The 60,948-nt window shown below is 35.4% G+C and overlaps 3 protein-coding genes across 11 annotated transcripts in view; all 3 read right to left on the reverse strand.

Annotated features, from left to right (window-relative positions):
- The window catches only part of LOC136027751 (zinc finger protein 39-like), a 10,335-nt gene extending 9,374 nt beyond the window's left edge, over window positions 1-961 (reverse strand). Inside the window, exon 1 of the mRNA XM_065705208.1 lies at window positions 869-961. Coding sequence (XP_065561280.1) covers window positions 869-961 — 93 coding nt within the window. The remainder of the gene's footprint in view (window positions 1-868) is intronic.
- Window positions 962-10,420: 9,459 nt separating this feature from the next.
- LOC136027511 (zinc finger protein 180-like) lies at window positions 10,421-34,445 on the reverse strand. Of its 3 annotated transcripts, none has more exons than XM_065704827.1 (3): window positions 34,320-34,386; window positions 24,875-25,024; window positions 10,421-12,798 (listed from the first exon to the last, which is right to left on the reverse strand). In XM_065704827.1, the coding sequence occupies exon 3, from the start codon at window positions 12,788-12,790 to the stop codon at window positions 11,780-11,782; it is 1,011 nt and encodes a 336-aa protein (XP_065560899.1). In that variant the 5' UTR covers window positions 12,791-12,798; window positions 24,875-25,024; window positions 34,320-34,386; the 3' UTR covers window positions 10,421-11,779. The 3 variants fall into 3 exon arrangements, with proteins under 3 accessions (XP_065560899.1, XP_065560897.1, XP_065560898.1); XM_065704825.1 differs by lacking the exon at window positions 24,875-25,024 and adding an exon at window positions 27,641-27,775 and having other exon boundaries at window positions 34,320-34,375; XM_065704826.1 differs by lacking the exon at window positions 24,875-25,024 and having other exon boundaries at window positions 34,320-34,445.
- A 16,651-nt stretch (window positions 34,446-51,096) lies between these two features.
- Window positions 51,097-60,263, reverse strand: LOC136027512 (zinc finger protein 248-like). 7 transcript variants are annotated; one of them, XM_065704831.1, is made up of 2 exons: window positions 60,161-60,263; window positions 51,097-52,410 (listed from the first exon to the last, which is right to left on the reverse strand). In XM_065704831.1, exons 1-2 carry the CDS (start codon window positions 60,162-60,164, stop codon window positions 51,665-51,667), a joined length of 750 nt encoding a protein of 249 aa, XP_065560903.1. In that variant the 5' UTR covers window positions 60,165-60,263; the 3' UTR covers window positions 51,097-51,664. The 7 variants fall into 7 exon arrangements, with proteins under 7 accessions (XP_065560903.1, XP_065560904.1, XP_065560902.1 ...); XM_065704832.1 differs by having other exon boundaries at window positions 60,080-60,247; XM_065704830.1 differs by having other exon boundaries at window positions 60,034-60,247.
- Window positions 60,264-60,948: the final 685 nt, after the last annotated feature.

Raw genomic sequence — 60,948 nt, forward strand, 5'->3', positions numbered from 1 at the left:
CGCTCTTTCATAAGTTAAAAATACCTAATTTTTTCTAATTTTTCAGAATTAACCCTCCCCCAAAGAGAGCGGATCCGTTCCGACTATATCAATCAAGTATCTAAGACTTGTGCGTAGTTTTTCCACCAAGTTTCATCCAGATCCCTCCACTCCAAGCGTTTCCTAAGATTTTAGGTTTCCTCCTCCAGTTGCCTCAAATATCACCGGATCCGGTCAGGATTTAAAACATGAGTTCTGAGACACGTTATCCTTCTAAATATCGAATTTCATTAATATACGATCACCCGTTTGTAAGTTAAAAATACCTAATTTTTCCAAATTAACCATCCGCCACTCCCCCTAAGATGGTCGAATCAGGGAAACGACTATTTCTAATTTAATCTGGTCTGGTCGCTGATACGCCTGCCAAATTTCATTGTCCTAGCTTATCTGGAAGTGCCAAAACTAGCAAAACCAGGAGTGACAGACAGAAAGACCGACAGACTGACAGAATTTGCAATTACTATATGTCACTTGGTTAATACCAAGTTCCATAAAAACACAACATGTTATGAGATCTATAAGTAGAATAACTGAAAAGTATGCTTCTACATGTCATCTGTGTGAGCTTATATAGTGCCACATAAGATTCAAAAATGCAAACAAATACATGAGGAGAGTGCCACCAAGAGGAAACAGTATCAAGTATACAATACACCTAGCTCTACAAATATATATGATGATAAAAATATATAAAAACAGATAAATAAGATATAGTACAAGTTCAAAAAAAAGATGAAAATACATTTCCAAAACATTTATTCTAGATTGTTTTCTATCATATTATTAGCAAAATATCATATTTTTTTTTACTATAATGTTCATTTACGAATGGAGTGTTCTTTTCACAGAGATTAGTATTTCCCTTTTGCTTCCAACAGTCATGATTTTGAATCATTGGAAAGCTTTTAGAAAGATACATTACAATAATCTTCCATTTTCAATTTAAAATACCATTGAAAAACAAAATTGCTTTGCATAGCAATTAATTTTTAGCTATTACAGTTGACCAATAAACAGGTGAAAACAGGAGGAAAACTGAGAAATGAATATCAGATTCATCTAGTGGTAAAAGTTGGAAACAACCAAGGTAAAAATACCTAAGTGGATTCAGTACTTCAAAATAAGCATGTGAACTTCAATGTTGGGTAACCATAAAAAGACAAAGGCCCCAGTAGCATATTTGACAAGGGGACTACAAATCATTACATGATATTTCTGTTGAGCTGACTTTAGAATTTTCTTAAAAGGCATGCTTGGATTTTTCAGGGGCAGTTGTTTAAATGTACTTTAAAAACAAAGTTCTATTATATTTAATAATAAAAAAAAAACAACAGGATTAAGACTTTTGGATGATGCGCATTTTCTAAAAATGGAACATCTGTATATCTGGTGCACCAAAAGTTTCACATAATTTTGTCTCAGATTTCCAGGGAGAGTAGTTGTTGGATTATACTTTAATGTCATATATTTGGTTTTCCTACCCTATACAAGTTAAGGCAAGACCACCAAATAAATCCTAAAGAGTTTCACCATACACAAATAAAAATGTTTCCAATGGATATTATATGATGACCCCTTAAGTTAATACATTGCCTTAAGGCAATATAGCAGAATTTATACTTTCAACAAGTTTGTCATTTCTTTGGAAAAAATAGCACTTGGAGTATAAAACAGCCTTTATTCAGCTTCATTGGTTAATTTGCTTCAAATATTCTTATCTCATAGTTTGAATCTCTTCACTTTACAAACAAAATTCCCAACAAAAATTAAAATAAGTGGACTGGGGAAAAATAATGATAATGCAGTGAAGATTAGGAATCATCCTATTTCACTGCCTAAGATTAAGGGTAAACTTTCTCAAGTTAAAATACAGACAGAGCTCAGTTAATCTATGAAATAAACTATTTCATTGAAGCCAAATGTATATTCTTCTGCAGGCTCTAAAATATAAGTGCTAAGGAGCAGAGTAATTGTATGTAAATTGGCCAGGATGTAGGGGTAACTTTAGAGCCGATTGAAATGCTTAGAAAAAAGAAAGAAAAAGGTCTACAAAAGAGGCTCTCTAGAAGGAGCCATGCTGTAAAAAAGGAAAAAAAAAATTTTGACTGCTAATTTTTTATTCTTTTTTTTTTGGTTTTGTATGTTTTAACAATTTATTCCTAGCATCCACTTCTAATGCTTTCATATAAAACTAGACTAAATAAAAAAAAAAAAGAAAACCAAAACAATGATGGAATTAATATTTTAAATATACAGCAAGTATCAATGAATCATAATCCCTTGTCCTTTCTGATCTTGTAAGTTTCTTGAATAAATTTAGATCCATTGTTGTTTTAGCTTATTTTACGTAGCTTAGGGTCATACGGGACCATTAGAATGGGGCTATGGAAAAATAATCAAAAATGTGGAAAAAATATAAATGAACATAAATAAATAAATTTCAAACTGTCCCTCTTTTTTTATTCTAATATGTCTCCTAATAAGGAGCTAGTATTTCAGAACTTTATTATCTAAAGTTTTCCAAGATTGTAGTCAGCCAAGATAGTAGTCAAAACTAAGCATTCTAAACCTATATAGAGTTAGACCCCCAAGGCTCACCTAGTGCCTAATCTGGGCCAGAAATTCTGATTAAAATGTATCTTTCCTATACATGCACAGCAGGTTCATGATTTTGGACCTTATGGTTGTAGGGTTAGACAGTTATGATTAGCTTATAGCTGGGAATAGACCAGTTGGGATTGGCTAAAAAAAAAAAAATCTTAGAAAAAATCTGGTCTTTAAACACTTGAATTTTGATAAAGTTTTCCTCAGCACCCTACCCTATTCAAATACAATTATTCTGTTTCACAATATATTTCTTGGTAAAATTTTGGTTTAGCTACTTTTTGTTAATTCGCAAATAAGTTAGGATTGGAAAATGAAACTTCCAGTAATAAATCAAGGGGCAAAAACATACTCTAGGAATGTTTTACCAAGCTTCCATGTTAGCCCTCTTCTGATTTCTAGTATTAGAAATTTACCTTTTGAAATTTTGGCAAAACAGCATTTTGCCTTAATTTTTGGCTGTCAGTTTTTTTTTATGTCAGGTTTTAGTTCTGAATATACAATTACTTTAATTTCAGTAGGATTTTAAACCATATTGTTTTTTTCCTAAATTTAGGTGATATTTGAAACCTCATAAACAGGGATTGAAAAAGGTTGTGAAGCTGAAAACAGATTCCTTGTACTTTATTTAAGCAGAAGATATGTTCTGCAAGGTTTCACTTTCACAATACAAAGCATTTTAAAGATCATCAAAGGTCACTACTCTCAAGAGGGAGAAGGAGTGGAGGTATTTACTTCACAATACCTTCCCAGAATATACCTGGCTACTTGTGTCTTACAGCCACCATACTCAAGTTTTGTCAAGAAGTAAACTTTGGTTTATATTAATGAAATAAAACATAAAATTATGAAAACATAAAACTTTATCAACAAAATTAAGAAAACTACAGAAATGTGTGCCCACAATGCAGAAATGTCACTAAGAATTGTATTTAAACAAGCCATGCCTTCTGCCATTACTGCCACCCATGACATGTGCTTTGCTAGGTATGATTTAGATGATGGCAGGATGTATTTTGGAGCTGTATATTCCTCCACTCTGCAGAACTCCACATTCTCTCAAGATGCAAATGGTATTCTACTGTGAGCAAACCAACTCATTTCATACATGGTCTAGTTGTACACTTTCAAAAAGGGTCTTTATTGAAAGAATATAAAGTCATTCTGTGTCCACTGATGTATGTTTTATTTTGGGCAAACACCCTTATCCTAAAAAAAAGTCTAATTGCCTCTTCTTTAGTCCTTGGCAAATCCCAAATTGTCCTTTAAACATCCATGGTCCACTATTTCCTATCAACACAGATTACAAACTGAATGAATTTCCTCCCTTGCTCTGAAAAACTGGTTATTTCATTAGCATTAACCAAACTTTACTTTGAAACAGAAGATAAGTGTGGTGGGTAATAAGACAGAAGTAGTCCATAGACATACCCCTGAAAGTTTAGTATTCCTAGCCTAACCCCTCTCCAAGAAGCCAAAAGTAGATGAACTAGAGTTTCACTGAAAATACCAGAAAATCCAAGGGTACTTGTCAATTACATGAAACATACTCAAGAAGTGAAGTTTGGTTAGAGCTAATGAAAAAAAAAATATGATGAAAATAGAATAGTTTATAAGCAAAATTGTGAAAACTACTGCTAGGAAATATGCTCCCAGAATGCAGTGTTACACTTCCAAAAATGTTGCTTCTCATAAGAGTAAAAAATCATGGTGTGTCCACTAATGCAGTGTTTCATTTTGGGCAACAATCCCTTATCCTGTAAAAATGTGATTGCCTGTTCTTTGATCCTTGACAATTCCCAAATCTCAATTTGAACATCCATGGTGAGGCATTATATTCTATCACTTTTCAAAGCAAACTAGCCTAACTGGTGGCAGAATTCTGCTAACAATGAACTAAAATGAACTAGGTCAAGAATTGCATTAATAATGAACTTTTCTTTGTCTTTATAACAGTCAACCAAAGCCAATCTAATAATTCATAAATGACATTCACAATTTTGCTAATAAAGTATTCTATTTTCATCATATTTAATTGTCACCAAACTTCACTTCTTGTGTGTGTTTTATATAATAGACAAGTACCAATCCAAGATAGCAAAAAAAAACTAGAATTTTGCCCTTTTTTTCGATAAAATCTACCCAAGCTTGACTGTGTCTGTGATTAGGATAGCCTATGTTGTTAGCCTATAACTTTAAGATCTTATAGTCAAAGATTAGACAAATTTTCTAAGATTAGATCCAAGCTTGAAATGCATAGCCAAGATTAGGTTCTACTGTTGTTTCACAGTATATTTGAAATTGTGAGTGTTGTATATAGTTAAAATATTCAAGCTAGGCTAATCACATACTTGTTAAAAGAGTTTGACACATTCAATGGTGAAACAATCCACTTTCTAGGTAGTATGATAGAAATTTTACAGTGATTTAGCCATTGGAGAATAGATTAGCTGGGCAAGCAGGGTAGACTAAGGTGTCCTTCCATGCATGATGTCCACAATTGGGAGCCTACTGTTATTGTACAGGAAATATACATTTTAATCAGGATATCTGTCTGTGATAATGCACTGCCTAAGTAGGCCTATGGGAGTTTCAGCCTACCTTATTGAGTATGCAAACTGATGCGACGGTAGCATTGACTAGTCGACTTTCATTCACTTGGCATAATTGCTTTTGGAGCTGACCACCACCATAAATTTACTTTATACATAAAAATTTTTCCTTCCCTGGCTCCAGACTAGAGCTTACAGTTCTACACAGTTACAGTTATGAAGACTCCTATCTTGCCCAATGAGAAGCTTTTGATACAGAGCTCTGAATAGTGAATTTGGCGCCACCTCGAAGCTGGCGCTCTGACGCGTGGATCGTGCTACAACACCATAGGCGGGAACGTAATTTTGTTTCCAACCGGAATAATTTTCACATAGTAATGAATCAACTTTACGATTATATTCAAGACACCAGTCCAATTGCTCCGACTTTTAGATTCAGACTGCCAGTCTTCTGTCTCTAGCCGCTAGGATCGCTACCGCTCACTTTGTACCAAAAATAAAAGGAGCATTCATAACTGTATCGTGTATCTAATCTGTGCTCCAAACAGTCAAATAAACAAGAGCTCATATGGCGCTTGTGACGAGGTCGTAAGAGCCAAGAGCTCATATGGCATGAGCTCTTGCAAAATTCAAAGCATCCATAGACCGATTGAAAAGAAAAATCAGAGGCTTAATACCGGTAGGGATTTAAAATAAGAGCTTTGACACACAATGTCCTTCAAAATATCAAAATTCACTAAGATCCGATCACCCATTCGTAAGTTAAAAATACTTCATTTTTTCCAATTTTTCCTCTCCCTTTCAGCCCCCCAGATGGTCGAATCGGGGGAAATGACTTTACCAAGTCAATTTGTGCAGGCCTTGACACGCCTACCAAATTTCATCGTTCTAGCATATCCAGAAGCACCAAACTCGCCAAAGCATTGGACCCCACCCCTCTAACTCACTAAAAGAGAGCGGATCCAGCCTGGTTATGTATGTCAAGTATCAACGACATTTGCTTATTATACCCACCACGTTTCATCCCGATACTCCACTCTAAGCGTTTTCCAACTCCCATCAATGTCACCAGATCTGGTCGAGATTTAACATAAGAGTTCTAAGACATGATATCCTTCTAAATGTGAAATTTCATTAAGATCCGATCACCCGTTCTTAAGATTAAAATACCTCAATTTTTCCGAATTAACACCCCTTACCCCCAACTTCCCTATAAAGAGGGGATTCAGTACAGTTATGTCAAACACGCATCTAGGACTTAAACCTATTCTTCCCACAAAGTTTCATGCCGATTCCTCCGCTTTAAGCATTTTCCAAGATTTTTCGTTTTTCCCCCCTACTCCCCCAATATCACCAGATACGGTCGAGATCTAAAATAATAGCTCTAAGACACGAAGTCCTACTAAATATCAAATTTCATGAAGATCCGATCACCCATTCGTAAGTTAAAAATACCTCGTTTTTTTCAATTTTTCCTCTCCCTCTAGCCCTTTTTTTGGTCGAATCGGGGGAGACGATTGTTATCAAGTCAATTTGTACAGGCCCCTGACACGCCTACCAATCTTCATTGTCCTAGCACGTCCAGAAGCACCGTACTCGCCAAAGCACGGGAAATGCACCCATGCTTCCCCAGAGAAAGCGAACCTGTTCCAATTATGTCAATCACGTATTTAGAACTTGTGCTTATTCTTTCTATTAAGTTTCATCCCGATCTCTCTTCACTCTTAGAGTTTTCCGGTTTCCAAGATTTCTGTTTCAACCCTCCAGCCCATTATGTCCCCGGATCCAATTCGGATTGAAAATGGGACATTTGAGACAAAAGATCTTTTTATATATCAAGTTTCATCAAGATCCGAATACCAATTCGTAAGATAAAGATACCTCAATTTTCACGTTTTCCAAGATTTCCGGTTTCCCCATTCAAACTTCCCCAAATGTGACCGGATCTAGTCGGGATTTAAAATAAGATCTCTGAAGCACAATATCCTTCTAAATATCAAGTCTCAATAAGATCTGATCATCCGTTCGTAAGTTACGAATACCCCTGTTTTTTTTATAATTTTTCTGAATTACCCCACTAAATAGAGTGGATCTAGCCCGGTTACGTCATTCACGTATCTTGAACTTGTGCTTATTCTTTCCACTAAGTTTCATCCTAATCTCTCCATTTTAAGCGTTTTTCAAGATTGCTGGCCTCCCCCCAACTCCCCCAAATGAAACTGGATCCGGTCGGGATTTAAAATACGAGATCTGAGTTATTGGATTTTTTGAAATATGAAAATTCATTAAGATCCAATCACTCCTTCGTAAGTTAAAAATGCATCGTTTTTTTCTAATTTTTCAGAATTAACCCTCCCCCACCTCCCCCAAAAAGGATAGATCCATTCCGGTTAAGTCAATCACGCATTTAGGACTTTTACTTATTTCTCCCACCAACTTTCATCCCAAACCCTCCACTCTAAGCGTTTTCCAAGATTTTAGGTCTACCCTCCAACTCCCCACAATGTCACTGGATCCGGTCACGATTTAAAATAAGAGCTCTGCAACACGATATACTTCTAAATAACACATTTAATTAGGATCCAATCACCCATTTGTAAGTTAAAAATACGTCATTTTTCTATTTTTTCTGAATTAACCGTCTCTCCCCCCCCCCAGATGGTCGAATCAAGAAAAAGACTATTTCTTATTTAATCTGGTCTGTTTCCTGATATGCCTGCCAAATTTCATAGTTCTAGCTTATCTGGAAGTTCCTAAACTAGCAAAACCGGGACTGACAGATTGACAGACCGACAGAAGTTGCGATCCTTATGTCACTCGGTAAATACCAAGTGCCATAATTACAATCCAGTATTCCAATGTTCTTTTCTTAGCTAAGGAAAAAAAAGGTTGCTTTCCAACACAAGAGGATCATCATTTTCTCTTACAAAAATCAGCAAAAGGCAAATTGGAGGTGGACAACTTTGTTCTTACCGAATAGGTCAGAATTTACCATATCTGTTGAGTGATTTTTAAACCTATGTATCTTTGTATTATACCAATGCATTTTTATGCTTATTTTTAGGTGAATATATATATATATATATATATATATATATATATATATATATTATTGATATTTGCATATTTAGGTGAATTTATACGTTCTACTGGTCTCTACTAGGCTTAATACAGAGAATTATCTTCCATACTGGAAGATTTTTAAATGCCACATTCATATGGCTTTTGCGATCAAAAATAATCACAGTTTCTATTTTAAGTTTCCATTTCTAGAAATTGCAGATTTTTAGACTTTTGAAGACAAAAAGGAAATGCGACTATTTTGACCCGAAGCTCCAAAAATAATTTTGAATTTTAAAAATTTCTGCCTGAGGCATCAACTGAAGTCCAAATTTTTAGAATGTACTTAATACGTGATACTTATTGACAAATATCAGCCTTTTGTTTTCAGCCATGTCAATTTTTGAAGATTAAATGCGTGTCCCCTCTCTTCTCTCAGGAGGTAAAATGATTTGCTTGGGGCTAACTCCTATAGAGGCTCATACAGTCTTGACTCAGTTTAGCAAATTTTATTTAAGAAAGTTGAACAAAAAGGAGGGTTATTTTTACCAATGAATGTTCACTAGCTGTGTCACCGCTCAAAGGGGAGTTGGAACAAAAATATAAAATAAGTAAGGTTTGGTAAATATTCCAATGAAACCTTCGGAGAGCCATTATTCCTAGATTCTATTATTTGTTTTTGGCTTTAAATTAGAGGAATATTGAAATAGCACAGTACTATAATATTATGACTTTCTATTTAAAACTCCTTGAAATCTTTACCGTCTTTTATATAAAAAAAGGTACTGAAGACAAGTTTTGAAACATTAAAGTCAATAATACTAATTTTGTCAGTTGAAAATATCAGGAGATCTTATAATATGAATTTGAAAATCTCTGCAGAAAGTTGAGGCTGTTTTTACTTAACTCTCTGGTTTAAATTATATGAAGCTCTAAAATTTCTATCCCCTAATTTTAAGCTGCAATAAGGACTACTCGATAGAAGAAATGATTAGCAACAGGCAGCTACAATTGCCTTAGTAAAACAAAGACAACAAAAATGAAGCTTCAAATGGGGTTAGAGAACAAGAGATAACTATTCCTACATCAAATATTTGGCAGATATCCAGACTGAAGAAGCTTCAGAACTCGCAAAGTTTTTTTTTGAAAGTTTTAAGAAAAAGAATGTCACATCTTATAATATAAACTAGGCCGGCAAAAATAGTTACAGTTTTCACCTTGGCTACGATTTCTTCACTATATTACCAAATCTTAGTGTGAAAAAAAGATGCATTGTTTATTTTGTTAATATTCACCATTGATGTTGATACCTGAGCACACTTAAAGTCGGTTGTAGAGACATCCCAGGTCATAATATATATATATATAAAATACAAATGATCCAATACAAAAAGTTCACATTATGCATACGTATAAAAATAATAAAGATATACGTATAAAGAAGATTTCCATCTTTCACTTAAAACCGATGAGCCCTTATGTTGGGTGTTGCCTCTGAATTATTTGTCTATATTATTTTTTCTATTGTTTGGTAAATGACGACTTATACTTATTGACGTCATGACTGCCTGTCCATGGATTATTCTTTATGGTTGATTGTGTGTGGCTATGCTGTTTGACCTATGTGATTGTATGGATGAGTAGGGTTAAGGCCTCATTCAAGTGCTGGTCTATATTAATCACTAATTTAGTAAAACAGTCTTCCTTTTCTCCTTCTGTCTCTCTTTTCTTTCTTTTTTTTGTGTGTTTGTGCTGTTGCATTGGATTTCTCTTTTCATGATATATATATATATATATATATATATATATATATATATATATATATATATATATATATATATATATATATTAAATATATATATAAATATATATATATATATATATATATATATATATATATATATATATATATATATATATATATATAACTGAAACGAACTTTGACAAACAAAAACGAAGGTGAAGGAAAACCGCCATCTGAAACTCAATTCGGAAACTATCATTTTAGCTATTACCAATGGTAGGGATTTAGGGATAAAACCTTATTTGGAACGCTAAACTTTCTACCGGGACCATTTAATTTTATAGCTTTTCTCGGATTCATCTGCGATTTTTACAAAAAGTAATTGATAGCAAAGAAAAAAAAGTAAGGATGCATACGCTTGTGGAAACCTGTCTACAGTTTATTCATTTCTGATGAATACAAGGTTACATTCCACAGACAACATACATTTAATGATCAACTGGCGGTAAAAGTGAACATTTACATCCTGATATAATCAAGGGTAAATTACATCTATTTCAAATTTAGCTGGCAGCAAATTCGACAAAATAATTCTAAATCCCTTCCTTTTAGTCTTGTCATAAGTGTTGCACCCGAACAATTTCGTCAGTAAGCTGACAAAGGGTAGCTGCAAAACTTGAATGCATATATTATAATTTTATGAATATTAATTTTGACTTGTCGACGGATTTTAATTTGGGCATGACAATAGAAACTAATTATCGACTCTGTCCGTTGCATGTTTTTTAAATAAAGTGAATTTGAATTTGAAACTTCGGCTTGCCTATCCAAAATAAATCTAATTCTCTTGAGGTGCTCTGTCTTCACGTTTATCATATAGCAAAACTGAGTCAATTAAAATTTCAACTCGATGTTCTATATTTAATGTGTTAATGTGTAACTAAATGCTTTAATGTGTAACTAAAGAAAAAAGGTCTGAACACTTTCTTGTTGCTGATACACAAAGAGCATTACCACAACTGTTTAAAGGATGACTATTCTAAACAAGACAACCCTGCATCTTGTACACCAAACTATTACAACTTTTCAAACAGGGACTGTTCCTGCAATGGTAAGTTCTTTATGACAATTGAAACTATATTTTCTACCTATTGATGTGTGTCTCACTAATAAACGCTGCTAATTCGAAAAGAAGAGAAATCTAATTAAAAAAAATTAACTTTCCAAAAAAATGCAAAAATAAATAAAAATGAAAACTCATTCCCTAATCATGCCTAGAATCTAAATATTATGTCTGCCTCAAGAATGAAGATCACATACAATTTAGAAGCTATGATTACAATCTGCATACTCAAAAAGATCACTTTCTCCAGTTTAATTTCTTTTGTCTACAGAAAGTTTTTACAGATGTGAAAACTTCTTCCACATGCATGTCGCTTAAAAAGTTTCTTTTTCAATGAAGTATTTAGGTATTTTGATAAAAGGGAGCAAGAAACAAAGCTATATACTTCAAAGCCCAAAATTCTCTATCCAGAATATAAAATCCCAATTTATCTTAGACACTAAGATTTTCTCACATTCAGCAAATTCAAAAGGTATTTCAACAACATGTTTTCTATGTGGCAAAAAAGTAATGGATAGAATTGAAAATTTTCACACTCATAGCATTCAAAAAGTGTTTTCTCTGCAAGATTTCTTTGGTGATTCAATAGATTAAAAACTAAAACAAAGCTTTGGGTACACAAATTACATTGCAAAGCTTTCTCCCCAGTGTGAGTTATTCAGTGCTGATTACTAGTGATCTTTTTTTTGCATAGTACCCAGTATGCGTTCTTTGGTGTCTAGATAATTCAGAACTAACATAGAAACGTCTTTCACATAGTTTACACTCGAATGGCTTTTCCCCAGTGTGCGTTCTTTGGTGTTTAAATAAATCATAATTAGTAGTGAAACATTTTTCACATCGTTGACACTCAAATGGTTTTTCCCCAGTATGTGTTCTTTGATGAATGCGTAAACTTGAATACCTGGTGTATCGTTTTTCACATACTTGACACTCATATAGTTTTTCCCCATTATGCGTTATTAGATGTGTAGATAAATCGGAACTAGACATGAAGCGACATTCGATTGGTCTTTCCCCAGTATGCGTTCTTTGATGTTTAGAAAAATCCGAAATAGTAGTGAATTGTTTTTCGCATACTTGACACTCAAATAGCTCCCCAGGATGTTTTCTTTGATGATGTCTATAAAATTCGGAAGTAGTTCTGAATCGTTTTTCACAAATTCGACACTCATAGGGTTTTTCCCCAGTATGAACTCTTTGATGTTTAGAAAAATCAGAACTAGTAGTGAATCGTTTTTCACATACTTGACAATTGAATGGATTCTCTTCAGTGTGAGTTCTTTTGTGTAAAGATAAAGCAGATTTACTTATATAAGATTTCTTACAAATTTCACACTCAAACGGTTTCTCCCCAGTGTGAGTTCGTCTGTGTACAGATAAAGTAGACTTGCGAGCAAAAGTTTTCTTACATACATCACATTCGAAAGGTTTTCCCATAGTCTGATTTCTTTCCAGTGGCAACACCTTTACCGAAAAACTTGATTCTTGTACAAGATTTTCATTTTCGGTGATATTATCTTCGGCAATTTCGCAAAGCTCAATCGCTAGTCCTTGATCAAAATCAAAATCCGTTTCTGGCTCAAGACATACATTGGTAGAACCTGGCGCAAAAGGTGCTCTGTAATCTTGCTTTGCTTGACAATCTTGGAACACCAAGTCCATAGTGATATCTAGAAAAAAAATAATCATACATATTTACAGAGGGGAGGGGGAGAACTAAATCCCTAATTTATTCTTAGGTAATTTAGGCAAAGAAGGAGGAGACAAGAATGCATTAATTAAAATTTTACCCATTTTCAATACCAAAAAATGGACATTGTAAGTATATCCAAGCAACAAACGTAATTTGAGAATTTCTAGAGTAATTTCGTTAATAATTTGATTGTAGGTTATCTACTCCTTGTGCCATACATTCAAATAAATCTGACCTATACTTGAAACGTCTTCCAACTGAAAATGTGTGCAAAATTATTGAGGAACTGGGCACTTTTATTGCATTTAGTTTAAGGTTCATTGAGTGTCTCAAAGGGCATTATAGAAAAAAAAAATCCGTTTTGATAATAGAGCTGCTCAGCTTTTTCTCACTCCTACTCCTTAAAATTGCTATAAAAACCAAATTAACATCTGTACAACACAGAAACCCCTATAGTGGTATGAACATCGAAATGCAAAGAAGACACTAACCGACGCGTTTCCAAGGAGAGAGTATACCCTCTTATAGAGAGAGCAGGATAATCAGTGGTAGAGTCAATTTATTTGTTTTATCAGAGGCAACGTTATAGCGCTGCCTATAGTAAAGACCATACGGCTCCAATGTTTTGTTATCATTTTGTTTTCCCAGAGGTAGTTCATATGGAAGGGGCGATCCTATAAACCTCACAGGGGGCTCGTTTAATTGAAATCAGATAGTGCCCTTTTTAAGATTTAAAAGTGATCAGAGGGTAACCAGCCCACACCCGCCTTTTCCCCCAAATGCATCAGATAAAATTTTGAGATAGGTATTTTGTTAAAAATAGTTCAAAAGTCAGATAGCAAAAACTCCGGTGTCGACACAATCTCCCAGAGCCCAGGGGCAGGCGTTGTAAAGTTATACTTGGAGGAGTCTCATTCAATTGGAGACCGTAAGTTTTAGTGCCTTTTTAAGAGTTAAAAGTGATCGGAGGGCAACTTACCCTCCGCACATTTTTTATCCAAATGCATCCAACAAAAAATTTGAGATAACCATTTTGTTAAAATTAGTTCCAAAATCGGATAAAAGACACCACGGTCGACACAATCCCCTAGGACCAGGGAGCAGGCGTTGTAAATTTTGCCCAGGAGGCAAAATTTACTTTTGCTTTAACAACGCCTTTTTACAGCAAAATTTACAACGCCTGCTCCTTGGTCCTAGGGGATTGTGTCGACCGTGGTGTCTTTTATCCGATTTTGGAACTAATTTTAACAAAAAGCGTTGTAAATATGGAGATGGTGCCTGTAAAAACTTCAGAGGGGACTCAATTTGATTAGAAAATAAAAATTCTAGTTCACTTTTAAGAGTAAAAAAAGATTAGAAGGAAACAAGCCCCCCCCCAACCTGTTTTCCAAAAAACTACTGATAAAAATTTGAGATAACAATTTTGTTAAAAATAGTTCAGAAGTCAGATAACAACAAGAGCTAACACCTCACTTGCGACGAGGTCGGAAGAGTCAAGAGCTCATATGTATGTCATCGTAAGTTAAAAATATCTCAATTTTTGTATTTTTTCCTCTCCCTTCATCCTTCCAGATGGTCGAATCGGGGAAAACGACTTTATCAAGTCAATTTGTGCAGCTCCCTGACACACCTACCAATTATCATCGTCCTAGCACATCCAGAAGCACCAAAATCGCCAAAGCACTGAGCCAAACCCCCTACCTCCCCCAAATAGAGCGGATCCAAGCCGGTTACATCAATCACGTATCTACCACATTGGCTTATTCTACCCACAAAGTTTCATCCCGATCACTCGACTCTAAGCTTTTTCCAAGATATCCGGTTTCCCCTTCCAACTCCCCCCAATGTCAACAGATCTGGTTGGGATTTGAAATAAGAGCTCTGAGACAGGTGTTCCTTCAAAATTTTCCCTAGTTTTTCCAAATTAACAACCCCCAGCTCCCCCAAAGAGAAGGGATCCGTTCCAATTGTATCAATCACGTATCTATAACTTGTGCTTAATCTTTCCATAAAGTTTCATCCCGATCTCTCCACTCTAAGCGTTTTCCAAGATTTCTAGTTTCCAAGACTTCTGTTTCCCCTCTCCAGCCCTCTATGTCCCCGGATCTGATTCGAACCAAAAATAGAGCATATGAGACATAAGATTCTACTATATATCACGTTTCATTCAGATCCGATCACCCATTCGTAAGATGCCTCGATTTTCACGTTTTCCAAGAATTCCAGTTTCCCCCTCCAACTCCCCACCCAATGTCATCGGATCTGGTCGGAATTTAAAATAAGAGTTCTAAAGCACAAGATCCTTCTAAATATCAAATTTCATTAAGATCTGACCACCCATTCATAAGTTACAAATACCCCATATTTTCTTAATTTTCCGATTTACTCCCCCTTCCCAAACACCACCAAAGAGAGCGGATCCGATCCGGCTACGTCTTCACGTATCTTGGACTTGAGCTTATTCTTCCCACCGAGTTTCATCCTGATCTCTCCACTTTAAGCGTTATCCAAGATTTCCAGTCCCCCTCCCCCTAATAACACTGGATCCAGTCGGGATTTAAAATAAGATATCTGAGTTACGAGGTTACCTACTCCTTCATAAGTTAAAAATAACTCATTTTTTCTAATTTTTCAGAATTAGCCCTCCCCCAACTCCACCAAAGAGAACGGATCCTTTCGGGTTATGTCGGTCATGAAGTTTCATGAAGATTCGATCACTTCTTTGTAAGTTAAAAATACGTAATTTTTTCTAATTTTTCAAAATTAATCCCCCCCCCCGATAGAGCGGATCCGTTCGAATTATGTAAATCACGTATCTAAGACTTTTGCTTATTTTTCCCACCAACTTTCATCCCGGTCCCTCCACTCTAAGCGTTTTCCAAGATTTTAGGTCCCCCAACTCCCCTCTCTCAACGTCACCAGATCCGGTCGGGATTTGAAAGAAGAGCTCTGAGACACGATAGCTTTCCAAACATCAAATTTAATTAAGACCTGATCTCCCGTCCGTAAGTTAAAAATACATCGTTTTTTGTATTTTTTTTCCGAATTAACCCCCCCCCCCAGATGGTCAAATCAGGGAAATGACTATTTCTAATTTAATCTGGTCCGATCCCTGATATGCCTGCCAAATGTCATCGTCCTAGCTTATCTTGAAGTGCCTAAACTAGCAAAACCAGGACAGACAGACACACCGACAGAATTTGCGATCGCTATATGTCACTTGGTTAAAACCAAGTGCCATAAAAACTCTGGAGTCAACACAACCCCCCAGAGTTCTGGGGCAAGTGTTTTAAGCTTTGCTCCAGGGAAATATATGTTTTTATGTATTGGAGATTGAAAGTTGTAGTTGTCTTTTCACGAGTCAAAAGTGATCAGAGAGTATCTATCACCCACACACACCCTCTTTTCCTCAAATCCGTCTGATCAAAATGTTTAGATAGTTATTAAGTTTGAAATAGTCCCATGATAAAATGATAGAATACTGGGGTTCAATGTATCCCCCTCTAGCCCAGGGGAGGGTTTTAACTTATGCCCAGGGTGGAAAAGGTTTTTATAGAAAAGGAGGTCGTATAGACTTCAGAGGGGACTCAAAAGATTAGAAACTGAAAGTTCTAGTTTCCTTTTTTCAGATTATTTATAAGAAAAGAGGGCTTGTTTGATTCTTAGTCTTAGGTGCTAGCTGTGCACTAAGATTAGGGAAAACAGGGCCACCAATGGAAGATTGTGCACAGCACTGGAGATACACTCTTTTGAAAACCTGAATGTAAATGATCATTTGATTCAGTTTAACATCTTTTTCAGCATTATTTCAAAATTACAACCCAATGTAACTTCCAAGCAAGTTACATCCCTTAGCCATTACTAAGATTTTGGAGATAGGCACTCATGACAAACTGGCTTTTCACATGGTCTTTTGATTCAATTTAACATCCACTGAAAGCTTCAACTCATTAACCAAGACTGCTTCTTGGGTATTACAGAATTGCAATTATGACAACCCTGACCCAGTGAGTTTTGTATGATTTAACTTAAAATCCTGGCAATAAGCTCTGGATTTTTCTTAGCTATATACCCTGAAATTTATACCCTTGGCCTTTTCAAGATATAGCAAATACGCCTTTATTACATCCTGGATGCATAAAGTGTCTTTTCATTTATATTAATATCCATATAACCTACCCTCTTCTGTTTCCCTTCTCTCCTGTCTTTTTTGCAAGATGGTCCAATTATGTCTATTGATCAACAGTGCCCAGAGAGTTTCTATCCAATACTTTTAGGTATTCCTAGGATATTGAAGATACGCACTTTTGACAAAATGGACTGAAGTGTCCTTTTACTTTTTTATCAGCCCTTTTAGCATTGAAAGTGTTGGCTTAAAGTAGCAAGGACATCAAAATGAAAACATTTTTGCCAAACGGATTCAGATTAAGTCTATCCACACTTGAAAACTAGTATTTCCAATGGTTTTTTTCATTTTTATTTTTATAAAATAATATACGTCGGTTTTATTGCACAAAAAGTTTCACCAGTGTTTCCACACCAAGCCATAAAAGCAATATGCAAAAACTAATTTGGTAAATGCAGTAATGTTTTTTTGCACTTAAAAATTCAAAGATGTTGCACAAAACTTCCAAGCAAATTATTTGAAGGAAGGTCTTTAGTTTTTTCTTGTGCAATATTTCATATTAATCATTCATACAGTAGTTTAATTGTTTATCTTGAATTAAATAAAAAAAATAGTTTTTTTAACCGAAAGTAAGGAGCGACATTAAAACTTAAAACGAATAGAAATTACTCCATGTATGAAAGGGGCTGTTCCCTTCTCAACGCCCCGCTCAAAGTTTGACTCTTTGACTCTCAAACGCTAAAGTTTGACTCTTTCTCTCAATTCTACTTTATTGAATAGTAAAAACTTTAGCGCAAAGAGCGGGGCGTTGAGAAGGGAACAGCCCCTTTCATACACGGAGTAATTTCTGTTCGTTTTAAGTTTTAATGTCGCTCCTTACTTTCAGTTAAAAAAAACTAGTTTTTCCTATTATTTATTTTCTGAACGTTTTAGAATTAATGCATGTTGGATTTTGGCTCTCCGCACATAAATTATTAAAATGAAATTTGCATATTAATTTGTTTGGCTAAATGGCTTTCTCTTAGTTTTGATCAGACAATTTTGAGAAAAAAGGGGTGGGGGAGGAGGCCTAGTTGCCCTCCAATTTTTTGGTTACTTGAAAAGGCAACTAGAGCTTTTAATTTTTAACGAACGTTTTTATTAGTAACAAATAAACGTAACTTAAGAATTAACTTACGTAACGAACTTTCATATTCTTGTTTTTTTATTATGTATATGAGGGGGCTTGTCCCCTCGTTAATATCTCACTCTTTACACTAAAGTTTAAATTTTGTCCTAGCTCTTTAAGAATGACCCCTGAATCAGAAAGGCCGAAAAATGAATAGTTGAAATAACTAAGAATACTTAAGCAATTTAGGAGGGGATGAACCCCTCATATGCGTAATAATTCTGTTCGTTTTAAGTTTTAATGCAGCTCCTTACTTTCAGTTGAAATTACTTTTTCATGTTTATTTTTTCATTGTTTTTTTTTACAGTAATGCTAGAACATCCTGAGCTCTTTTCATTGAATTTCTCTTTCCCCATCACATATTCCTCCAAGGAAAGATCCTCCCACATAGCCCCCTCCCCTCAACCCCCCCCCCCCAAACCGAAATAATCCCCCGGAAAAACGCCCTCCAATTTTTTGGTTACTTGAAAAGGCAACTAGAACTTTTAATTTTTAACGAACGTTGTAATTAGAAAAAAAATACACGTAACTTAAGAATTAACTTACGTAACGAACTTTTATATTCTTATATTTTTATTGCGTATATGAGGGGGGTTTGTCCCCTCGTTAATACCTCACTCTTTACACTAAAACTTAAATTTTGTCCCAGCTCTTTAAGAATGACCCCTGAATAAGAAAGGCCGTAATATAAATAGTTGAAATTACTAAAAATACTCAAGCGTAAAGAGCAAGGTATTTAAGAGGAGATGAACCTCTTATATGCGTAATAATCTCTGTTCATTTTAAGTTTTAATGCTGTTCCTTACTTTCAGTTGAAATAACTTTTTCATGTTTTTTTTTTTACGGTAATGCTAGAATATGCTGCTAATGCTAAATGCTAATGCTAAATGCCCCCCCCCCCCAAACCCCAAAAAAATGAAAAACGTCTATACATTTCCCAATTACCATTACTGTATGTAAACACCAGTTTTTTTACTGGTAAAAAAAAAACCATTTTAGTGTAAAAATACCTCGTTTTTTAACACCAAAGCTTAAGTTTTGTCCCAATTCTTTAAGAATGACCCCTGAATCAGAAATGGCCATAGAATAAATAGTTGAAATTATTAGAAATACTTTAGCATAAAGAGCGAGGTATTTAGGAGGAGAAGAACCCCTCATATGCATAATAATCTCTGTTTGTTTTAAGTTTTAATGCTACTCCTTACTTTCAATTGAAAAAAACTTTCATGTTTATTTTTTCATTGTTTTTTTACAGTAACACTAGCATATCCTGCGCCCTTTTCATTGAATTTGTCTTTTCCCATGACGTATTCCTCCAAGGAAAGATCCTCCCACACAGCCCCCTCCCCTCAACCCCCCTCAAACCGAAATAGTCCCCCGGAAAAACGTCTGTACGCTTCCCATAAACCATTACTGTATGTAAACACTGGTCAAAGTTTATAACTTGCAGCCCCTCTCCCGGGGACTGTGGGGAAGTAAGTCATCCCAAAGACATAGTTCTTATGGTTTTCGACTATGCTGAACAAAATGGCTACCAAAAAATTTGATCCGTTGACTTTGGGAGGAAAATGAGCGTGGGAGGGGGCCTAGGTGTCCTCCTATATTTTTGTCACTGAAAAAGGACACTAGAACTTTTCATTTCCGTTAGAATTGGGGAAATGAAGAATATCTTGCGACATTCTAGGACCACTCGGACGATACAATGACCCCTGGGAAAAAACAAAAAAACAAATAAACACGCAGCCGTGATCAGTCTTCTGGTAAAAAATAAGAAGTTCCACATTTTTGTAGATAGGAGCTTGAAACTTTTACAGTAGGGTTCTCTGATACGCTGTAGGCGATGGTGTGATTTTCGTTAAGATTCTATGACGTTTAGGGGTGTTTCCCCTATTTTTCAAAATAAGGTTAATGTTCTCAGGCTCGTGGCTTTTGATGACAAAGACTAAATTTGATGAAACTTTTATATTTAAAATCAGCATAAAAATCCGATTCTTTTGATGTATCTTTTAGTATCAAAATTCTGTTTTTAGAGTTTTATTTACTACTGATCCGGGTCGATCCTTACTACAGTTTGTTACCACGAACTGTTTGATCTGCTGTTAGCCAAACTATCCAAGGGTGAAACAAGGGTGGTTTCAATCTGCCTTTATTACATTAGAACGTGTCGTGTCTTCATTTCTCTAATTGGTTTCTATAACGATAAGATATATTTAGTATTTATACTTTATGTGATACAAGTCAAGCAATAAGAGGGAAACTTTTAGAATAAATATTTGGAAATGACAAAATGGTACACTTCTTTCCAATTCCTATTCTTCTAACAAGAGCTAAAAGCTCGTATGGCACTTGTGACGAGGTCAGAAGACCAAAGAGCCAAGATCTCATATGGTACGAGCTCTAGCGAAATTCTAAGAATCAATACATTGCTTTAAAAGCAAAATCATAGGCTTAGTGCCGGTTGGGATTTAAAATAAAAGCTCTGAGTCACGGGGTCCTTCTAAATATCCAATTTCATTGAGATCCGATTACCCCCTCGTAAGTTAAAAATACCTCAACGTTTCTAATTTTTCCTCTCCCTTCAGCCCCCCCCCAGATGGTCGAATCGGGGAAAACAACTTTATCAAGTGGATTTGTGCAGCTCCCTGACACGCCTGCCAATTTTCATCGTCCTAGCACGTCCAGAAGCACCAAACTCGCCAAAGCACTGAACCCCACCACCTAACTCTACCAAAGAGAGCGGATCCAGTCCGGTTACGTCAATAACGTATTTAAAACATTTATAAGCTTTTCCAAGATTTCCGGCTTCCCACCTCCAACTCCCCCAATATCAAAAGATCTGGTCGGGATTTTAAATAAGAGCTATGAGACATGAGTTTCTTCTAAATATCAAATTTCATTAAGATCCGGTCACCCGTACTCAAGTTAAAAACACCTCAATTTTTCTGATTTTTCCAAATTAACAACCCCCAGCTCCTTCAAATAGAACGGATCCGTACCAATTATGTCAATCTAGTATCTATAACTTATGCTTATTCTCCCCATCAAGTTGCATCCCCATCTCTCAACTCTAAGGGTTTTCCAAGATTTCCAGTTTCCAAGATTTTTTCCCCCTACATGTCCCCGGATCCCATTTGAATTAAAAATGGAGCATCTGAGACATAAGATTTTTCTATATATCAAGTTTCATTAAGATCCGATCAAGTATTCGTAAGATACCTTGATTTTCACGTTTTCCAAAAATTCCGGTTTCCCCTTCCAACTCCCTTTAATGTCACCGGATCTGGTCGAGATTTAAAATGAGAGTTCTGAAGTACACGATCCTTCTAGATATCAAATTTCACTAAGACCTGATCACCCGTTCGTAAGTTACAAATACCTCATTTTTTCTATTTTTTTAAATATCCCCCCCCCCCTCAACTCCACCAAAGAGAGCGGATCCAGTCCGGTTATGTCAGTCACCTATCTTGGACTTGTGCTTTTCTTTCTACCTAGTTTCATCCTGATCTCTCCGCTTTAAGGTTTTCCAAGATTTCCGCCCCCCCCCCGCCTAATGACACTGGATCCGGTCGGGATTGAAAAGAAGAGCTCTGAGACAAGATATCCTTCTAAACATTGAATTTCATTAACATCCGATCACTCCTTTGTAAGTTAAAAACACCTAATTTTTTTATTTTTCAGAATTAACCCTTTTCCCCCAACTAACCCAAAGAGAGTGGATCCTTTTTGGTTATTTCAATCACGTATCTAGGACTAATGATTATTATTACCACCAAGTTTCATCCCGATCCCTCCACTCTAAGCGTTTTCCAAGATTTTATGTCCCCCAACTCCCCCCAATGTCACCGGATCCAGTCGGGATTTATAATAAGAGCTCTGAGACACGATATCCTTCCAAAATCAAATTTCATTAAGATCTGATTACTCCTTCGAAAGTTAAAAATAGCTCATTTTTGCTAATTTTTCAGAATTAACCCCCCCCCCCAACTCACCCAAAGAGAGAGGATCCGTTTCGGATATGTCAGTTACGTATCTAGAACTTGTCCTTATTTTTCCCACCAAGTTTCAGCCCGATCCCTCAACTCTAAGCATTTTCCAAGATTTTGCCACCCTCCAATTCCCCCAATTTCACCGGACCCAGTCAGGATTTAAAATAAGAATTCTGAGACACGTTATTCTTCCAAACTTCAAATGTCATTAAGATCCAATCACTCCTTCGTAAGTTAAAAATACCTTAGTTTTTCTAATTTTCAGATTTAACCCCCCCCCCCCAACTCCTCCAAACAGAGAAGATCCGTTCCGGTTAAGTAAATCACGTATCTAGGACTTCTGCTTATTTTTCCCACCAAGTTTCATCTCGATCCCTACATTCTGAGGGTTTTCCAAGATTTTAGCCCCCCCCCCCCACTTGGTTAATACCAAGTGCCATAACAAGATATTCTGGTTAGCCTTTGTTTACCCACAACCACTAATAGCTGTGTTTTTCTTCTGTTACATCAGGAGTTATGCTTTCTAGAACTTCATGATGATATATTTTGTGGCTCTTTTTCTGTTGATTTTTAACAAATGTTTTTTATTTCTAAAATTGGCAAGTAACAAACAAAACTTGTAAACACAAAACTAAAATTTAAGATCATCATTGTTGAGCAAATTTTTTATCAAACAACGTCTTGTACTTTAATATCCAAAAACGTTCCTGAGATTTGCCTGATTCATTCTATTGCAATCAAAATATTCATACTGTCTTTTCTTTTAGTTTAAGTTCCAACAATCCAACTTTCAGAGAATGCTTATCCCCTGGTTTAGTTGAATTTGGTGTGTTTAGTTGAAATTTTCAACTAAACACCCATAGATGTGTAAAAGACCTATGGAAGACCATAGACATGGAAGGATATGGTGAGTGGTTTTTTTTTAATTATCTGCCTTAATATTCCCTGATAGCTTTCTCCTGACGGTTCCTGACATCTTTTGGAAAATACGAGTAAATTTTTTTTTCAATTTAGTTCAACATTTTGCTCGACTTTCCTGGTATTTTCAGCAAGGTAGCATAAGATGCCAATATCCCTTAAATCATGGATAAAATCTTTAATTTTACTTCCCTTGGCCATTCTTGATATATTACATACAAATTATTCTTACAACCTGGGTACACATGCAAATTTTGATTTATTCAACATTTCATAACAGTTTCAACTTGATAACTTTAGCTGTTGATTAGGCACTATCGTTAACCCCCCTCTGATTACTCTAACAGTCCGTTCATCTGATTTAAAATGCCCCTCAAAATTCCTTGACAGTTTTAGCTCAATACCCATATCTGTTTTAGAGGTATTGCGGATGCTCCACTATAATTCCTGCAACACAAAGCCGTTTAAATTAGTTCCCAAACATCTTAATAGATTTAATCATTGCTGAAATATTGCAAAAACACTATGTTAATAAACACCCTTCTTATCTTTCCCTGAAAGTTTCAAAATAAAAACTCTAAACTTTTTAAACAAAATGGTTCAGCAAAATTGACCAAATGTCTTTGATAGTTATGAAGGGTAGGATTGATCAAATGTCGTTGATAGTTACGAAGGGTAGGAGGATGTATAAAAGGGCAGAAGAATGAGCCTGGTTGCCTCTAATCACTTTTAACTCTTAGTAAAGACATTACAACTTCAAACTTCGAATCTCAAAGTCTCAACTATCACCTCGTCCATATGAAGTTGCCCCTAATCACTTTTAACTCTTAGTAAAGACATTACAACTTCAAACCTCGAATCTCAAAGTCTCAACTATCACCTCGTCCATATAAAGCTGCCCTTAATCAATTTTAACTCTTAATAAGGGCATTATAACTTCAAACTTCGAATCTCAAAGTCTCAACTATCACCTCTTCCATATGAAGTTGCCCCTAATCACTTTAAACTCTTAGTAAAGACATAACAACTTCAAACTTCGAACCTCAAAATCTCAACTATTACCTTTTCCATATGAAGCTGCTCTAGGGGAAAAATCATAAGAAATTGTTAATTAAATAATACAACAAAAGCCTATGGCTCTTTTTAAAGGTAAAACTAGAGCATTGCCAACAATTCTCAAGGATGTGATATCTTCCTAAAACCAAATTAATGCACAATTTCCTGGGTTCTATACTAACTTTCTTCTGTTAATTCCTGTTAGACCTCACCATGGAAAAAAGTGCGGTAGCAAAGTACCATTGCTACTTAGCAATTTTTAAGTTCATTGGCAGATTTTGTCCAAAAATAACACTTTAAAACATAAAACTAATTTTTGCTGAAAGCAAAGCTGTAAAAAAACAAGTTGTGCTAAAAAGTGTCAGCAGATTTTGGAATTCTGCTAACAACAGATTTGGAACTTTGTCCATGCTCGGTTGGAACCCAACCCCCCCCCCCCCCGCCCCTTCCAAAGTAAAATTCTGACTTAAAACAGGGTTAGATCACTTTTGGTAGTTTTTCGTTTCAACCACAGGGGTTTGCACAATAACCATAAGGAACACTAGGCATAGCTGATCTGACCATGATCCTCATTTGCTGCTCCACCATTATTCCATAATAGATCCTAGATATTTGAACTTTTCAACTCTGTCAATAGGATTTGTATCAGCATGTATTAATGAGTTGCTATCATTGTTAGTTGAAAGGTGTTTAGTTTTTGGGATGCTGATTGCAAGACTTCCCATGTCTGCAGTAGCTGCTGCTGTTTATGCTATTTCTATCACTTTAAGTGCTCAGTCAGATGGGAGAGTAGCCTTACCAGTATATTATAGGTCAGTAGCTCTTTTTTGGCTGAAAATGCAACACCATCTTCTTTATCAAAATTTTTATCGAGTTTCCAGTGAAACAAGGTTGATTTCGATCTTGGTTACATTGGAATGTGTCATATCTCCATTTCTTTTATTGGTTTCTATAGTGAAAAGATTAATTTAGTGTTCAAGCTTTACGTGATACAAGTCAAGCAATAAAAGTGAAACTAATTTATTTACCAATGACAATTATTGGCTGTGTCTTCCTGCTGTTACAGCAATCAGGAGTTATGCTTTCTAGAAACTCCATGATGATGTATTATGTTGCTCATTTTGAAAAAAAAAATATAATCAGCAAGTACTTGTAAAAAATCAAAATGAAAATTTAAGACCTTCATCACGATTGTATGAATTTTTGATTAAACAATGTCTTTTGTGCTTTAATACCCAAAAAATTCCTGAAATTTGGCTGATTAATTCTATTGGAAAACATAATTTTTTTTCATTTAGCTTGACTTAAACCTATCCAACTTTCAGAGAATGCTTATCCCCTGACAGTTTCAATTTAACACCACAAATATACCAGACATATGATGAAATCTTTTTGAATATCTGGATAATTTTTTTTCAATGTAGTTCAACATTCTGCTCAGATTACCAGATATTTTCTGTCGGCAACCATTGCCATAAGGTTCAAATATTCCCTTAAATCATAGACGAAAGCTTTAATTTTAGCTCCCTTAGTTATTCCTGATATATTGCATACAAACCCTTCTTTTAGCCTAGGTGAATATACAGCTTTTGATTTATTCAACATTTTCTATGAGTTTAAACCTGATAATATTAGCTTTTAATTACACAGTCATCAAGCCGCTCTTATAAACTGACTATTCCAAACGTCCTTTTATCTTATTCAAAATCCCTTTCAACATTCCCTGAAAGTTTCAGCTTAATATGCTTATCTGTTTTTGAAGCATTTCAGACGCTCCTTTATGATTGTCGTAACAGTATTATTTAAATTAGTTCCCAGATAACTTAATAGGCTTAGTAATTACTAAGATATTGCAGATATCCTATTTGAATGAAAGTTCCAAAATAGAACTCTACACTGACACTGCCAAAAATTTGATGAAATTTCTTTGATACTTAAGAAGAGTAGGGAGAGGTATAAAGAGGGCAAGAGAGGGGACCTGGATTCCTACAATCACTTCTGACTCTTATTAAAGACACTGTAACTTTAACTTATAATTCCAAAGTTTAAAATATAACTTCTTCCATATGAAGTTGCTGTAGGGGAAAATCATAAAAAATTTATAATTAAATAATACAAAGAAGGCTTATGGACCTTTACTATAGGTAATACTAGGATATTGTCTCCAATTCTCAAAATATGATATCTTTGTAAAACCAACTTTATTCACAATTTCCTGGGTTTTATGATGACTTTCTTCTGTTTGTTCCCATTTACCCCCCCCCCCCCTAGAAAAAGAGGGGTAGCAAAGTAGCAGTGCTGCATGGCAGTTTCCAAATTTATTAGCAGATTTTGTCTGAAAATACCATTTTTAGACATAAAATAGTTTTTGCTCAAATTAGAGCTGTCAAAACACAAACTCTGCTGATAAAGTGTCGGTAGATTTTGGAATTCTGTCAAATTCTGCTAGTGGCAGCTTTGCACCTTTGTCTATAACTGGTTGGATCCCCCTCTGATATCTTTCCGTTGTAAAATTCAAACTTAAAACAGGGTTAGATGACATTTGATAGTTTTCTTTAATTTTTAATTTTTGGTAGTTTTCTTTTTAATTTCTTTTCTTTAAGTACTACCTGATCATATGGAGTAAAGACTTATTCCCATTTTAAATCTGTTTGGTTCTGACTTTCAATACTAATTATATATGCCTAGTGGACGTGCTTTGGGTTACCATAGTTTAAAAATCACTAAGCTATTCTGATAAAAATAAATGACAAGTTGACATATAAACAAACAAAAATGACTCCTTTGCAGTTTCCACAAGGGCCCAACCAATATGGATTTTGGAGTACAATACCAATAATGATATACTGGTATTGTACTGAAACAATCCCAATATCATTTGTCAATCTTTTCCAATCTGTAAAAAACCTTACATGAAGTTTAAACCCTGAATTGTCTACCCATATTCAAACTTACATGTTTCTCCCTGGTCTATTAAACAAAAAGAACAGCCTCAATAATTCAAATAATGCAATTTGACTCATTTAGAAAAACACTTCAACCAAATGAATTCTAGTTTGGATAGTAAAACTAACTTAAGCCAGTTTAGTTATATTCACAGAAATGCATGAAAACCTGACTGAAAAAAGTGTAAGAAATTTATTGACATTATTTATTCGAAACCCCAATTACAGTAGTAGGAATTCGCATTTAATATTTAACATATCAATTTGAAAACTTTACATTGATATGATTTGGTCTCTTACAAATAAATACATGCTAGACACACTGGGTTACAAGGTGAAGCTACGGTCTTTAGCTTGGAGGAGTTCTCAACAAAGTTGTCCAGTTTGCTGACAAATGTGAATACATATGCTAAATATCCTAATTTTTGTAGATGTTGGCATAAAGTACTAACACCTTGGGACTTCTCCCTCTAACCCACCTTATCTCACCCTGAATAGATTTAATTGTTTTAATCAACTGAATCTTAAGTCTTTCACCTATCAGAGAGAAATTTTGAGATTATTGTATTCAAATTATTATTTGAATATGCTAAGATGAAATTGAGCATTCTTGAATTTACCATAAATTTTGAACATTGCTGCAGCACCAAGGATGGATTGACAAATGTTAGACCATATAGTCCATGCAGACCAGTAGACCATGGTCAGAATTAGCTGCTAGCACTGGTCACAAGAACTGGACAAGCAACAGTTACCTGAATAAATCTGGTGTCATTATCAGGAAAAGTTGTGCATAAAAAAAAGATAGGCCAATATCCACTAATGACTCTGACCCCCATATTACTTAGGCCATAGCTTGCAAAAATTATTTTTGAAAAAAAAAACAAGGACTAAGAGTTCATATGGCACTTGTAACAACGTCAGAAGAGACAAGAACCAAAAGCTACTTCCCAGCAAGTTTCACTTGTAACAACGTCAGAAGAGACAAGAACCAAAAGCTACTTCCCAGCAAGTTTCATTACGATTTCTCCAATCCAAGCTTTTTCCAAGATTTCCGGTTTCCCTCTCCAACTCCTCCCAATGTCACCTGATCTGGTCAGGATTTAAAACAAGTACTCTCAGACACGAGGTCCTTCTAAATATCAAATTTCATTAAGATCCTATAACCCGTTTGTAAGTTAAAAATACTTCATTTTTTCCAATTTTTCCAAATTAACCATCCATCCACTCCCCTCCCCCCAGATGGTCAAATCAAGGAAGCAACTTTTTCAAATTTAATCTGGTCGGGTCCCTGATATGTCTGCCAACTTTCAGTAATCGCCAAATTGATAACGCATCTAATTTAGTTTTGGTTCTTCTTCATGTAAAAATTGGCCTGCCAACTTTCACTGTCCTGGCTTATCTGGAAGGGCCCAAACGAGCAAATCCACCCAACTCCCCAAAAGAGATCGGAACTGGCCTGGTTATGTCAATAACGTATCTAGGATATGTACGTATTCTTTCCACCAAGTTTCATCCCAATCTCTACACTCTAAGCATTTTCCAAGATTTCCAGTTTTCCCCTCCAACTCCCCCAATAATGTCACCGGATCCGATCAAGATTTAAAATAAGAGCTCTGAGACACGAGATCCTACTGTATATATATATATATATATATATATATATATATATATATATATATATATATATATATATATATATATATATATATATATATATATATATATATATATATATATATATATATATATATATATATATATATATATATATATATATATATATATATATATATATATATATATATATCACATTTCATTAACATCTGATCACCCATTTGTAAGTCAGAAATACCTCATTTTTCAAATTTTTCTGAATTTCTCTCCGAATTCTTCCAAAATTTTTCACGATATCTCCACACTAAGTGTTTTCCAAGATTTCCAGTTTCCTCCTCCAACTCCCCAAATATCACCAGATCTGGTCAGGATTTAAAATAAAAGCCCCTAGTTATGAGGTCCTTCTAAATATCAAATTTCATTAGGATCTAATCACCTGTTCATAAGTTAACAATAGGCTACCCCATTTTTCTAATTTTTCCAAATTACTGAACAAGGTCCCCATCCCTCAACTCCCCCAAAGAGATCGGATCCGGTTCAATTATGTCAGTCATGTATCTAGGAATTGTGCTTGTTCTTCCCACCAAGTTTCATCCGAATCTCTCCATTGTAAGTGTTTTCCAGGATTCCCAGTCCCTCCTAACTCCCCCAATGGCACTGGATCCAGTCGAGATTTAAAATAAGAGCTCTGAGCCACGAGGTCCTTCTAAATATCAAATTTCAGTAGGATCTAATCACCTGTTCATAAGTTAAAAATAGGCTACCTCATTTTTTCTGATTTTTCCAAATTACTGAATAAGGTCCCCATCCCCCAACTCCCCCAAAGAGATCAGTCTGGTCCGATTATGTCAGTCATGTATCTAGGACTTGTGCTTATTCTTATCACCAAGTTTCATCCCAATCTCCACTTTAAGTGTTGTCAAAGATTTCCAGTCCCCCCCCCAAACTCCCCCCAATGGCACTGGATTTAAAATAAGAGGTCTGAGTTAGATGTTCCTTTGGAATATCAAATTTCATTAAGATCCTATCACTCGTTTGTAGGTTAAAAATACCTCATTTTTTCTAATTTCTCCAAATTAACCTCTCCCCAACTTTCCCAAAGAGAGCAGATCTGTTCCAGTTATGACAATCACATATCTAGGTCCTGTGCTTATTCTTCCAACCATGTACCATCAGGATCTCTCCACTCTAAGCATTTTCCAAGATTTCTAATTTCCTCCTCCAACTTCCCCTCGTGTCACCAGATCCAGTCAGGATTTGAAATAAAAACTCTGAGACATCAGATTCTTCTAAATATCAAATTTCATTAGGATCCAATTGCCTGTTTACATATTAAAAACAGCTAATTTATTATATTTTTTACAAGTTACTGAATTAGATCCCTGCCTCCCCCTCCCAACTCCCCCAAAGAGAGTATATCTGGTCCTGTTAAAGAATTTTTCAAGATTTCAGGTTTCACCCTCCAAATTCCCCCAATCTCACTGGATCCAGTCGGGATTTAAAATAAGAGCTCTGGGACACAATATCATTCTAAATATCAAATTTCATTAAGATCTGATCACCTATTTGTAAGCTAAAAATACCTCATTTTTCCTAACTTTCTTGAATTAACCATCCCCCCAATCCCCCAAAGATGATCAAATTGGGGAAGAACTATTCCTAATTTAATAAGGTCTGGTCCCTGATATGCCTACCAAATTTTCGTCACCCTAGCTCATCTGGAAGTTCCCAAACTAGCAAAACAGGGACCAACAGACCAACAGAAACAACAACTGCGATATGTCATTTGGTAATTACCAAGTGCCAAAAAAAAAACATTTCACATAAACTGGCTCTTGATATTCTCCCACAAAGGATTCTGAAAAACTAGCAATAAAAACAGGATCAGGAGCAGAAAAATTTGTCTTTGGCCTGCAATAAATCAAATAATACTAAAACTAAGAAAGATACCAATAGTCTTTTATTGTTCATGAAATACATAAGTTCTATTATATACTTTTGCATTTATGAAATATCCAGTATGAAACTTATGCAGATTTTACAAGCCTAAAGTACATTAAAAGAATTTAAGATGTTTAATTAACATCAGTTATGTAACAGTGCATTATAATTATTGCAATTTTTCTGGTGTAATGTTACAAGGAATCATACTATTCAGGAATTAGACTTCTCAAGAAATTGTATTTTCATGATATTTGATTTTGAAATTTATCCTTTTAAAAGAGTTGGTCATTACAAATGAATATTGCACCATTGAAATATTCATGGTTAAAAATAGTATATACAATAATTAAAGTCTCTACCTTTAAAAACAATTAAAATCACTTATTACATAGAAGCACTGAAATACCACCTTTATTGCTGCAAAGCAAATAAATATTTAAAAAAATATCAACCTCGCCTGAACATGGGTTATCACAGGTCCAAAAATGGATCCTAACTTACTAGACTGTCAATTCTGGTATAGAAGAGTCTTTTTATACTTTTGTGGTTCTAAACTAGTTATTAATGACATGCTAAATATTTATGATAATAAGACAGGCCAAAACTCAGATTAATATCACCATTCCATCAAAAAATTTTATGTCCTTTTTCAAATATAAATCTAGATAGAAACACATTTATATTCAGGTTTCAAAGTAGCCTAAAATCTTCAAAAAAAATAAAAATCTTTGACTACGTTAATTAAACTGTAGTCAACCAGGAAATGGCTAACAAAAACCATATTTAGTATTATGTTAGGATTCTAAGCAATCTTACTGAATATGGTGAAGAAGACAGGATTCTGCAAGTATATTTTTACAATAGACTCTGCTGAATTTACAAAATTTTGAATTCAAGTAAACTTGTTAACAGGTACAAAAAACACAATATGTTATAAGTTCCATAAGTTAGCCAAATGAACACTAAGCTTTCAAATTTCTTTCTTGTGAGCATATGTAGTACCACATAAGATTCAAAAATATAAACAAATATGTGAGGAGCTCTTTCTCTCTACATAAACAGTTACAAGGAAGCACATCAAGAGACAGTAAGTAGAAATAGTAAGAAGTATGAAATGCAGATGACTATACAAATATATATAATAGAAACAAAAAGAATATAAAAACAAATGAGAAAGATACAAGTTAAAAAAAATAAGATGAAAATACATTTTAGAGAATATTTAGTTTGAACTGTTTTTCATTATATTCTCATTATTAAAATAATCCTACTCTTCCAATAGGTTAATATTTATTTATGATTGGACATGATTATTTTCATAGAGATTATCTTTTCACATTGTCTTCCAATAGTCTTGATTTTGAATCATAGAACAACCTTTAGAATAAGCTTCCATTTTCAATTTAGAACACCATTGAGAAACAAAAGAATTATTTTGTGCAACAATCAACTAAGTTTTAGGAAGGTCTTATCTCAACTCCTCAAGTATGAATATATTCTATTCATTGACATGGCTGAGTACAATTTAATATTAACCAACAAACTGCAAGGAGGAAAACTAAGAAGTGAATATCAGATTCATCTAGCAGTAAAAGTTAGCAACAACCAAAGTGAGAATACCTTAAGGGGATACAGTACTTCAAATAAGTTTATGAGCCTCAGTGTTGGTAACCCTAAAAAACTCCTCAAACAAGAATGCACTTCATTTATTGACATGGCTGTACTGTGCTATTTAATATTAACCAACAAACTGCCAGGAGGAAAACTGAGAAGTGAATATCAGATTCATTTAGTGGTACAGGTTAGCAACAACCAAGGTAAGAATACCTTGAGGGGATGCAGTACTTCAAATAAGCTTATGAGCCTTAGTGTTGGGTAGCCCTAAAAAAGACAAAGGCCCCTATAGCATATTTTATAAGATAACAAAAACAAAGATTCTAACTTTCTGATGATGTGAATTTATTCAATTTAAATATCCATTGCATTAAATGTGGCTACTTATTTAGGCAGTGCTATTGCACTGTCTATGATTAGGGGTAAACTTCCATAAGTTAGAATATATATAGAAGTCATTTAATTTAACAAAAACCATTTAAAGCCAAATACATGGCCAGCTTTAAAATACAAGTGGGGAGGAGCAGAATAATGCATGTAAATAGGCTAGGGTATAGTGGTAACTTTTGTGCTGATTTAAAAGCTAAAGAAAGAATGAAAAAGGTATACAAAAGAGGCTCTCCAGATGGTGACATGCTATTAAGGGGGAATGCATTTTTAGATTACTTACTTTTAATTCATTTTTATGGTTTCAACAATTTATTCTAAGTCTCCAAGGTAAATTTATAGCAAACAGTATTACTGGCTTTCATATAAAGTGAATATACCACTTGATGCCTTTTCATTTATGCTCTCTACAAATATAATAATTGCTTCTACTCGAAATTCAGATTTAAGCACTTTTAGACCTCTTAAAAATGACCTAAATATGGGGTACAAAAAAGGCTAAGAAAATTGGTCTCAAACCTCAAATTCCTTATAACATTGATCTCAAACTTACTGTTTCATTACAAATCCATTTTTTTTAATGTTATATAATCCATAAGCACTGATTTTCTAATATTAGTTTGGATGAATTAATTTTTCCAATGTGATGATGTTTTCTTCTTCATTGACATCAAATTTTAAATAAAAGCATGTGTTTTTGGTCGAAAATATGAAAGCCAGCTATTACAAATGTCAGTTATACTGTTTGCTATAAATTACCTATATTAAACACAGCAATGGCTAGTATACATATATAATATATGCTATACTTTACCCCACCCCCCTGATGTGCAAATATATAGCCCAAATTTGTTTCTATTACAGATTTGTGATTTCAAATATCTTATTATTTTTTAAAAAACAACTGAAAACACATGCTTTGATTGAAATTTTGGTGACAAGGAAGAAGAAAACGCCATAACATTGATAAAATTTATTTATCCAATTTAATTTTGGAAAATCAGTGCTTGTGGATAGTATAAGATTAAAAAAAAATGGATTTATAATGAAATGGTAAGTTTGAGTCCAATGTTTAAAATTCTGAGACCAATGTTTTAAGCCTTTTTTATAACATGTAATTAGGTCATCTTTGAGAGGTCAAAAAGTGCTTAAATCTAAATTTCCAGTAGAAGCAATTATTATATTAGTAAAGAGCATAAAAAAGGCATTGAGTAGTATATTCACTTTATATGAAAGCCAGTAATAATGTTTGCTATAAATTTACTGTCTCTAATCCTTTTTCTCTCATATAAGAATAGGCTAAAAAAAAAAGATAACCAAAACAATGATGGAATTAATATTCTATGATAGGCAATTCAGTAAGCGTCAACAAACTATATTTTCTAGTTCTTTCTGATTTTTATCAGTTTTGGAATAAGTTTACATCAATTATTGTTTTAGCTTATTTTATATGGCTAAGAGCCATATGAGACCATTACAGGGGTGCTGGAGATGAATTATCAAAAGTATGGGCAAAACAATATAAATGAACATAAATAAATATATCTAAAAGTACCCTCGTTTTTAATCAGGATAGCTGTCTGTGATTAGGCACTGTCAAGTAGGCCTACTGGAAGTTCTAGTCTACCCTATAGAATAAAAAAAACTGATGGTAGCTTTGTCTAGCCTAGTAGGCATACTTTCATCGGCTTCGCATTTGTTTTGGTTAATAGATATATAAAAAAAACAGGAATTTACACAGAAAGTGACTTTTGATCCAGATTAGTGGTTAATGTAATGATTCACTAAATGATTTATATTCTTTTCTTATCTAGGATAAAGGCATAGTTGTCCCAAATACGAAAAAAAAAATTAATTTTCTCTTATAAAAAAAATATTCAAAAGGCCAATTGCCGGTGAACGACTTTATTCTTACCGAATAGGTCCACACCAGTTAAGGGGTTTTTATGCCTACATATCTTTGTGTTAAACCAGTGCATTCTTATGCCTTAATTTTGGTGAATCTATACTTGTTACAGACATTTACATAATAAGGTGAAATTATACGTGCCACCTGTCTTTACTAGTCTTTAGGATAGAGAGACTAGAATACCATACCAAGATTTTTAAATGCCATATTCACACAGATTTTATTTGCAGAACTAATTACAGTTTCCTCTTTGAGTGTTCATTTTCAAAAATCCTAGATTCTTAAACTTTAGAGACTGAGAGTAAATCAGTTAAAAAAAAATCCTTGCATACAGTGGGTAGATTTTATGATTATTTTGTACCAAGGCTCCTATCCCAAAAATTGTGTACAAGGTATACAAACTGCCAATTAGTCCTTTCAACCATTTGACAACCTAAAAAGTGTCTTCAGATAATCAGAAATCCTTCATCCTCATCTGTAACCAAGCCTTGGAGATAAAAAAAAAGTCTTCTTGTCAGCTAAAAACCAGTAATCCCAATTAAAGTTGTTAATTCTAATGATGGGTTTTATGGTACTTGAACTGCCTCTGTCTAGCATTTTAAAGCCTATAGGCCGGCCTGTACCAATACAGTTCTTCCCCTTTCACTGCCTCTCTCTTCTGCACATTCCAAAACAAATGATGAATAAACTTTTTTCTATCGTCTTCATTGTGCTTAAATGATCACAAATCAATGTGTCTTTTCTTTAAAATATAAAAAATGCGTCGAATATCTTTTTATCAATGTGACAAGGCAGGTTAGAATTTAGGATTGCAGTGTAGGTATTTGGTAATTTTTTTAACTTAGACAGAGGAGTATGCTTGACCAAACCCAGAGCCATTCGAATTGTAGAATTTTGCAAGAAATCCAGGGTTTTAAAGACAGATGAGAGACAAATCGAGAAGATTCGGGTACCGTATTCTAGATTAGACCAGAAATGTAATTCATAGAAATCCTAGGTAACTTTAAGGTGGCATCCCCATTTATTTTCAGCTGGTCTCTTTAAATTCCAGTCTCTGATAGATCATTGATTTCAATAAATAGTACATGTCATAACATTTTAGAGTCTACCCATAATATCGGACTCTCCAAGATAAATTCATGACGTGCAAACCTTTTTTTTTATTTTGGGCGGTTTTGATAGTATTGTTTTGGAAGAGTTTTAGTATTAATAAATAATCTAGTGGAAATACCAGCTATCAAAGGAAACCATGTTTTCTCATATATAAAGAGAACTGTTACCCTTAGCTTTTATTTTCATAGGTAAGTGCAATGAACCAATGGCTGTAGAAACTTTCAGGAGGCTCATTCAATATAGAACTGAAAGATATAGTGCCCTTTTCTGAACCAGCTTACTACCAACATTTTTTGTATTGTCCCCGTAGACATACCCAATAACTATTTTTAGATAGTCATGTCGCACAGCATAACTGAAAGATCCAATAACATATCCTTCAGAGATGACATGGCACTCACAGTCCGCAGGGCAGGGACGGTGAGCTTTTTTAGTAGTTGATTGTTAACATATAGGATTTGTTCTTGAGAGATAATGATCAATTTTTCATGGATCTCGAAAAGAGCTTAAGATATTAAAGTGAAGCGTTCATAGAATGTTAAGGGGAATATGTAGCTAAATCAAAATATCCTATTTGCATACAAGTTTTCGAAAGGGCACTTAAACAAAATATTAGGAATGGCTTAGGGTACTAAATAGAAATAATGAAGGTATACTGAACAAGCCAAGAAACTATGCAAACTAGTGCTTCAAGTGCTAAGAATATTAAAGTTGAGCTTTCAGAGATTTTTAAGGGAAATTTTGCAATAGATCAAAACACTCTATTAATTGTTAAAACTCTTAGAAACTGCTTAGAGTATTAAGTTAAATTTTAAGCGCATATTGGTGGATATTGAACAAATCAAAAAGCAATATGTGCATACTACTGGTATTACAAAAGGTATTAAGACAAAACTTTTGTGAATTTTGATAAGTATTTCAAACTTAATGAACCCATTGAGTAAATGTTGCTTGTCAAAATGACGTATCAGTATTATGTCAAAAATTGCTTACTTACAAGAATGGCTTACTGAAAGTTGAAACCTCCAGGAAGTGGAAGGTAGTTGTTGATGTTCAACAGACTAAAAGGTACTGCATACATACCACTATTACTGATGTTGCTGTTTTAGGGTTATAAAAAAACTTCCAGGGCATATTATAGTGGATATTCCAAGATATGTTCAGATATATTTTTAACTTACCAACAGGTACATTATTTAATAGCTGAAATGAGTTGAATAGCTGGTTTTATATATAATTGGGAGTAGAGCAAGGTTTTTTTCTGCTCATGTACAGGGATTGACTTTGTTTTTGGGACCATGGCAAAGGCTCTGAAAGAATATTGAATCAAATGGGAATGTGCAACCCTCGACGATTTAGAATAGGAAGATGATTTGAATTTTGTAATTAAAATATAGCAAAATGAATTATTTTACGAAGTTTTTGAGAGTTCTACATACAAGAATTTTCATTATGTCGACGGAAGGCGCAAACTTTGATCTACAAGACACCATATATATTTTATCCTCATTTATTTGAAATATTGATTGACTCTGCCCAAGGATCATGTCAAAGAACATGTCGTTTTATCCTCGCTTATTTGAAATATTTATTGACTTTGTCCTAAGTCTGTGATGGGACCATGTCAAATGCTCTAATAAAGCATAGAATCAAATAGTAAGGGAAAAAGTTTACACGACCTAGATTATGGAGATGATTTCTATGTTCTTAATAAAAAATAATAACAAAATGGAGTATCTTTGGGACGTTTTTAGAGTTCTAGGTGCAAAAAAATTTTGAGGGTTTTTGTAAGGACTATTAAGTTACTTAGATTAGAAATAAATGGCCATAAAAAGGTGATAACGGGTGATGGAAGATCAAGGAAGTGGCTAACTTTACCTGCCTAGGTGATTAGAGACTAGTAAAGAGGGTAGAACCAATAAAGATAAAAAAAAGTAGAATAGCCATGAACAAGAGTGTTTTTCACATTTATAATAAGCTTAGACGAATAGTAAGAAACGTCTACGAACTAGGATGAGAGGCTAGCAATCTAAAAATCACAAAAAAAGCTTTTAAATGAAGAACAAACGCAACCTGAAGCTTAAATAGGAATTGTAACTAACATTTTGGCGTTTTACTATAATGGATTTAGGGATAGATCCTCATTTTGAATGAGGCTGAGTTGAAGATTTTTGGCAATTAAATCAGAAGTTGTAAAATGTAAGGTTCCGCGTCCAGGCGTAGCGGTGACGACAAAATTTTGATGTAAATTTTTATCCGTCATGATGCCAATGATATATTATAAACAGTGCTGTGTATGAAAAAGTCTAGTGGTGGCTAATGTAGCATATATTTTAAGAGCTTGGTTCGTAATGAACCAGGAGTCGAACGAGGGGGTTAATTTTAATGTCATTCATACTGAGCATTTTGATTGACTTGGTCCTGGGAACCACAACAGAGGCTCTGAAAGGGAACCGAATGAAATAAGAAGGCAAAACCTTCCACAACTAAGATTACAGAGATAATTTCAATGGTGTAGATAAAAGACTAAGTAAAATGAATTATTTTGTGGAGATTTTAAAAGTCCCGAGTGCAACACTTCTATTACTTTCCTCAGCTGAGTTACCGAATTTCCTCTCTAAGACACCATTTGCGTTTTATTCTCACTCACACGGAAAATATTGATTGAGTTCGTCGTAAGAATCATGGTAAAGTCTCTGTAATAGCATAAAAACAGTTACGAAGGCCAAACTGTCCTCGGCCTAGATTACGAAGACGATTTCAACTGAGTTGACTGCTCCGTTGGCGGCTTATCCAGGCAACTCAGTAAATCCGCAGGTGGTGGATACGAGTACCCTTAAGATATATATGGTACCTTCATAAGAGGTGTGGACCTAGGGGGACCACCTTGTCCCTGTTGTCCATAATACAAACTCGGGCACCCTCTCTGAAGGCCGAAAATATAGGCGGAAGAAGAAGAAAACACCTCAAATGTACACTTAGGAGGGGCCCACCGGCGTGCGGATACATTTCATGAGTTACAAACCTATTCCTATTAATGGGATAGATTTGATGATGACACAAAATACCATTGTGGGAGGATCTTCTATAGGAGGACAACTGCAGCAAGACTTAAGATACGGATATACGGACAACGGTCTTTGAAAAGGGCTGTCTCAAACATGTAGGGGTAACTCACAGTCAACTCAATTCCAATTTGAGTAGTGGTGCCTGTCGAAGAGACAGTAGCCTACTAAACGACACACTATTTGCACAGGACTTTGATTAATGGATAGTTTTTCTGGACTTGGTTTGTTTGGTGGGTGCTTTCGGGCTGAATAACTACTTTCTAGCTAATTTATCTACTAAACATCCCCCCTGAAGTAGCACAATGTTGTAAGTGAAGGATTTTGACTTTTTTTCAAAGAAGAGCATTATCTACGTGCTGAAAACCATGTTGTTACCAAGATGGCTCAGGATTACGCAAATCCTCCATTTAGTTGAAGGTCTAGAGCACTTTTTGTCGTGAGGTTCTAAGCCAGCTGAAGTGTTTTGGTAAAGACCCGATAAAATATGTTGATCCCTGTCCTTCAATGATTTGGGAATCTTAATTTTCCCAAGGCCAAAACAATGTTAATATTTTAAAGAACATGAAAATTGCAACTTGGTCTGATAGGACGTTCAAAATTACTATCGTATCAGTATTTAGACTGATAAATTCAGACACCTGAAACTGGATTTATCGAAAGTTTCAGAAAATTATATCTCAGGGGTAGGAAACATGAAACTTGAAGGGGTAGGAATGCAAAATTGAACCATATTAATATAATTGCAGTTACTGAAGTCCAGGGAAAAATCCAGATCTCCTTAAAATGACTGGTTTTCAGAAGTTTATAAAGCTATGCGCGGTTGGCCATCTTACAAATTATATTAAATACCTAGCCTAACTAACTCTCTCCTGAATCCGCCCCTGCGTCAGTCTACGATAATATAATAGGGACGGTATAATGATCTTTTCAGACATTAGGTGGGGGAGTTTTGATATTCTTGTTCAATAAAAATCAGGCAAAAGTATTGTTCAAAGAAAATGCAAAATAAAATATCGGGATGAGAGACAAAATTCCTGGAAAATTGCTCTGGACTTTCGACTATGGCAATTTTGACGAGGCAGGCAGAGGCGCCATTTGGGGAGGGGGCAGTTGCGGGCAAATGCCCACCCCAGATTTTACAGGGGGCCCAAGCTTCAACCACAAAGGGCCCTTTGTCCGACAAAGGGCCCTATTATGGGCGACAAAGTTTGTCGGCCATAATAATTACGCTATTTGCTATTAACCATTGTAAACTTTGAAAGTAGGTTAGATACATAATTAAGTTCTCAAGTTCTGTCAAATGACCATATCCTAGATAATTATGTTAATATTATAGATTTTGAATATTTGCAGTAATTCCTCTAAGTTGACAGATCAAAGTAGGTCAGTTCCTGGCAAATGTTTCAATGTTTGTTTCCTTGTTTTACTAAATATAAGCTACCGTTTTTAATTACTCGAGTCTGTTCTTATTCTGTTTCTGTCCTCGTCTATCTTGTTGATTCAATATCTCATTTTTTTGTTATCATGAGTTTGTCAGGAGCTCAAAAGCGGAAATTGGCAGCCCAAAGAAGGAGAAAGAGGCAGAAAATCAGTCTTCTCTGAGTAGATGGATTAAGAAACAGAAACCGTCACCGTGTGAACCGGTTCAGCGAATAAGTGCAAGTTTGTGTTACTGTTCGTTTGGGTTTCATTTTTCTGTGCCACTCACAGTTTCGCGGACTAAAAGAGATGAATTTGGGCGGAAAAGGATTTTCTGTTTTTTTATGGCACTTGGTATCTACCAAGTGATATATAGCGATCGCAAATTCTGTCGGCCTGTCTGTCTGTCCCGGTTTTGCTTCCTTAGGCACTTCCAGGTAAGCTAGGACAATGAAATTTGCCAGGCGTATTAGGAACCAGACAAGATTAAATTAGAAATTGTATTTTCCCCGATTCGACCATCTGGTAGAAGGAGTGGGGGGGGGGGGGTGTTTACGGAAAAATTAGTAAAAAATGAGGCATTTTTAACTTACGAACGGGTGATAGGATCTTAATGAAATTTGATGTTTGGAAGGATATAGTGTCTCAGAGCTCTTATTTTGAATCCCGATCGGATCCGGTGACATTGGGAGAAGTTGCGGGGAGACCTAAAATCTTGGAAAACTCTTAGAGTGGAGGGATTGGGATGAAACTTGGAGGAAAAAATAAGCACAAGTCCTAGATACGTGATTGGCATAACCGGAACGTATCCGCTCTCTTTAGGGAGTAGGTGGGGAAGGGTGAATTCCAAAAAATTAGAAAAAATGAATTATTTTTAACTTACGAAGGAGTGATTGGATCTTAATGAAATTTCATATTTAGAAAGACCTCGTAACTCAGATCTCTTATTTTAAATCCTGACCGGATCCAGTGTCATTGCGGGGGAACAGAAATCTGGGAAACGCTTAAAGCGGAGAGATCAGGATGTAGCTTGGTGGGAAGAATAAGCACAAGTCCAAGATATTTGACGGAAATAACCGGATCCGCTCTCTGTGGTAGAGTTGGCGGGGGATTAATTCGGAAAAATTAAAAAAAAGTGAGGTATTTGTAGCTTACGAAAAGGTGATCAGATCTTAATGAAATTTGATCTTTAGAAGGATCTTTTGCGTTAGAACTCTCATTTTAAATCCCGACCAGATCCGGTGACAATGGGGGGGGGGAGCTGAAGGGGGAAACCAGAAATTGTGTCTCACCTATTGGTGAATTTTTTGGAGAGTCCTAGCTGAAATTCTGTATGAACACGTGTAAAAAAACCAAACTTTTCTTTGGTTTACTACGTTAATTTTACTTGAGTTAACACCGTGGTTGTAGCATTTTAATTGCCATCACTGAAAATATTTGCTTCTTTGAGGGTGATGGAAATGCAGAATGAGTCCGAACTTGTCGTTCCCCCGGCTGATAAAAATTGTGTCTCACCTATTGGCGAATTTTTCGGATAGTCCTAGCTGAAGTTCTGTATGAACGCGTGTAAAGAAAAACTTTTCTTTGGTTTACTACGTTAATTTCACTTGAAATAACACCGTGGATGTACCATTGTAATTGCCATCGCTGAAAATAATGGCTTCTTTGAGGATGATGGAAATGCATAGACTGGGTCCGAACTTGTCGTTCCCCCGGCTGATAAAAATTGTGTCTCACCTATTGTCAAATTTTTCGGATAGTCCTAGCTGAAGTTCTGTATGAACACATGTAAAAAAAAAAACTTTTCTTAGGTTTACGGCGTTTATTTTACTTGAGTTAACCCCGTGGTTGTACTATTGTAATTGTTGTTGAATTTTGTTGAATTGATTGATTGAGTTGAATTATTGATTGAATTCCGATGCTAATAAACCGTTTTACAAACCGTTGGTGGGTTTGGCCAATGTAAAAATTTTCCACAAGAGCAAGGATTTATAGAGATGCTACTCCCTAAATTCCCACGAGTCTGATCCTTCCAAGAATTCAGAAAACTGATAAATTGTCTAATTGATGGGAAGCATCAATGTTTTATTTACGTAACTTTGTTTAAGTTTTTACCTATACCAGGTACATATGGTAAAGATATATAAGTATTAGTAATCTTCTATTCGAAAGACTGTGGCATTTCCTTTATTTTGCTAGTAACCAACGAAAGATAACTATAGAAGCTACAACAAATCCACGAAAATGGATTTTAAAAAGATTAGGCTAAACTAGTAGGGGTGTTACACTGGTTAAGAGTCAAACTAATGTGTATACTTTCTTTCAGGTGTGTAATTCAGCATCTGAACAAACCATCAGTTTCGGCAACATACGCCTCAAGATGAAGAGCATCGCCGGTCCAGCGGCCCTACGGATATTTCTTTTTCCTCTCTCGATCCACCACCCCAACCAAAACTAGTACAATACCCTGCGCAAGTGACGGTAAACGGCAAGCTGAAACGGTCATTCAATGCTTCATATTATGGAAAGCACTCGCGGCTGGAGTATTCCGTCCAGGATGATTCTGTTTACTGCTTCTACTGCAGACACTTTGGCGGCACATCTACTCTTCCCAGGCAGAGGTACGGGTCTAGACCTTTCATAGACGTCGGCGTGAGAAGATGGAAAGACATCTCTAACTTTCTCGAAACACACACTAGAAGTGACCGCCACAAAGACAGTGCAGTTTCATGGACGAAGTTCAAAGCCATACAAACCAAGGAGTTGCAACCAATCGCGTCTGTTTTAATGACAGACAGATCCAATGAAATCAAGGAGAACAGAGAGCACGTAAAAGCCTTATTAAAAGTAACAGCTCTATTGGGCCGACTCGGGACTGCCTTTAGGCAGCACGACGAAACAGAACCCTCGACAAACAAGGGAAATTTCGTCGAGACGTGCAATCTTCTCGCAGAGTACTCTCCTACGCTCTTCAACAAGCTACAGAGACGGTATGGTCACTACACATCCCATGAATACCAGAACGATCTAATTTCGGTGATCGGTTCCAGGCTTCAGCGCACGATAGTGCAAGAATTAAAAAACGCCAAATACTTTACCGTTCTGGTCGACGAAACGAAGGACAACTCGAAGAAAGAGCAGCTCGCCATTCTTCTTAGGTACTTCTACGAAGGAAAAGTAAAAGAAAGGCCGATCGGATGATTTCACATGAAGAGCCTGGATGCTGAAAGTCTAGCAAATTTCATTCATGACACAGTGCAAAGAATTGGACTCAATGGGAACTACTGTGTCGCGCAGTGCTACGACGGAGCAAGCGTAATGAGCGGACCATTCTCCGGTGTTCAAGCTCGTTTGAGAGCGAAATCGCCACAGGCATTCTACATTCATTGCTATGCACATAAGCTAAATTTGGTCATTGCGAGCTGCGTTGAATCTGTCGGCACTGTTGGTTCTTTTTTCTCACTGGTCCAGACTCTATACACATTCATTTCCAACAGCAACACTCGGCATCAGTTGTTTGTTGAGGCCCAGAAAGCTGCCGAATTGCAAGTTCTGGAGCTGGAAAGAAGTGCAGCCACACGATGGTCTTAATGGTATCGATCTATATCGAAAGTTAGACTCTGATATGAATGCATTTTAGCTGTACTGTCTGCTTTAAGCGAGGGAGCTGACCGTGAAGCACGGGAAGAGGCAGCTGGGCTCCAGAAGAAGACGGAATCGTTTCTTGTTATCTTCCAATTGCACTACGTAGAAGCAATTATGCGAGTGACGAACTCGCTGTCTCAGCATCTCCAGGCCGTCGGTTATTTCTCGATCCCGCACCCTGATTCAGGCCACAAGAAGCGAACTCACCGACCTGCGTTCAGATGCTTCATTTGTATCGCTTTTCGAGAAGGCTAAAGAGTTTGCAACAGAACTCGAAATCGAAGTACCTGCTGTGAGTGAAGCCGCGACTAGACCCTCCTCTGTTGGTCAGAAAGGACGACCTCGAAGAACTCAAAAGATAACCAAGCATCTGAAACAATTTGTGACAACTTTGACGCTAGGAAAGAATTCCATCGAATCTGGGAATCGGACTACTACTTTCGCGGATGAAATGAAGCGAGAATACTTCGAAACTTTTGACTGTCTACTAGGCAAATTTGACAGAAGGTTCACAGATAACTTGCCAGTGCTGAGTACACTCAAAGTCTTGGATCCAAGCTCAACCAAGTTTATGGACCCAGAGCTGCTCAAGCGTTTCTCTGCTCTTTACGGCAAGCTGGATATCGACGACATTTTCTTGAATCTCAAGCTGGTATTGCCAAGCGTTTCTTGCTCGATGAGGAGAAAAAGCTGGAAAACTTCCTAGACATTGTCGACCATCTTCACCAGTGGCTTACTCAGAAGTAATTAAAGTACTTCGTATTGCTGCCACACTTCCTGTGACAACAGCGAGCAATGAGCGTTTTTTTCTAGCCTAGAAATAGTGAAAAACTACCTGCGGTCTACAACAGGAGATGATCGTCTCAGTCAACTTCTTTTGATATTTGCAGAGAAGGACTTGGTAAAAAATTTGGACTACGACCAGCTTGTTGATGATTTTGCAAAAATAAAACCTCGGCGGTTCCCCTTGTTACCTTGAGTGTTGTATTATTTTTTTTATCTTGTTATGTTTTTGCTTTTTGTAAATATATTTGATCTGGAAGATTTCTGCTGAAGGAAAACCGAGATTTTGATTACAATCCCCGGCATAGCAATGAAGATTACTTTCACCGACGTATTGTTTACTTAAATAAGAAAGTTTCTCGCTGAGGAATGCCAGCCTGTAGTCTGGTTGAATTTTCCACTTTCAGTTTAATCACTTAACCTCGTTGATTGTATTCTTCGTTGTTATAATTAATCTTAGAGGTCAGTGTGGCTGAGTTCCACCTTCGGTTACAGTACATTTCCAAGCAACACACCGGTGCTGAAAATGCATTTTTACTTAGAATATTTGATCTATGTGCTGCTAAAACCCGCATTTTTCTTACGTGACACGAAGTGAATCGGGGGGGGGGCGGATGGAGTTCATGCCCACCCCACGATTATGCCCAAATGGCGCCTCTGGAGGCAGGAAGAGCCAAGAGCTCATATGGTATGGGCTCTAACAAAATTCTAAGGATCAATAGATTGATTTAAAAGGAAAATCAGAGGCTTAACGCCGGTCGGGATTTAAAATAGGAGCTCTGAGTCACGATGTGCTTCTAAATATCAAAATTCATTAGGATCCGATCACCCACTCGTAAGTTATAAATACCTAAATTTTTTTTATTTTTCCTCCCCCTTCAGCCCCTCAGATGGTCGAATCAGGGAAAACGACTTTATCAAGTCAATTTGTGCAGCTCCCAGAGACGCCTACTGATTTTCATCGTCCTAGCACGTCCAGAAGCACCAAACTCGCCAAAGCACTGAACCCCACCCATTAACTCCCCCAAAGAGAGTGAATCTTGTACGGTAACGTCAATCACTTATCTAAGACATTTGCTTATTCTACCCACCAAACTTCATCCCGATTCCTCCATTCTAAGCATTTTCCAAGATTTCCGATTTCCCTCTCCAACTCCCCCCAATCTCATCAGATCTAGTCGAGGTTTGAAATAAGAGCTCTGAGACATGAGTTTCTTCTAAATATCAAATTTCATTGAGATCCGGTCACCCGTTCTTAAATTAAAAATGCCTCTATTTTTTCTAAATTAACCCCCCCAGCTCCTCCAAAGAGGACGGATCCGTTCCAATTATGTCAAAACGTATCTAGAACTTGTGCTTATTCTTTTCATTAGGTTTCATCCCAATCTCTCCACTCTAAGCGTTTTCCAAGATTTCTGTATTCCCCCTCCAACCCCCTATGTCCCCAAATCCAATTCGAGTCGAAAATGGAGCATCTGAGACATAAGATACTTCTATATATCAAGTTTCATTAAGATACGATCACCTATTCGTAAGACAAAGTTTTACGTTTTCCAAGAATTCTGGTTTCCCCCTCCAACTCCCCCCGATGTCACAGGATCTGGTCAGAATTAAAATAAGAGGTCTAAAGCACAAGATCTTTCTAAATATCAAATTTCAATAAGATCTGATCATCCGTTCGTATGTTAGAAATACCTTATTTTTTTCCAGTTTTTCCGAATTATTCCCCCCCCCCCCGCCAAAGAGAGCAGATTCGACCCGGTTATTTCAGTCACGTATCTTGGACTTGTTTTTTATTCTTCCCACCCAGTTTCATCCTGATCTTTCCGCTTTAATTATTTTCTAAGATTTCCAGTCCCCCCAACTGCCACCTCCCAATGCCGCTGGATCCGGTTGGGATTTAAAATAAGAGATCTGAGTTACGAGGTCCTTTCAAATATAAAATTTAATGAAGATCCGATCCCTCCTTCGTAAGTTAAAAATAGCCTACCTCATTTTTTTCAATTTTTTTAGAATTAACCCTCCCCTCCCCCAACTCCCTAAATAGAGCGGGTCCGAGCCAATTATGCCAATCACGTATCTGGGACTTCTGCTTATTTTTCCCACCAAGGTTCATCCCGACCCCTCCACTCTAAGCGTTTTCCAAGATTTAAGTCCCCCCAAACTTTCCCCAATGTCACCAGATCCGGTTGGGATTTAAAATAAGAGCTTTGAAACACGATATCCTTCTAAACATCAAATTTCATTGATATCTGATCACCCGTTCGTAAGTTCAAAATACCTCCTTTTTTCAAATTTTTCAGAATTAACCTCCCCCTAACTACCCTAAAGAGAGCGGATCCGTTCCGGTTATATCAGTCACGTATCTAGGACTTGTGATTATTTTTCCCACCAATCTTCATCCCGATCCCTCCACTCTAAGTGTTTTCAAAGTTTTTAGGCTTCCCCCACAATGCCAACAGATCCGGTCGGAATTTAAAATAAGAGAATAAAAAATAAGAATTTAATAAGAGGTCTAAGACACGATATCCTTCCAAACATCAAATTTCATTAAGATCTGATCACCCGTTAGTAAGTAAAAAATACCTAAATTTTCCGATTTAACCGTCCCCCAGCCCCGTCCCCAGATGTTTGAATCGGGGAAACAACAATTTCTAATTTAATCTGGTCTGGTTTCTGATACGCCAGCCAAATTTCATCGTCCTAGCTTAACTGGAAGTGCCTAAAGTAGCAAAACTGGGACTGACAGACAGACAGCATTTGCGATCGATATATGTCACTTGGTAGATACCAAGTACCATAAAAAACCTTAGTCACCGATTTTCATTTTATGTCTTTGTTCTTATTATTTTGTTTTTAACTAATTTTATACAGTGTTTAATTTGAAATTTTCACATTGGAGCAAATTTAAGGCGAAAAGAATGAAGTTCTTCATTCTGAGCACCTGTATTTTCTTCTTTGGGTAATGAGAATTTTTGTACTGGTGGTGTTTCTGCAGTATCTAGCCTACTATTTAATTTTTAACAAGGGATGTCCAGCCTTCAGCCTTCAGCCCGCAAGACGCACTGCGGGGCTTCTGAGATTTATGTGCGGCCCACTAATCGTTTTCACAACGTTCATTAATGCCAATTTTACCTATTTTTGCGCAATTTGTACCCTTTTTTCTTAAAATTTAATAAGCTCTGCAATCCTTTATTTAAGTAACAATGCATCCCAAATGAAATAAGAGATTTGACATCCCTGTTCTAGACACTTCTATCGCAAGGTACGATCTTGAACAGGAATTTTTGCGCGAGGAGTCTCAATAATAACAACAGAAAGCTTATTTGATTATTCGGATAAATTTAGGATTTTTTTTTCTCGCTTAGGTATTTCCCTATGTGTCAGTCATATCGCATTTTCGAAGTCGTTAATGAAAATATTTACTCGGGACTTATCTTTCCTGTGTTAGTTGATGCCCTTCTTAACACATCCGACGCATGGCCCCTGGAAAATGTCTCCTAAAGGGAATTCTCACAAAAAATTGCTCTACATGCCAAGTATTCTCCCCGAAGAATTCCTCCCCCTCCCCCCGAAAAAAATATTCTCTAGGAAAACTGTCTCAAAGTATAAAATTGAGCAGCCAAAGGCAAATTATGATGAATCGAAAGAATTAAAAAAAAATACATATCAGAAATGCTCCCTATATTCCAAAATAAATGTTGTAAAATAAAATTACAAATAATATATAATAAAAACATATTTTTGTTTTTTTAAGCAGATTCCAAATATGTAAGGCTCATTAAGCTTAAAATTACACATCAAACGTTGGAAGCATAAGAAAATTTATCTGATTTTTAAGAAATGGGGAAAACAAATCCAAAATGGCAAGAAGTCATAATGAAAATCTTACCATCCTACTCAACATATTAGAGAACCTCACTGAAGAGACCAAGCTCCTGTCTACAAAATTTGGAATTTATGTTTGTTCCAGGTAGAAAGATCCTGGATGTGCATTGATTTTTTTTATGGGGTAATTTTGATAGCAATATTGCCCAAATCAGTCGGTAAAAACGTAACGCCTTGCGGTAAAATCCATTGCTCTCTCCTACACATTTTGCCTAGAGACGCTTCTGGTCAATAGCGCACACCACACCAATTCCCGGGGAAGTAATTTCTCGCCACAAATGCGTGTTTGTTTGCTCTTCTTTATGAAGTATTTAAATAGCAATATCTCCCAAATCAGTCAGTGTATATGGGGAGCAACTCGGTAAAATCCATCACCTCATCCCTAACTATTTTGGCTAGTCATGATAGTCTCAATACCAGGCCAAGCCCACGCGGAGTAATTACTCGTACTTCTTAGTCCCAGCCTGTTATCTCTATGTACTTCCATCACAGCACAACTCATATTCAGTCGCAACTGATTTCATATTTTCAGACATGAAATGATAACTCAACCTCAAAAGAAAAAGAAAGAACTAAAATAAATAAAACGCAAAAAATAGAGGCTACCAGATGTTCTACCTGAATTTGGTAGTCAAAAAGTCTAGAATTTGGTAGTCAGTTTCCGAAGGGGGAATGGTACTTTCCATAAGAGGGTGATTTCAGGGGGGGTCTGAATCAATCTAGTACCCCTTTTTAAGTTATGATTTGTGTAAATGAAAAGAACAATAGCCTTTTAGAGATTAATGGCATTTATTTATTGTGCACTTTATTCAGTAAGAATAGGTTTGGTCAAGATTCTTATGTACATCAAAACTGCAAACTAAAATTTTAGCTTATAATAGCCAGAAGTACGTGTCGATTATTTATTAGCTTTGCTCTAGCATAAGCAACCCCAGAAAAGCACAGATGTCAAGCTTATCCGATATACATGTCAAAAATTTTAAGTCCTTTCCTTTTGATCGTGTTTGCCGATGGACACAAGTTAAAAATTTTGATTTTCTGCTTGCAGTTCTCTGACCTTTTAATAGAGAGGTGAAGGGGCTTCTGAAAATAATTATCTGAGTGATATATCATATGAAAATAAAAGAAATGTAAAGGCAGTTGAGAAAGCATTGAATATGAACTAAGGAGGTGGGAAGTGGCGACCAAGGATAAAATTGTCAAGGATCAGGAAGATACAGCTAAACGGCATAATGTTAAAACATTGTATTGGTATGTTAATAAATTGAAAAGGAGTGGCCAATTTGGACTTGTTGCAGTTAAAAGATAGAAAGGGCGCCACTAGTAATGAGAAGATTCTTAAAAAGAGATGGAAAGAACATTCTGCAATATGCTAAACCAAAAAGAGTTACACGAAAAGATATGGGATGAAATTGAAGAAGTTTGTGACACCTTAGTTGTGAAGAGAATTTACTTAGTGAGGAAGAATTAGAGACAGTACTAAAAGGAGTAAAACATAAGAAGGCTCCAGGTGCTCATAGTGTGGCTAATGAATTTTTTTTAACCTGGCAAACAGTAGTCTGTACGAAAAGTGTGTTTCAATCTTACTTTCTAGGGCTATAAGGAGAAAAGTTTGAGATGGCTAGGGCACGCAAAACAGAAAGCAGATCGCCCATGGTTAGGGTGGGAGGATATTGTAAAGACAGACTTACGGAAAATGGGAATTTTCTGGGGGGTTGTAAGGAGGGAGGCTTTGAACAGATAGGAATGGAGGTTGAGGATGCGTAGCTGTTTCCCTCAGGTGGCTTGGTGTTGCAGTGAGTTATTAGTAGCAAAAAGTCGCATTTTAAAAAGTAGCAAAGTGGAGCATTTTTGGGATATTTTAGGAGTTCTGGATGCAAGAAATAGTTTGGAAAATGATGTTGAGATGGCTAAGCCATTCAGACCAGGAACAGATGAGGATAAAAGGGTGATGCTGGAAGGCAAAAGATCAGTAAAGTTGATAATTTTTCTTACTGGAATAAGTGAAGATTAGTATGAGAAGTGCATAATTCAAAAACATATTAAAACAAAAACTTTTAAAGTGAAGGAAAATGCCATCAAAAGCTTACTGAGGTAACTATCAATTTGACTATTACCAATGGTGGAGAGACGGGGATAGATCCTCATTTGGAATGCAGCTGAGAAGAAGATTTTTGGCAATTAAATTAGAAGCCTAAAATTTCAAATACGACCTTTAGGCACAATAGGAACAAAAAAACTCTGTCGCAAGTTTTCATCCGCCATGGTACTCATTATACAAAACGATAAGTTGAACTTGATACCACATCAATTCAAGTTTTTGGCTCTCCTTAGATTCATATGCGATTTCTACAGAAAGTAATCAATTGCAAAGAAACGTTAAATGTATGACATAACATAACCACATTTAATGATAGACTGGCTGCAAAGTCAATATTTTCTCCTGATATATTTAAAGGTAAGTTGCATGTACTTCAAATATAAATAGTAACAGATTCTACTTAGTGTTTTCAGATCCCTTCATTTAAGTTCTGACCTAAGTGTTCCTCCCGCAGCACTTTTGTTAGTTAGCCAATAAAGGGTTGTAACAAAACTTCGTCTTGCCTGTCCAATGTGGATCTAGTTTGTATTGGGGTGTACGGCCTCCAAGTTTATTGTACAGCAGTACTGACTTAAATAACACTTAAACTCGATGGTATAAATTTCTATATTTTAATATGTTACTGAAGAAAAAACAGGGTTTGAAAAACTACTTGTTGTTGATGCACAGAGATTATTACCAAAACTAACAATGACAACTCATAACAAATATTCCGAAGACGACTATACTTACAACATTAAGCTCTTATGACAATTAAAAATACATTTCTGTCTATTGATAAGTTTCAGTGATAAACATTAAGCGAATTCGAAAATAAATAAAAAATTAGAATTTACTAGAAATTGAAAAAAAAAATGAAAATTCACTCCCCTAATCATGTTTAGAATCTACTTATTATGTCTAGAAAGTGAATATCTAATAAAAAATCTGGAAGCTATGATTATTAATTTTTACACTCAACACACACAAGAGGTATAACTTTTTCAAGTTTATGCAATTTTTTTATAACAAAAGTGAAAACTTTCGTGCCATGTGGATATCACTTAAATAGTTTTGATTTCAGTTAAGTCCTTAGGTATTTCTATAAAAAGGAGCAATAAACAAAGCTTTAAGTGCTTCAACAGCCAGAGTTCCCTGTCAACAATGCTAAATTCAGTTAAGAGTAAACTTGATGTTGAGTCCTTGCATGTCTAGCTAAAAGATAACTTTCTAGGAAGCTTTTTTCACATACTTGACACTTGAATGGCTTTTCCCCAGTGTGAGTTCTTGTGTGTCGAGATAAACTAACTTTACAAAGAAACGTTTTCAAGCATATATCACATTCAAAAAGTGGCTCCCCATTATGGAGCCTTTGGTGCCTAGATAAAATATGTTTACGAGTAAATCGTTTTTCACATACTCTGCATACATATGGTTTTTCCCCGGTATGAGTTCTCTGGTGTTTAGACAAAAGATAACTAAACATGAAGCTTTTTTCACATAGTTGACACTTGAATAGATTCTCTTCAGTGTGAGTTCTTCTATGCACAGAAAAAGCAGATTTGCTTGCATAAGCTTTCTTACATATATCACACTCAAATGGTTTCTCTCCAGTGTGAGTTCGTATGTGTACAGATAAAGTAGAATTGCGAGTGAAAGTTTTCTTACATATATCACATACAAAGGGTTTTCCTACCGTATTAGTTCTTTCTACTGGCATAAGTTCTTCAGAAAAACTTGACCCTTGTACAAGATTTTCATTTTCTGTGACATTATCATCAGTAATTTCGCAAAACTCAATCGCCAGTCCATGGTCAAAATATGTTTCTTGTTCAATATATACATTGGTAGAACCTGGCACAAGAGGCTCTCTGTAATCTTCCCTTGTTTGAGAATCTTGGAAAACCAAGTCCATAGTGATATCTAGAAAAAAAATCGTACATATTCCCAGAAAGGTAGAGGGAGGGGAGTCAAATCCCTGGTTGATAGTTAGCAAGCTTAGGTAAAGTAGGAGGAGGCATGAATAGAATCATCAAAATTGTAGCCATTTCAATACCAAAAATTGCAAGTTTGAAATTTGAAAATTTCTAGAGAAATTGTTTTTATTAATTTGCTTATAGAATACCTACTCCTTGTGCTGCACACCCAGCTGTAAATCTGACCTGAATTTGAAATATCTTGCAATTGAAAATTTATCCAATATTATTGAGGTTTTAGACACTGTTATTTCATCTAGTTTTAGTTTCATTGAGTGTCTAAAAGGGCATTATTAAAATAAAATAAAATTTATTATTGGGCTGCTCGGATTTTCTCTTGCACCAACCTCTAAAAATTCTTAAAAAACGAATGTAACATGTATAAGACACATAAACCACCATGTCTTTGGTTCTAGATTCTTTCACCTCTTGCTTAATATGCAGAGAAGATACTGAACACAAAAAAGTAGTTCAAATTTGGGATTATTTACGAATAACTTAGGATAGGAGTTCAGTTTAGTCTTGAGATGCCTTATACATGCATTCCCAAAGGGTGTGTGTATCCTCTTACAAAGGGAACGCCAAAATAACAAATCTTTTCCTAATTACATTTGAAAAGAATTAGTCTATTTACTATCAACGATCACTTCCAGTTTAACTTCATCATCTTTCCTCCATCACCTTGTGATACCCAAATATGGTTTTAGGCAATGTGCATATAGCAGTATTTACTTACTTATGACAAAACACAGGCTATTCAGCCCATTTTGGGAGCAAGAAATTGCTGGACCAGGTTCTGACAGAGTCATCTTCCAGATTCTGCCAAAGTCTCAGAGCCAAGACTAGACCCGGCCTCCCAGTTTTTTCCTCCAGGAAAGGTTATAACACAACCTAACTTGACGTTTTAGGATCTTCTTTGGCCAAGCCATTTTAGACATTCTTTTGTGATAAAGATGGATATTGTAAGTTTTTGTCCACACATCTTCATGAGCTTCTGGTTGTTGGTCCATTGTGATTGTTTGATTCTACATTTAGCCCTTGGACTTTCCAGTCTTTCCCTGCCTTTAGGGATCAAGTCTCGAAATTATATAGTAATACTGAGTGTATGGATGTTGAGCATATTTTGAACTTTGTTTCTCATTTCAAACACAGGGTTTTGCACAATTGCCCAAAGGAACACCAGACTTAGCTGACAGGAACTTGAACCTCGTTTGCTGCTTGAACATTACTTCATAATTAATCCCACCTATTTGAACTCTTCAACTCTCTCAATAGGATCAAAACCAAGATGTACCAGAGAATTGCTATAATTCACAGTTGATAGGTTTTTAGTTCTCAAGATGCTCCTAGCTAGACCTCCCATATCTGGGGTAGCTGCTTATCTTTTTTGTCATTTCTCCCACTTATAGTACTGGGTCAGATGGGAAAACAGCATTATCAACATATTCGAGGTCAGCAATGCTTTTTTTGGCTCAAAATACAACAACATCTTCTTTTTCAAAACTTTTTTCGAGTTTCGAGTGAAAAAAGGGTGGTTTCATTCTGTCTTTGTTACATTGGAATGTGTCATGTCTTCATTTTTTTATTGGTTTCTATAGTGAAAAAAATAATTTAGTATTTATACTTTATGTAATACAAGTCAAGCAATAAAAGTGAAACTATTGAAATAAATAGTTGAAAAGGATAAATATGGCAAAATATGATAATTAATCTTTCAAGAAAGATGCTCTTATCAGTCAGTCAACAAGTAATACTCTTGAAGGATGAATAATCTTAATAGTAAAAAAATTTAAGATCTTCAGCATTGTTGTGTAAATTTTTGATTAAATAATGGCTTTTGTGCTATAATATCAAAAACGTTCCTAATATTTGGCTGATTCATTCCATTAGCAACCAGGATATTCATTATGTCTTTTCATTTGATACCTATCGAACTTTCAGAGAGTGCTTATCCCCTGAAAGTTCCAATTTAACACCCATAGTTGTAACATAAATATAACATATAAACCTTTTTATGAGCCTAGTAGCATGTCATATTATTTATATCCCTTAATATTCCCTGGAAGCTTTATCTTGAATGTTACTGGCATATTACAGAATGATCTTTTTTAAAAATCAGAGTTAAGTTTTTCCAGTTTAGTTATACATTCTACTCAGATTTCCAGTTACTTTCAGCCAGATACCCCAAGGTGCAAATATTCCCTTAGATCATAGATGAGACCTTTAATTTCAGTTCCTTTAGTCATTCCTGATATACTGCATACAAATACTTCTTATAACCTGGGTGCATATACAGCTTTGATTGATTTACCATTTCCTAAGAGATTCGACTTGATAATCTTAGCTGTTAGACACCATTACTAAGCATTTCTCATGAACTGATTACTCCAACTGTCCTTCTACCTTATTCAAAATCTCTCACAACATTCCCTGAAAGTCTCAGCCTAATGTCCTAATCTGTTTTTGAGGTATTACAGATACCCCTTCATGATTGCTGTAACTGTGTTTTTTAACTTGATTCCAAGACAACATAATACCCTGAAATAGTGACAAAGACCACAGAGCCTTGCCATATCAAATAAAATAACTTAGAAACAATAGGGAATTTTTTTCTACAACGGTGGAATTCAATTCAGAGGATATTTCAGTGAATTGTGGCAAATACTATGTTGGCAGGACCCATCATAATCTAGAAAATACCTACACCAGCATAAAGAAGACATAAATAGGCATTAATTTCTAAAAGTTTTAAAAACTCCTTTGATACTGCTCTAGTCTGGCATATATTTAATAATCCTTCCCACATTGAAAAACCTTTTCTCATTAGTAATGATTTGGGGATAAAACATGTGGTTTGGGATTTAATCAAAATTAGTCTCAAAATGAATAATAATATTTCTTTAAATAGAACTTGAGTGTTCATTAAATCCTTTATGCTAAAATTTAATTATTATTGGTGTAACAAAATATTTTGCTAAACCAATTTATAATAGTAGGCTATTTAACTAGTTACAAAAAGGTCTTTGAGGCAAGATGCTAAAAAAGCCAAACTAGCTTTGAAAATTTGTATTTAATTATTTTTGTTCTGTTTGGTTTGAATGAATTTACTGTCTCACATCATTTTATTTATCTGTCATGGTTGAACTCTGTTGAAATAAGGATGCTATGGTTGTTCTAAAAAGTTTTTTTTTTTAACATTTAGCTTTAATTTTCATATTTTGATGGAAGTTCTTACATAATTGTATATATATATACATATATATATATATATATATATATATATATATATATATATATATATATATATATATATATATATATATATATATGAAAATGGCACTGCTGAAAATTTGATCAACTTTCTGTAATAGTTAAGAAAGACAGGGGGAGGTATAAAAAAGGCAAGAAACGAGGCCTGGTTGTCCCCAATAACTTTTGACTCTTAGTAAAGACACTGTAACTTTTTCCATAGAAAGTAGCACTAGAGGAACAATCACTATAAATTTATAATTAAATAATGCAATGAGGGCTATTTATGACATCTTTGTAAAACCAACTGCATTCACAGTTTCCTGGGTTCTATGCTGACTTTCTTCTGTTAATTCCTATTGGACCCTGTCATGGAAAAAGTGGAATAGCAAAGTAATAATGCTGCTTGGTAGTTTTCCAATTTGTTGGTAGATTCTGAAAATACCATTTTTACACATAAGGTGGTGATCCACTTGGCAACAACATTGTCTATTGGATATACTGACAGCTTGATCATCAGGTAGTGGTGAGACATTTTATCAAAGGCCTTTGCTTGATGCAGTAGGAACACATCAATAGGAAAACCCAGCTCCAACAGATCAGGTATAGATTCATAAGCTAGTATTGGATTTGTTCTGATAGACATGCTTTTCCTGAAGCTATGGTGACCACCAAAAAGAAGGCCGTTCTTGGTTATATGTGCTATGATTGCATCATTGACTACCCCTTTGATAAGTTTGGCCTCAACCAAAGTTAGGCTGATGGACCCATAGTTCTCAGGCTGGGTTCTAGATCCTGTCTTGATTATTGAAATAATTATGGCTGTCTGCCAATAGGCCACTAGTTTGAAGAGACAGCTTAAATAGCAAACAAGGTGGCTGTGCTACTATATCTGCAAGTTATTTAAGGAGCCTGGGATGTATACCATTGCATGGAGCAGAGTGTTCTTAAAAGTTTTGCCATGCTAGCTCAATGTCTCCCTTAACAATTACTTGGTCCCATTCTATTGCTCATTTTGCTGTTGTTAATGTAAGCTTGTTTACTACAATTGTTTGTTCATTTACTAAGCAGCAAGTAATAGTAGATGCAGACCAGGTTGCTGGTGGGCCTATTACCTGATATGGGCTATTGCTACCCAAATATTCAACAAATGGGTTACTGACAATAGAGTTTTGTTGATAGCCTTAGCCCTCAACTCATTTGACATCTGGTAGATTCAGGTCTCCAAGAAGCACTAAGTTCCAATTATCATGATTGGATGCTTGTTCAGCCGACTGAATTAGAGTTTGGTAAGATACAAGGGCATCTGGGGCTTCTATGTATGCAACCTATCAGTAATGGTTTTCCCTCATTAATAATACTTACAACAACATTCTCAACCCATGGGGAATAATCATGATTGAAAGGTAAATATCTGACCTGTATTCCCTCCTTTACATAGATGGCAGTACCTCTCCTGGGGTTAATAGAAAGATTTTGAGAACAGGCAGCATCCAGGTATCTTGATATGGTTTTTGGCCAGTGGGTTGCTAAAGTTCTTAGGGGTCAATTCACTAAAACACAGTATATCATAATAATCAATGGTGGCAGCCAGTTTCAATTCCAGAAGCTTGTTTGTCACTGTATCAAGTTTGTGTAAAAAAGTTTCAATGCTTTTTTCCCACTGAGTTGGTTGTTATTATGTATCACTTTTGGTACAGTATTAGAAAATTATACTGACAACTTCACAGTAGCAATAGCAACAAGGAAAATTTGACATATTTGCTACAAATCATATATATTTTATTCTCATTATTAAAATAATCTTACTTTCCTTATAATAATTATTCATGATTAGACATGATTCTTTTCACAGAGATTAGCTTACCCCTTTGTCACCCAATAGTCATGATTTTGAATCATAGGACAACCTTTAGAATAATCTTTGATTTTCAATTTAAAAATACCACTGAGAAACAAAAAATTATTTTGTGTAGCAACTAAGTTTAGCAAAGTATCATCTCAACCCTTTAAACAAGAATAGATTTCATTTATTGATGTAACTGCACTGTAATATTAACTGTTAACCAATAAACTGCCAGGAGGAAAACTAAGAAGTGAATATCAGATTAATCTAGTGGTACAAGTTGGCAACAACCTACAAGGTAAAAATACCTTGAGGGGATGCAGTGCTCCAAAATAAGTTTGTGAGTCTCAGTTTTGAGTGACCTTAAAAAAGACAAAAGGCTCTAGCAGCATATTTTATATGCATATATTCTACAAGGGGACTACCCACCAATGCATGATATTTTTGTTAAGCTGAATTTTAACATTCTCTTAAAAGATGAGCTTTTTCTTTTTAGGGACAGTTTATCCATGTACTTTAAATTTTATTTTATAAAAATAAAATTAGAGAAATTCTTAGATTGCTCCAAGTTATAATTTAAGATGATAAAATAACCAGAGTATGCAGACAGAAGGATTCTGAATTTTATGAAAATCGAACATCTTCATATCTAGGGCTCAAAAAGTAAAATATCTTTTCTCAGATTTCCAGGGAGAGTAGTTGCTGGATTTTAGTTTTATGTCATTTATTTGGATTTTTTATCCAAGTACTACAAGTTATGGAAAAACAATACATGTCATAGGCTGATACTTTAAGATAATACATTGTCACAAGGCAATTAAGTAGAATTTATGCTTCTAAAAAGTCTATAATTGCATTGGAAAAATAGCACTTGGAGTGTAAAATTAGTCACCTTTCAGCTTAAATGGTTTATTTGCTTCAAATATTCTTATGTCATCATTTGAATCTCTTTCACTTCAGAAACAAATTTTCAGAAAAATAAATCAAAATAATTGAATAGAGGAAAAAACAGTATTAACAACAATATGTTGAAGCTATGTTGCTATTCATTTAGACACTGCCTGTGATTAGGGATATACTTTCTTAAGTATGACTATATACAGAAGTCTCTTAATTTAAGAAATAATATTTAAAGCCAGATAAGCCATTTCATTGAAGCCAAATATATGGTCTTCTGTAAGCTCTAAAATACAAGTATTGTGGAGCACAATAATTGGATGTAAATCAACTAGGATATAGGAGTAACTTTGGTACAAATTTAAATGCTAAAAAAAACAGAAGGAAAAAGGTCTTCAAAAGAGGGTCTCTAGAGGGAGACATGCAATAAAAAAAATATAAAAATTCAGATTGCTAATATATTATTTATGGTATTGTTTGTTTTCAATAATTTAAACCCAGCTTAAACCTCTAATGCCCTCACATAACACTTAGCTATATACAAAAAGAAAACAAAAACATTGATAGAATTAATAGGCTATTCTATTATATGCAGCAGTAAAATTCTAGTTTAGTGACTTCTTGCTATCTCAGATAGGGGTTAGGATAGTAAAACGAAACTTTTGGGGATGGATCTAAAGGGCAAAGTATAACCTGGGAATGTATTTTAGAGTACCCACCTCTACTCCTTCTCCCTCTAGAGGGCCCTGAAATTTGCCTACATGACAGGTCTATACCTATTGAAATTTTGACAAAAAAACATTTTACCTTAATTTTCAGTTACCCATTGTTTTTTCTCTGCCATTAGTTCTGAAAATATAATTCTTATTATTTGAGTAGAATTCTGAGCAATATCAATGGTTTTTTTTCAAAATTTAGGAAATGTATTTGCATATCTTTAAAACCTTATAAATTAGGATTGAGCAAAGTTGTGAAGTTGACAACAATTTTATTATACTTTAATCAAGCAGAAGATCTATTTTGCAAGGTTTCAATTTTATAACACATACATTTTTAAAGGTCATAAAAAGTCAGGATGCTCTAGAGGGGGAGGGAGTAAAGGTAGGTTTTTTAAAATACCTTCCCGGGACATACTTTAGCCTGTAGACCTATCCCTGAAAGTTTCATTTTCCTAACCTAACCCCTTTCTGAGATAGCAAGAATTCACTAAACTAGAATTTTACCAAATATTCTTCTAGTTTATTTTAAATGGGCTAGGGTTGTATGAGATGATTAGAAGGGGGCTAGGGAAGATGCATAACAAATATAGGAAACAAAATATAAAGGAACATAAACAGATAAATCTAAATCTCACTCTTTTCAACCTAACATGCCTCTTAATAGATAGCTTGTATTTCAGAAGTTTATTACCCAAAGTCTTCCAAGATAGTTTTCAAAGACTGTAGTTTCAACTGAGCATATCCAAACCTATACCCATAATGTCCACAATTAGGAGCCTGTCCTCCTTGTATAAGAAATTTGCATTTTAATCAGGATATCTGTCTGTTATAAGGCACTGGAAGTTCTAACCTGCCCTACCGAATAAGGAAACTGATAGTGGCATTGGCTAGCCTAGCATGCCTACTTTCATCAGCTTGACATGTTGCTTATGGGAGCTGACCCCCACCATAAACTTGCTGCATGCATAAGAAGACTATAAATTTACACATAAACCGATTGTTCGTTTGTTTGTCCTAAGAATTGATTTATTTTGATGCTTCAATTTGTTTTTATCTTTTCTTAACCAGGCAGTGTTGCCAGATTGTCAGCGTAAAAAAATGCCCTGGGATTTTCAAAATAAGCCCAAACAAGCCCAAAAATTTTATCGAAATAATCCACTTTTGAGACTTCACTTTATAGTGAGCATGTCCGAAAGCTTTTTCCACGGAGAATGCTACATCTGGATGCAATATTAATGCTGAATATTCAGTCCGAAAGCTATTCTCATCGTTTTTTTCAAACTTCAGGAAGAGTCGTAATTTTGTTTATCCCCCCTCGACATTAACAGGGAAGAAAGATAAACCTACCCAGCAGACGGGAATATTTGACTTTTTTTTGCCACTTTTAAGTTTGAAATATAAAAGAATTACCTTAAGCTGTATGGCAGCTTAATATTTTGAACTCAGGGCTTTTTTTTGAAGCTAAGCCTTTGCATTGAAAAACTTATGGTGCGAAAGTGAAACTGTCTACTTGTAAACAAATTCGTCCATGGAGTTCACAAACTCGTGACTTTTGAAATCAAAGAGCATGTGCTGAGACGTAGGATCAAAGTTCGACGATTTAATTGTAACTGCTGCTATTTTAGATGAAAGCAAATCAAAAAGGACAAAGGGGCCATTTCCCAGCCGAGCCCTCGAGGTAAATCTTTATATGTTAGTATTCCTTACAGTTTTAGTTTTCCCTCCAAATTTACACCTTTCAACAGAGTTGCCGCCTCTCCATACCCTTACGAAA

Source organism: Artemia franciscana, chromosome 5 (genome assembly GCF_032884065.1).
Source record: "Artemia franciscana chromosome 5, ASM3288406v1, whole genome shotgun sequence".
NCBI lineage: Eukaryota > Metazoa > Arthropoda > Branchiopoda > Anostraca > Artemiidae > Artemia > Artemia franciscana.

What these genes read in the sequence shown, in the direction of transcription:
- LOC136027511 (XM_065704825.1), bottom strand. Translation starts at nt 27,722, where the DNA reads ATGGTCTACTGGTCTGCATGGACTATATGGTCTAACATTTGTCAATCC. An exon ending in AGCAATGTTCAAAATTTATG is followed by an intron (nt 12,799 to 27,640) that starts GTAAATTCAAGA and finishes TTTTTTTTCTAG; the next exon opens with ATATCACTATGGACTTGGTG.
- LOC136027512 (XM_065704829.1), bottom strand. Translation starts at nt 60,058, where the DNA reads ATGCCACTATCAGTTTCCTTATTCGGTAGGGCAG. An exon ending in TTCCTTATTCGGTAGGGCAG is followed by an intron (nt 52,411 to 60,024) that starts GTTAGAACTTCC and finishes TTTTTTTTCTAG; the next exon opens with ATATCACTATGGACTTGGTT.